The 60,948-nt window shown below is 45.1% G+C and overlaps 1 protein-coding gene across 1 annotated transcript; it reads right to left on the bottom strand.

Moving 5' to 3' along the window:
• Positions 1-34,332: 34,332 nt before the first annotated feature.
• On the bottom strand, positions 34,333-57,752 carry CEND1 (cell cycle exit and neuronal differentiation 1). Its single transcript, XM_032804151.2, has 2 exons — positions 57,688-57,752; positions 34,333-37,645 (listed from the first exon to the last, which is right to left on the bottom strand). The coding sequence occupies exon 2, from the start codon at positions 37,442-37,444 to the stop codon at positions 37,049-37,051; it is 396 nt and encodes a 131-aa protein (XP_032660042.1). The 5' UTR covers positions 37,445-37,645; positions 57,688-57,752; the 3' UTR covers positions 34,333-37,048.
• Between the last annotated feature and the right edge of the window lie 3,196 nt (positions 57,753-60,948).

The following is a 60,948-nucleotide window of genomic DNA, read 5'->3' on the forward strand; positions in this document are numbered from 1 at the left end:
ATTACAAAGCTTATAATCTACTGAGTGTGGTCATCCTATTTGTATAAATGTATCACTCTTGTATCTAAAACTAGAAATATGAAATATAACTCTGAGGGCCTATTGTAATTATGCAAAGTGTGGGCCATTAATGGTGGTTTGGAATCTTGATGACTCCCATCAACCAGGACAATTGTCTGCAGATGGCTGTGTTTTACCTGTAAGTCTTCCTGTATACGTGTGTGCTGGCAAGTGGGCAATGAAGTCTTGCAGTGACATGTGATCATGTCACCTGAACTGGAAGCCATCTTTAACCTGGTATCTTTCCATTGAGAAGGAGGGGCTGGGAACCCAGAGAGGGACAAAGGATTCCCACCTAATGCAAAAGATATATAAATGGATAGAACAGAACAAAGGGAGAGCCATCATAAAGAATCCCCTAGCTACCACCTGAGCTGGAACAAGAGCTGTACCAGGGGAAAGAATTGTGCCCAGGCCTGGAAGATGTCCGTCCAGTCTGAGGAAAAAACATACTGAAGCATCTCTGAGGGTCAGATTATCTGAATTCAGTTTGATTAGACATAGAATTGTGCATTGTATTTTATTTTGCGTGGTGACTTACTTAGTTCTGTCTGTTACTACTTGGAACCACTTAAATCCTACTTTCTGTATGTAATAAAATCACTTTTTCCTTCTTAATTAACTCAGAATATATATTAATACCTGGGTGGCAAACAGCTGTGCATGTCTCTCTATCAGTGTTACAGAGGGCGAACAATTTAGGAGTTTACCCTGCATAAGCTTTCTACAGGGTGAAACGGATTTATTTGGGTTTAGACCCCACTGGGAGTTGAGCATCTCAGTGTTAAAGACAAGAACATTTCTGTTAGCTGCTTTCAGGTAAACCTGCAGCTGTTAGGGGACGTGATTCAGACCTGGGTCTGAAGTCCTAAGCTGACTGGGCAGGAAAGCAGGGGTAGAAGTAGTCTTGGTACATTAGTTGGCAGCTCCCAAGGGGGGTTCTGTGATCCAACCCATCACACATACTTTCACAGGAATGGTGAAAACTACATATCTGACATTAGCTACTCCCCTTCCCACATCCAATTTCTACTTCAATACATAAGAGGTGCTGGAGTTTCTCAGTGAAATGATTGTTAGGATTTTTTAACATGGACAAAACAAGGTATTTTCCTTGAGCCTTTTCTTTGGAAACAGCTAAACTATTTTTGCTGAAGATTTCCAGAAATAAATTCAGCATGAGGCAGACACCCAGCAGGAAAAATTCAGCCCAAACAGTTAAAATTTGGCAAAGTTATAAGTAATTTTAAAAAGACTCTTAAAATAGAAAGGATCAGATAACCTTATCTACAGGCAGTGCTACCTGCACCCCTGTAATAACATAGGCTTACATTTTCAAACCTAGATGCTTACGGCTAGACACCTAAACCATATTTAGACCTCTAAATAAGTGTCCTGGGGCCAGATTTTCTGAAGTACTAAGCATCCACAACTCCAGTTTAAGTCACTAGGAGCTATAGATGGTCAATTCCTCTGAAAATCAGGCCAGTTATTTAGGTGCTTAAATTTTAAATATGGATTCAGGTGCCTAACTTTAGGCATCAAGTTTCAAAATCCAAAGCTATGATACTTTGCTAAAAGCCCTTGTAAAATTGTCATTAACTCTGTATTTCTTTTCCCAGCATCACTGATCAGCAAGGTATTTGCATTCTCAATTTCAAGGCCTTAGAGGCAGGCGATCCAGGCAGTTCTTCTGGATTCCAACTTCAGGGGGGCGACAAATCGACATCGAGGGCGCTATGTTGCCTGGCCACACAGCTGTTTGTTTTTTTCCCTCTTTCTCTCTCTCTCTGTGCTTGGCCACTTTGTTTTTGTTTTTTGCTCAACTGCTTCTCTTGGGGGGCACCAAAAATGTTTTCCACTCTGGGCAGCAGAACACCTAGGGCCAGCCTTGTTTCAAACCTCTGGATTTTTCCCTTCTGCAACTGCAGGCTCAAAGCAAGGAGGGAGATAATGAGTCCTACAGTGTCAGTTGACTTCAGTGGAAGTTGTGGGTGCTTGGCCTCTTCAAAAACCAGAAATGTTATTTAAATGTCTAAATATGGATTAAGATATCTACCTTTAGAGACCCACATATGAAAGTATTTACCCTAAGTGTCTCACCCAAAGAGATATAGCTAGAAATTGAACCCACAAGGGGGGGATTCTCATTCCCTTGCTCTAACCTCAAGAGCAAAATTCGTTCAGGATTGTGTACCTGAATTTGAAGGATCATTTGCTTTTCATTTGAAATTCTCCAGATGCTTATATTCTCCAAACTCAGGCTTGGAAAGTCTAGAATTGTCCTGTTTAGATGGTGGACACCAAATCGGACTGAGCTCAAATACCTTATTATGCATTATAAGGCACGTAGCAACCATTACGCTATCATATTTTATCATGTCAATCATGCAGTGCTTGTCACACACTCAGGCAAGGAGGAAACAATCTCACTTTCTTGACCCAAAGCAATTTTTCATTTATTGGAATTTAATACTTATTGTATTTTATTCCTAATATATTCCAGTGAACCTCTTGGTAAGAGGGGTAGCGGGACAGGGACAGAAAGGAACAGCCATTTTGCTCTCCCTGCGTCCTTTAAGAAGCTGCAGTTGCTATCAAAATTTCTCATTGTTGAGATTACAAAATATCTTAGAGAACTAACCTATCAAGTTGCTATGGCAGTTGAAGGAGTGAAGATTGAAATTTGTAGATCCAGGACTCAAGTGATTACATTGAGCCAATAAAACAAACATCAGAATTGTAAACTAAGTAGACAAATATTTGTCCTAGAATCATCTTTTCCATTCTTCATATATACAGCTGTATTGCCTCACTTGTGTACTGTACGCTTTTAATTTTTAATGACTTGTTAGTCTTTGAGGAAGATGTTCATTTATTGTAAAAATCATTCTTTTTGGTGGCATATCTCACCAAAGAAAATCTTATTTCTATAAATTGTGTGCAGTAACTGTTTCCAGATCTGCATTTTTTCCAGTATTATTTACGTTAATTCATTAGGCTTATTCTCGTCCATAGTACATTAGCAAAGAAAAGCATCAGTGTCAATACACAAGGGCTTAAAAGAAAGAGAGAGAGAGAAACATTTTCTTTTATTATTTTGTTTATGTTAGGAAACCTGTTTTGTAATGTTGTATATTATTTTCTGCTTCCAGTTGTAAAGCAGCCTTCACTCTCGTGATGTAGCCAGAGACACAATCTGTGATGTCATAGGACTTATTTGTGGAGTGTTTGCTTCTTTTCCTAATAGGGTTATAACCTTTAAACACAAAACCTTAACAGTCACCTGAACAGTACTGAGGCATAATAGCTTCTCAAAGGCATGAAATGTGCAACAGTCAGATGTGCTGAGCCTTTGATATAAAAACAAGTTTGATGAAGTTGGATACATGTTGCTTGTTATGCATATCTGTTGAAGATGGAACCTGAAAGCCTTATTGGAGTATGTTATAGATCGTGTTGTATGAAATACAAAATTGGAAAGGATCCACAACTCTTTTTCCTTACTTATTTCCATTCTTTTAAGGTTTTGGGTGGGTGGAATATATCTTGATGCAACCTGAACTGCCACTAAAGGTAATCTTTGTTTGCCAGTGGGACTTTGCAGGGAGCATCCTGGTATCTGAATTCAGTTTACTCTTTCTTTGTGTTTCTTTACTTTTTATAATTTTTCAATTATTTAATTCCTAAATTATTGCATTAACTTCTTGATGTCCATATATAGCTTTCCACTAGGCTAGGGTTCCCAGCCCACCTAAATTTTTCACCTCTTCTCTCTCTCACATACTCCCTTATAGCTTAATTTTGTGGAGGCATTGAGCACCTGCATCTCTCATGGATTTTAGTTATAGTTGCAGGTGCTAAGCACCTCTGAAACAATAGGTCATTAATTCCTAACACACTGGCCTTTGAGCCCAGTAGATATGTGGCCAGATCCCCAATCAATATTGCACCGTTGACTTCCATCAATTTACACTAGTTGATGATCTGACCCTTGTGCATAAATCTTGCCTTGGGCTACAAGTGAAATGATTCTGGTGGGTCTTATGCTAATTCCTAATTTGCGTCAATCACAAAACCAGCACACAGTTTGGTAAAATAAAGCCAGATATTCTCTGGTTCTGCTAAATTGCCCTCAGCTCAGCATGGGCTGCAGGGGCAAAAATGGCTTAAAAGGGGACTTTCAGTCCCCTGATCCTGGGGCTGTCTAGTCACTGGTCAGGTCCCAGGGTAAAGGCCTGCTCTACGTTACACCCAGCTACTATGGCCTCAAGAAGCTGTTGGGAAAGCCAGGAATTGCCAAATTGTAGAGATGCCCTGGAGACTCCTCACCCTTTACTCCAGATTGCTCACTGGCCCTGGGTCGGAGACAGAGGTTGCCTTCCACTGGCCAGTTAAACTGGCTTGATGGTTGCTTTGTGCATAGGCCACAGGGCAGAGTAGCCTTAATGGAGCAAACACTCTGGCCTATTGTCTCCGCTCAGTCGATCTTTTGGTAATCTACAGGTTTTAAAAATCGAAAATCAGAGTGCAAACTGATACATCAGATTGTGGCCTGACTAGATTGATCAATGAGATGAATGTGGCCACAGTCCTAGCTTCCTCTGCCTTTTTTCCAACCGATTAGTCATATATACCCCATTCACCTGGCATAAAATACAGATGGTCCTTCAATGGTTTATGTGGTGGGTGTAAAAAAACAATTTGTTTGTGGTGTGATTGTAGTTGTGTTCATCCCAGTCCTGAAGATCTCAAGATCAAAAGCTTGTCTCTTTCACCAATAGAAGTTGGTTTAATAAGAGATATTATCTCATCCATCTAGTCTCTCCAAAGAAAAACCCCAAAAAAACCACTTGTTCAGCATCTAGTTAGCGCCAGTTGCTAAGAGGTTAAATCACACAGTGATGTCACAGTCTGTGATGTTCCATTGTTCACTGGGTGCCAATGTGTCCTTTTTATTGGATCACATGACTGGCTGGTTCTGAAGATGATCTGCTATTGACTTCTCTTTCCAATAAGCTCTAGATCGACATTTAGATTTCTCTATGCTGGATTTGGCTGGTTAGTAACTGTGAGTAAAGCCATTCTGTAAGTATCTAGATGACTATGAAGCATACCTGCTGCTGTATGTACCATGTCAGGCAGGCCATTCCTTTTATTAGGGTTTTGATGTTATGATTTTATTTAACCAATTGGGTTCTGCCTCAATAGGGACATTGAGCAAAAAATAGCTGCAGTGCAGCTCAGTGCATCGCTTTCAGCATGTCATCCACTTTCAGCGTGTCATGTCATATTCTTCTGCCAAACAGTGACTGGAGCTGGGAATAGCAGTGAAATGGCTATTTTCATGTAAGAAAATAATCATAAGGGTAGCATCTGGATTTCTGAGAGAACCTTTTAAATCATGATATTTTCATTTCAGAAAAAAATCCAGCAGTACTAGAAATCTAGAAACATTAGGCTCCATATCTTGTGGTAGAGTTCTGAGGCACAGGGTTAAAGAACAATTTCCTTTGGCACTCAAGAACTGAATGTATGAGTTTATTTATAGCATATCTTTGCAACTGCTCGCCCCATAATATTTAATTGTCTTTTAAAATGATTTTTGGTTTTGTTTCAACTGGAAGAAAGAACAAAGTGTAAGGTATTTATTATTCAAGAGTTTACAAGGGCAGTAAGCACAGAGACAGGTCTAAGCCACAAAGTATAGAACTGAGCTTGCCTCAGTTCATTATAAAGGTTGGGGGCCAGTCACAAAGTCTGAATCCAAATTCACACTTTCCAAAAGTTCCAGGGTAAGTTCAGAGCCTAAATTTTGTCAACCTCTGAAAATGGGAATAAAACCAATAGTATATAGTATTTGTCCTACAGGATCAGAACATCGATCTATTAAATCCAGTATCCTGCCTCTGGCAGTGGTCAATACTTGATGCTTTAGCAGAAAGCCTCATTTCTGCACTTATCCCATTAGCCATTGCCATTATGTATCAAGAGAGGAGGGGTAAAGAGGAAGGATTCCTTCCTATACTTTTAATTTCTGCTCAAATTTGCACTTCAGCATGTTCTTCTTGCAAATATAGCCAGCAAGATGATAGCCATCTGCGATGCTATCAACCTTTCTCTGAGGGAGGCGGAGCACATTGTCAGTCATGCAGACCTTTGAGTCCAGTGATTAAAAGGGACAGTTGGAAAACATGACTCAATGAAGTTACTGAGCTGTCTGTGTTGTGTGTTATCCCCCACGCAGGAGGTCAGTTTCAGCCCACACATAGTATGCCTTTCGTGAGTTTCCCCACACTCCAGAGAGTAAAGAGGGATGAATTCTTTGAACAAGGTAAAACCATGAGCGCTCCCTAAACTTCTTCAATAAGCTTTGGATCTGACCCCTTCTTGCTAGCTATCTGATAGCGCTGTTGTGAGGATTAATCAGATAAGGGGGAATTCACCCCTGTTCAGATGGCTAGAACAAGGGGTATGTACCACTTAGTTTCTTGTGCCGCAGTAGGGTGAATTTTACTCTTAGGGCATGGCTATACTTGTGAGTTACAATGCATTAAAGCAGCCCAGAATGCTCTAACTCACGATGCGTCCACACTGGCAAGGCATGTAGAGCACCCGGACTCTGCAGCTAGAGAGCTCCAGGTAATCCACCTCGGCGAGTGGAATAACGTTTGATGTGCCCCTGCTGGAGAGCCGTGACTCCAGTATGGATGCGCTGGTCTGTTAATGAGCTCTGCTCGGCCTCCAGAAGTGTCCCACAATGCCTATTCTAGCCACTGTGGTCATCACTTTGAATTCTACTGCCCTGTCCTCAGGTGACCAACCATCAGACCTGCCCTTTAAATTCTCTGGAAATTTTGAAAATTCCCTTCCTGTTTGCTCAGCCAGGCATTGAGTGTTCTCAGTGAATCTTTCCAGGTGACCATGTGATCCCCAGTATGGAGCAATGGCAAGATGCTGGACCTCATCAGTGTTTGGGCGGAAGAAGCTGCCCAGTCCCAGCTGCGTTCCAGCCACAGGAATTAAGATACCTTCAGGCAGATATCAAGGGACATGATGAAAAGGGGCCATGATTGGGACACACTGCACTGAAGGGTTAAAGTGAAGGAGCTGCAGAATGCCTACCGCAAAGCCTGCAAGGCAAGCTGCCGTTCTGGTGGTGTCCCCGCAACCTGCCATTTCTACAAGGAGCTGGACGCGAAACTTGGGGGCGACCCCACCTCCACTCCGAGGACCACCATGGACACTTCAGAGTCCAGTTCAACAAGGCAGGAGGAGGAGGAGAAAAGTGGGAGCGAGGGTGCTGAGAAGGAAGAAGACACCCTGGAATCCCTAGATGCATGCAGCCAGGAGCTGTTCTCAAGCCAGGATGAAGGTAGCCAGTCGCGGTGGCCGGCGCTTGGGGAAGGATAGACACCAGAGGATGTTCCTGGTAAGTGGCTTTTATTTTGGGAAGGAAGTTATTCAGTGCGGGACGACGAGGGTTAGGGACGACGAGGGTTAGGGCTGCATGCATGCCTAGTTGCGGAATAGGGCGTTGATGTGCTCTCTCACATTGCAGTAATCAGCCTCAGTGATCTCTTCAAAGGTCTCATCCAGGAGTTGGGCAATGAGCTTGCGCAGGTTTCTTGGGAGAGCCACTGTGGTCCTTGTCCCAGTCAGGCTAATATGTCCCCGCCACTGTGTCATGAGGGGTGAGGGACCATTGCTGCACACAGGCAAGCTGCATATGGGCCAAGGTGGAAGCCACATTGCAGTAGAAGACCCTCCCTTGCTTCCCAGGTCTCCCTCAGCAGCGAGATATCTTCCAGGACGAACCCCTATGGAAAATGTGGGGACAGTGTTCAGTATAGGGGCCCCCTGCAGCTGTTGGCAATCCCCAAGGCCCAGAAACCCAGAGGACAATACAACCGTGAAACAATCAGTCCCCCTTGACCCTGTGCTTACTCACCATTTCGGGGCTCCCATGGGTTAAGTGCACTCGCTTTGGAAGGGCAAATTATGCTATTGTGTAAACTGTGCTTGCCCTCAAGTATGGGGGAATCATTGCTCTGTCTTGTGTGAACAATGCTGCCTCTGTTAAATGTTGCATTTTGCCTTTACAGATGCAACCTTGAGATCTCAGCCGTCCATGTTATCACCAGCTAAAAGACTCCAAAGAATTAGGAAGGGGCCACGTAGAAGCAAAGAAGACATGCTGCATGAAGTAATGCAGCAATCCCTTAACGAGAATCTAAAAGCGCAGGAGTGGAGGAAGAGTGAAAGGAGGATTCACCAGCAGAATGAGGAGCGCCGGCACGAAAGCGTGGAACTTCAGCAGCAAAGCACAGATTGTCTGATAAGCTTCATGGAGCGCCAAGTGGATTCAATCCAGGTGCTCATAGCCATGCAGGCAGAGCACTACCGCACTAGCACCCCCTGTCCCAAAACTCTTTCCCTTGTGCCCCCATGTCACGTCCAACTCACTTTCCCCAACATCTGGGTTCTTATCGCCACCAGCTGCCTCCAACACCTGTAGCTTCACCACCCAGCCCTGAAAACTACGATCCTTACCCACTGCACTTAACCCCCATCACCATGCATTATAGCCATCCTGAAGTGCAGCACTCATTGCACAGCACTCCAGATGGGAAGGCTAAGTACGATAACAGGACATATGCAAATCTGTGATTGTACCGTTCCCCACCTCACCCTCTTGCCCTGTTTCCCAAGCAGTTGTGTTTCTTTTCCATAAATGAATTTTTTTCTTTTCAATAAGTGGATTTTTTGGCTTTGAAAACATTCATTACACTGGTCTACAATTTTTGAGAAGTCATCTGCTTCAGAGATAAGATGTGGTATTTATTATGTATTTTGATGTGCTGAATTCAAATATGACAATTAAAACAACTGATTGGCTACTGTTTCTAAGATATTTAAGTTTTTACATTTTATGTCTATGTATATTGTGTAGATAGTAGCGTTTTAATCATAAATTGTAAACCGAGGTCTTTTCATGTGTTTATGGTTGCTTTACATGATAATATTTCACCTGTCCTGTTTATGTAACACTTTAAAAATCAGCAAAAGGGTTATATAAATAAAATTTATTATGAAACAAAAGGCAAAAAACTATTATGTACATAGTTTAGTCCTATTCAGTGTCTACTCGGCGCTTCTTGGCTTGTCTCTTGTATTCATTAAATGGAGCATCTCTTGTCACTGTCCAGCAATAGTCTGCAAGCATTGATGGGCTCCATTTGCCCTGATAGCGTTTCTCCATTGTTGCAATGTCCTGGTGAAATCGCTCGCCGTGCTCGTCGCTCACTGCTCCGCAGTTCGGTGGAAAAAAATCTAGATGAGAGTGCAAAAAATGTATCTTTAGTGACATGTTGCAACCAAGGCTTTTGTATGCCTTGAGGAGGTTTTCCACCAACAACCTGTAGTTGTCTGCCTTGTTGTTTCCGAGAAAATTTATTGCCACTAACTGGAAGGCTTTCCATGCCGTCTTTTCCTTGCCACGCAGTGCATGGTCAAATGCATCATCTCGAAGAAGTTCACGAATCTGAGGACCAACAAAGACACCTTCCTTTATCTTAGCTTCACTTAACCTTGGAAATTTTCCACGAAGGTACTTGAAAGCTGCTTGTGTTTTGTCAACGGCCTTGACAAAGTTCTTCATCAGACCCAGCTTGATGTGTAAGGGTGGTAACAAAATCTTCCTTGATTCAACAAGTGGTGGATGCTGAACACTTTTCCTCCCAGGCTCCAATGACTGTCGGAGTGGCCAATCTTTCTTGATGTAGTGGGAATCTCTTGCACGACTATCCCATTCGCAGAGAAAACAGCAGTACTTTGTGTATCCAGTCTGCAGACCAAGCAAGAGAGCAACAACCTTCAAATCGCCACAAAGCTGCCACTGATGTTGGTCATAGTTTATGCACCTCAAAAGTTGTTTCATGTTGTCATAGGTTTCCTTCATATGGACTGCATGACCAACTGGAATTGATGGCAAAACATTGCCATTATGCAGCAAAACAGCTTTAAGACTCGTCTTCGATGAATCAATGAACAGTCTCCACTCATCTGGATCGTGAACGATGTTGAGGGCTGCCATCACACCATCGATGTTGTTGCAGGCTACAAGATCACCTTCCATGAAGAAGAATGGGACAAGATCCTTTTGACGGTCACGGAACATGGAAACCCTAACATCACCTGCCAGGAGATTCCACTGCTGTAGTCTGGAGCCCAACAGCTAGACTAGAGCCAATCAACAATTTTAAGCATCATTTTCGTTCTCAGTGACCCAGAATTAGTAAAGTTTGACTACATTTATTTCAGAAGCATTTTGGCTGTAGAGCAGTGTTGTTATTGCATAAAGTAAAAGATAACTTAGCCCAGGAAAGCAACAGGCACTGCAATTCAGCATAGCAAACACAGGTTCCTACTAACGTTGGAATCACTGCACTTCACTCCCGTGCAGGGCACCAGACATTACTGGTGGCTTTCAGCCTCAGATTGCTCCCTCAAGGCATCCCTAATCCTTGCAGCCCTGCGCTGAGCCCCTCTAATAGCCCTGCTCTCTGGCTATTAAAATTCAGCCTCCAGGTGTTGAACCTCCAAGTTCCATGCCTGAGTGAATCTTTCACCCTTCCCTTCACAAATGTTACGGAGGGTACAGCATGTGATATAACCGCAGGGATGTTTTCATCGGCCAGGTCCAGCTTCCCATACAGAGAGCGCCAGCGGTCCTTTAAATGACCAAAAGCACACTCCACAGTCATTCTGCACCAGCTCATCCTGTTTCTGAACCCTCCTTGCTGCTGTCACGGCTCCCTGTGTAGGCTTTCATGAGCCATGGCATAAGGGTAAGCAGGGTTTCCAATGATCACAGTGGGCATTTCAACTTCCTCGATGATGATCTTCTCATCTGGGAAAAAAACAGGCCACTGTTCCGAAAGATGCGTGCATCATGCACCTTTCCAGGCCAGTCTGCATTAATGTCAATGAAATGCCCACGGTGATCCACAAACACCTGGAGAACCATAGAGAAATACCCTTTCTGATTAATAGAGTTGGAGGCTAGGTGGGCTGGTGCCAGAATTGGAATATGGATCCCATCTATTGCCCCTCCGCAGTTAGGGAAACCCATTTGTGCAAAGCCAGACACAATATCATGCATGTTACCCAGAGTCATGGTTCTTCTGAGCAGGATGCAATTAATGACTCTGCAAACTTGCATCAACACGATTCCAGTGGTTGACTTTCCCGCTCCAAACTGGTTAGCGACCGATGGGTAGCTGTCTGGAGTTGCCAGCTTCCAGATTGCAATAGCCACCCGCTTCTCCACCATCAGGGCAGCTCTCAATCTTGTGTCCATGCGCTGCATGATGGGGGTGAGCTCCTCACACAGTCCCATGAAAGAGGCTCTTCTCATCTGAAAGTTCTGCAGCCGCTGCTTGTCAGATTTGCAGATGATGTGATCTCACCACACAGTGCTTGTTTCCTGAGCCCAAAAGTGGCGTTTCATGGTGGTGAGCATGTCCGTGAATGGCACAAGCAATCTCATGCTGTATGCGTTACTTGAGTCCATATCATCATCAGAGTCCTCACTGTCAGTGTGGGACTTAAGGAGTAACTCGACTTCCAAACATGGCACAGTGGCGAGACTCTTCAGAATATTCCTCAGCAGTTTGGGCTCCATTCCCACAGACTGAAAGGGAAGACAAACCATCCAGTACAAAAAACATTGAAAGATGGCGCCAATGTGGACGGAAGCACAAGGATTGCTGAGATGCGAACCAATGCATCACGGGGCGTTGGGACAAAACCCAGAATGCCCTGCATTCCCCACCCCCTTCCCACAAGCCACAGCACCAGAATGGGAAGAGGTGCACTGCGGGATAGCTGCCCATAATGCACTGCTCCCAATGCCACTGCAAGTACCGCAAATGTGGCCAGGCCAATGTGCTTGCAGCTGTCAGTGTGGACAGACTGCAGCGCTTTTCCTACTGCGCACTACGAAGGCTGGTTTAACTCAAAGTGCTCTACATTTGCAAGTGTAGCCATGCCATTAGTAAATATTTGTACAGTGTTTTGAAGATGTGAAGTACTAAATAAGTACCAAGTGTGATGATGCACTCCATAATGTTTCATGGAAATTTGCTCACGAGTGTGTATATGTCGTAACTGGAATATCCTTTATGAAAAAGATCTCTTGTAAGGTATCATAACAAAGGTTATAACCTATTGAATATAGTCCTCCTATTTGTATGCATGTATCATCCTTGTATCTGAAGCTAGAAATATGAAGTATAACTCTGAGGTCCCACTATAATTACGAAAAGTGTGGGCCATTAATGGTGGTTTAGAATTTTGATGGCTCCCATTGACTAGGACAATTGTTGTAAATGGCTCTGTTTATCTGCAAACCTTCCTGTGTACATGTGTGCCAGCCCATGGTTAATGAAGAATGAGGTCTCATGAGATGTGTGACCAGGTCACATGATACTGGAATCCATCTTAAATCTGGTACTTTTCCATTTAGAAGGAGGGGTGGGGACCCAGAGAGACAAAAGATTCCCGCCTTGTGCCAAAGCTATAAAAGGGGATGGAGCAGGACAAAGAGAGCTCCCAGTCATGAGAAAGCTCCTGCTTTTCACCTAAGATGCCTGCTGGAACTAACAAGGACTGTACCAAGGGAAAGGTTTGGGCCCAGACTAGGAAGGAGTCTAGTCTGTGAAAGGTTTCAGAGGGGTCACCATGTTAGTCTGTATCAGCAAAAACAGCGAGGAGTCCTTGTGGCACCTTAGAGACTAACAAATTAATTTGAGCATCAGCTTTTGTGGGCTAGAACCCACTTCATCAGATGCATGGAGTGAAAAATACAGTAGGCAGTATAAATATACAACACATGAAAAGATGGGATTTGCCTTACCAAATGTGACGGGGTCAGTGCTAATGAAGTCTGATCCACCGTGATTGAATTGGCATCTCCCTACTTTTCTGTGGTACTACAAGTGCTGGGGATCACCAGGACAGTCAGGGAAGATGCATGAGCCACACACCTTTAAGGACACAGGCCCATTTAGCAGGGCCGGCCCACAACATTTTGGCATCTGAGGCAGGAGCTCAAATGATGCCCCCGTGCCCCCTCGCTTGGGCCAAAACTTTGAAAGGTCTCAATTCTGCCTTCTTGCTGTTCTACTCCTCTCATGGTACTGCTCTGCTCCCTACCCCAATAAAGGAGAACTAACAACTTAAAACGCCTTGTTCAAAAATTTTAAGTAACACTTAACTTTCAAACACCTGAATAGCAAATGTAATTTTTCTTGTCTGCATAGTAAACACTGGCATTTTTATCGGTTTGAATAATCAAAGTGGTGCTTTCCGTGCCTTCTTGGTTGTAAAGATTTGAACTGTTTCCTGAAAGTCCACAGTCTGGGCCAGGGCCGGCTCTAGCCATTTCGCCGCCCCAAGCATGGCAGCACTCCGCGGGGGGCACTCTGCCGCTCGCCTGTCCCGCGGCTCCGGTGGACCTCCCACAGGCGTCCCTGCGGAGGGTCCACTGGTCCCGTGGCTCCGGGACCTCCCGCCAGTGTGCCTGCAGAAAGCTCCACCGGAACCGGGCAACCGGCGGACCCCGCGGGCCGCCTGCCGGAGGTGTCCAGAGCCGTCTGGCCCTCTTGGCAACCGAAGTAGCGCCCCTGCGCATGCGCCCCAACCACGCGCTTGGCGCCACTGGGGCCTGGAGGCCAGCCTTGGTCTGGGCCAACTCATGCTCATTGAGAAGGTTGCAAGGCCGACAGACTCTGCCTGTGTCATTGTGGAGCGTAGATGTGTTTTATAATTCAGCTTGGAGAAGCGCTTCTCCACTGGCACTGTTACAGGAGTGTTAGACAGTATGCGCAGAGCATATAAAGCATTTGAAAGAGGTTGGTCATTTTATTTGTGCACATATAATTCCAAAACAGCCTTTGAGTTTGATCCTGCTGAATATGTATCTTGAAAGGGCTTCAGTTCATCACCCTAAACACTCACATCAATATTGCGGCACAGTTGATCATGTGAAACTGTCTAGTACCCTGCATTGTCGGTGTAGTCTTCTTCAGGTAGAGTGAAGAGTTTTGGAAATCATACAACCATTCCAAATATACTGCTGTGTCTTGAGCCCTCATGAAGTTCTTCAACGGACTGTATTGCATTATAGCATGTCTGATTAAAGAGTTCAACTTGGAATTGGTTATCGGAGTCTTTTTATGGGATTACCTGTGCCTCATAAAAAGTCTTCTTCGTGACTTGTATTCTGATGGTGGGGAAAATAGCTTGCCTGTGAAGTTCCCTCCTGCCAACTCTGTGCACTCCCAAGAATGTTTGAAATCCCTCATCTGACTGTAGGTATTACTTTGTCTTTGTCCATTGTTCCATTGCTCCAGATAATTCCTAGGTCACCACTAGAGTGTCTTGCTTACAACATTTATTCAACAGTATGTTATGCCACAACATAAGCCAACACGAAATTTGAAAAAAGAGTTCCCTCTACTACTGTCTCCCATGAAACAGTCCTGTCATTCCAGCATTTATCCAATAATGGAACTTATGGCATCATCTATCTCCCTGATTTGGTGTTTGATAGGCTTTATCACCTCCACTTGACATTTTTTTTTTTTTTTTTTTTTTTTTTTTTTTTTTTTTTTTTTTGTTTTTTTTTTTTTTTTCTTTTTATTTTTCCCATCATGTGGCACTAGTGGTTTCAGTGTCAGAGAAGGATGTTCCCAGATGTTGCTTCAACATTTGTCATTATGAGTTGATCCCAAGAAAAGTACATAGTCTTGAATTACATTAAAAAATCAGCAAGCCTCACTAGTATATGTCTGATGCTGCATCACTGCCACCAAGTTCAATGAATGAGAACTGTATGGGACAAAAAAAGCTGAGGGTTTTAAGTCTCAGCTCCGTGTCTGCACTCCTGTTCTTTCCTCCCTCATGTTTGGCACAATTATCGTAGCACTGACCCTCTAATGTCAGCGTATCACAATTCCCAGTACTTCCGCTTTCTTAAGAAGTACATTCTCATACTACTCCTGAGTATCAGCATTGTCATAAATTCTAGAAAATGCTCTCTGACAGTCACCATGCATGGGACATTTTCACTAGATCTATTTTTATTACAAATGGACGATTAAGTCATTTTGTTCATACTGGCGATGTCGGTGCAGTCCAGAATAACAAGAGTAATATGACTGACCTCCGATCTGCCACAATCTTCTGTGCCTTTTGTTGGCCAGTAACGTATGATCTCATTTTGAATTGTTTTCCAAGGAGTGTGGTGGGTAATTTCTCAGGTGATGATTTCTTCGATCACCCTGGGACAACATGAAACTCCGCCATCAGCTCAAATTTAAGGTTGCCATGGTTTTCACATACCGCTGATCTGAAGTGCATGCAGTGCTAGGTTTTGGTAGCAAGCATTCTCAACTGGCAATGAGGCCGTTTCAAGAACATTTTGCCTGTAAGACCTGTGATGCAATCTTCTCTTGATGCGATGCATCTATGCGTGGGCCTTTAACCTTAGTCTCAGTCTCAAGTCTCTTTCCACCTACTGAAATGCTCTCCTGGTGATCTGCCTTTTCTCATGGCATGCAGAGCTTTCAGGCCAGATTGTTCCACTCCTTTGTTCGCTGTAGAACCCAATGTGGCTGGAACTTAGACTGGAAGAGTTTGGGCAACAAACAGTATGCAAACATTCTGGGCTTTTGAGTAATAAGCATGGCCACTCCACTTTGTCACCCTGGGGATCTCAGCCAGGAATGTGGTGGATGAAAATCTATTTCCATTGTCTTTGGGACATGAAGTTTTTCACTTTGCTGTGCCCATGCAGTACAAGGAAGTCCCTCAGGCTATTGCTTAAGTGAGCCACAGTCCTCGGACCGCTAGACTTAGGAACTAAACCAGCAGCAAGCTGTTTCTGTCGCCTCCCACTCACCACTCTCTCTCTCGATCTACACTTTTCTTCAGGAATGTGCCTGTTACACCCATTATGAGTGGAGATATGGATGCTGCAGTAAGCTGCAAGGTCACCGCACTCTGACTAACTGGAAGATCAGGCCATCTCCTCGACCACTCGCATCCTCACTGGGGCCAGAAGGCTCACCAATGAACATTTGGTCCTATGAAATCTCCGGAAGAACTCCTTTCTGCATTAAGATAGAAAGCTTCTTGGGCAGCATTCAGAAAAAAGAAAGCAAGCAGAAGTTCATTTCTTCTTTCACTCATGACTGCTGTTCTGTGCCAGCTATAGTGGCTCTCAACACTCAGTTGAAGGGGACAAATAAGCAGACTGGTAGCAGGGCCTGAGTGAGGGAAGACGTGTCTTAAGGGCCTAACTGGCTCCTACTACTACAGTTGACTGCCTCTTCTCCTCAAGTGTTATTCTCTCTCACCTTTTCTCCTGCCTGCCTGTTATGTCTCTTGTGCCCTCCTTCCTCCAGCAAAGCACTTCACCATCTCTGTGCATCTAGAGCAGAGAGAATACATATGCACCAGCAGCAGACACAATTTTTTACACTCTGGGTCCTAGTGGCATCCCCCACAGTCTGGCACCTGAGGCAGCCACCTCAGTTCGCCTCATGGTAAGGCCAGCCCCACTGTTCAGAAAGCTGCAAGAAGGGACTTTCTTTTCAGACCAAAGGATTACCACTGGGAGATGTTGAAATGCCAATAGTGATCCTGGAAGACTCAGCCTATTCTTCACTCCTGTGGCTCATGAAGCCATACACCAGCCACTTCGACAGCAGCAACTACAGACTCAACAGATGCAGAATGAGCCTCTGGCCATTTGAAAGGCCGCTGGTGTTGTCTACTCACGAGATTAGATCTCAGTGGAAAAAAAAGTCCCCATGGTTATAGCTGCCTTCTGTGTGCTTCATAATATCTGTGAAGCAAAGGGGGAAAATTTCCACCAAGTGGAAGTGAAATGGCCATCTGCTGATTTTGAGCAGCCAGCTACCAGGGCTATAATGGTATGGTAGGAGGGAGAACAGCAAAATAAAGACAATGGATTTCAAGAGGGCGGACTTTAGCAAACTGCCTGTAGCACTGGAGCAGGGCTGAGCTGTGTGGTGCAGCCCCCAACCCAGCACCCCAGCTGCAGCGCCGGAGCGGGGCCAAGATGCATGGTGCAGCCCGCGACACAGTGCCCCAGCCAGAGCGCCAGAGCAGAGCCGAGCTGTGTGATGTGGCCACCAACCCAGCGCCCCAGCCAGAGCGCCCCAGCGGCCCCCTACCCAGCACCCCAGCCAGAGCACCGTAGCAGCCCCCGACCCAATGCCCTGGCTGGAGCGCCAGAGCAGGCCGAGCTGCGTGGTGCAGCCCGTAACCCAGTGCCCCGGCCAGAGCAATGGAGCAGGGCCGAGTCGCGTGGTGCGGCCCCTGACCCCACTCCCCAGCGGATCAAGCAGATAAAGCCTTCTGGCCTTAGTTTGCACACCCCTGTGCTAGCATCTCCTGCTGCACATCTCTCCCTTTTTCCTGTACTCTCCAAACTATCCCTGTCCATAAGGGTGATCCTCCAAACCCTGTGCTCAGTAGCCCAACCACCAAAAGTCTTGCAGGATCTCTTGGAACATGTCATCCTGCATCCTCTTCCTTCTCCCCCTTGTCTGGCTGAGCCGCTCTGCTGGTGTGGATGGAGAGCCCTCAAGGCCACATTTCTGTTGCAAGAGATACAATGCACAGAGGTAAATATACTCACAATCGTACAAGATACATGGAAATGTGGTATACTGAACTCACTCCTCTTGAGCCACACAAGTTGCAAGCACCACATTCTCACTTCTCCTTGGGATTCATAGAGCACAGTTACAGTCCCAGCCATGGTGAGTATGGCCTGGAGGGGAGAGGAAGTGAGTTGGGACAGTGGTGGGGGGTTAGTTCACGAGCATGAGTATCTGCAGATAGGGCAGATGAACTGAATGCCAGCACTGTTTTCCTCTGGCAGTGGTGATTTTAGCTAATATTTCACTTCTGAGGGTAACAGCTCTCGCTCACTTCGGGCTGCAGACCAGGGCTATATGCTGCTAGCCTGAGTGGTGCAATGGTGCCTGCTGGAGTAATTGCTGAGTGGTGTGGGAAAGAGTCCTACCATGGCAGAAGAAACCAGAAACCTTCAGCACAGGATTGCAGGCTACCTTCAGGAAACTTTCCTCATGATCTCTATGGAGGATTCACGGGACATTCTGGTGCACATAAATAAACTGTTTTGCATGGCTCCCTGTGCCTAACTGTACAGGGGAATGAGAAGCAGATAGCAACTCTACCGCTATTGGTTATTTCACTACCTCTTCTAGCATGATTTAAAAAAAAAAAGAGTAAACGAACAGATGTGTCCCTGCAATATCAAAGCAAGCTGCATGCTTACTAGAGGTTCCTGCCCCTGCATCAGGCTCTCCCATGCTGCACTGTAGGGACTGCCTGGACTGCTCTGGAATAAAAAAACAGGTCCTGGCTTGTGGTGCCACTGGATCCCCCAGTTGCCTGGCCACCTGTACTCCTTCTCCTCCTTGTCCAATCAACTGTGGGAGCTGCTGTGCTCCAAGTGTACAAGGACATGAATTGACTTCTGCTACGAGGGGTAGTGAGTCTGGGAAATGTGCAGGACATAGTGGATGGTTTTGCTGCGATGGGGTTCCCTAATTACTGTGGGGCAATAGATGGCACGCATATCCCCATCTTGGCACCAAACCACCTTGCCAAAGAGTTCATAAACCAAAAGGGATACTTTTCAATGGTGTTGCAAGCAGTGGCGGATGGTTGGGAAAGGTACATGACGCATTCATCTTTAGGAACACGGGTCTGTTAAAAAAGCTGCAATCCGGGACTTTCTTTCCAGACCACAAAATGAACAATGATGACGTTGAGATGCCCATAGTTATCCTGGGGGACACAACCTACCCATTGCTCCCATGGCTCATGAAGCCATACACCGGCAGTCTGTACAGCAGTAAGGAACGGTTCAACTATAGGCTCAGCAAGTGCAGAACGGTGGTCGAATGTGCCTTTGGTCATTTGAAAGGGCACTGGAGAAGTTTACTAACAAGGTTGGATCTTAGTGAAGAGAACATGTCTCTGGTTATAGTTGCCTGCTGCGTGCTCCATAACATCTGTGAAAAAAAGGGGGGAAATTTTCCACAGGGGTGGGCAGTTGAGACAGATCACATGGCAGCCGTTTTTGAGCAGCTAGACACCAGGGCAATAAGAAGAGCACAGCAAGGGGTGCTGCAAATCTGTGAGACTTTGAAAAGCTGTTTCAATAATGAGTCACAGCAATGTGAGCTGCTTGTCTGCATTGTGCTTTCCCAACCTTCACCTGCCTTGTATCACCGTCCCTGTTAAGCCAACCCCGCACCCAAGCCAACTGCTTCTACTCAATAAAGACCATTTATTTCTCAAATCCATCTACTTTATTTAACAAACATAAGTAAAGAGGGAGAACAGGAAAAAAAAAAAAGATAACCTTTGGAGAAAGGGGTTGTAAAGTTGGAACCGGAGAAATGTTTTCAGCTGTGTAACATAACACCACATTCCAGACCATCAAAGGTCTGTGAATGGGTGCCTTCCATTCCTTGTACTCTCCCACCTGAGTTAAATGAAAGGGCTAATGGACTTTTCACCCACACCTCATGGAACGTTTTGGGGAGGGTGATTCTGCCAGGCCATGCTGGCTGGCTGTCCACCAAGGTCTATAGAGGGACTCTACCCTCCTGCTTCTGTTCCTGCAGTTCAACCGGAAGCCTCAACATGTCTGCTTGGTCCCCTCATAATCCGAAGCATCTCATCCTGCACTGCACGCTCTTGCTCATTGGAAGCTTTCCTGCTGTCCATGTCAATGTCTAAGTTCTCAGACAGTGAAATCCTCCACGCTCTCAGCTCTGTGTCAGCTGTCCCAGGGGCATTCATTATCTCTGTGAACATCTCCTCCTGCATTCTCTTTCTCCCCCTTCTAATCAGCGAACGTCTGCTTTCGGGTGTTGACACACCAAAGGACACATTTCCAGCTGTCAGTTGTGGGAAAAAATAAAGGACCCAGTGTACATCAATAAAATGTTTCCAAGGCCATTTTCATTTTTTAAAAAAATCCTTATTACACTAGGTACAAGCCATAACATAATCAGAATCTGTAACTGTTCACTGCGCCGTTTTGCTGTTCCAGCCATGGTGAGTAGACTTCTCCTCCCAAGTCATGCGTGACCACACTTTTAATGAAGTTTATGGCAGGCTCATGTCAGAGGCAGAGGTAGTTAGTCAAACAATGGCCCTTCCCCATAGTACCACAGGAAGCTGTAAACAAACGGGGTATGAGAGGGACTGTTTTCACTCCCGAATTGCGGAATCTCACATGTGGGGCTCCAGTTCCCTATCAGCAACTTTAAACTACTTGCTGACTCACGAAGAGCACAGTAAAGGCACATTAGTGGCCACGTGGTTTGGCGATCCGGAATGTGTGAGGGGGCCTACATGCCCCTTTTTTCCTTGTAAGGGCACTTTTAGTGAGAACTTCTCCCATTTCCCCTAGGGGACCGTAGGTGATATCAGTCTCCTGAGGGTAACAGAGATGGAAAAGAAGGAGATGCTGCAAGTGTCTGGGTATCAACCCGGTCCTTATGGTGCTATGCTGTGTACCGCAGTGATGCCAGCAGAATTAATTCAGGAGTTGCATGGGAAAGTGTCTTATCATGGTGGAAGAAATAAAACTGCCCTGCCCAGAAACCTTTTGCAAAGGATTGCAGAGTACCTCCATGAAAGTTTCCTAGAGATATCCATGGAGGATTCCTGGGCTATCCCAGTCCACATAAACAGTCTTTTCCAGGGTCCCCCCTCTGTGTAGCTGGAGCAGCCTCTTGTAAGCAGAGAACCACAGCAGCTTGCTTTTTCTTCACAGTAAACATGCAATATCATTGAATGTGTGTGCTTGCTAAAGTTTAACTAGACTTCCATTGTAACTGTATACTCACCAGAGGTGCCTTCCCCGGCATCACAGTCGGACACTGTGATGTCCTGCGACCCACAGGGCTCCAGGGTTAAAAATATTTCTCTCAGGGAGAATGGATCCACTGCTCGCCTGTCTCCCAGTCTCCTCCTCCTCCTCTACCATATTGTCCTCCTTGTTGTCTCTAGACTAACACACCTATGAGGTATCTACGTTGCTTGTGGGGGTTCTGGTAGGGTCACCCCCAAGAATCGCATGCAGCTTATTGCAGAACCAGTAAGTGTGGGGTTCAGCACCAGAATGACTGTTCGCCTCCCTTGCCTTCTGGTACGCTTGGTGAAGTTTTTATTTTCACACGACGCTGCTGTATGTCCCTCATGTAGCCCTTCTCCCCCATTCCACAAGCAATCTTCTGCTAGATTGATGCTCTGCCTGCACAAACTCTTCTCACCACACAGCGATGAGCTCCACCACCTCCTGTGCAGACCAGGCTGGAGCACGTCTGGGGCGTGTAATCTCCATGATCAGCTGTGCTCAAGCTGGCATGTTCCCAATGCTGATCAAACAGGAAATGGGAAATCAAAAATTCCCGGGGTTTAGTTGGGGAGGGGCTGTTTCCTGTGTACCTGGCTGCAGTGCAGCAGAGTTGAGAATGATCTCCAGAGCGGTCACAGATGAGCATTCTGGGACACCACCTGGAGGCCAATTAAGTTGAATTACATAATGCTGTGTCTGCACTAGCTTGCAGTCGACCCATGAAAATCGAATTAAGCGTTATGCCTCTTGCAGAGGTGGATTACAGAAGTTGACATTAGAGGCAACTTAGGTCAAAGGAAGCCACCTTGAGTTGACCTGTTAATGTATATGTCTACACTACCAGGTCCTTTATGATGACCCAACTTTTTAGTGTAGACCAGGCCTTACTCAGTTCCTCAGCTATAAAATGAGAATAATACTTTCTTTCTCCCACCCTTTGGCTTGTCTGTTTAGATTGCAAACTCTTCAGGGCCAGGATGGTCTGTTACCGTGTATGTTCAATGGGCTCAACACAATGGGGCCGTAGTTTTGGTTAGGACCTTAGGTAGTATTGTAATATAAATAATAATGGTGTACAACCAGATTCTGGTCTCTCCCAGTATAAAGTTGTTCAAACATTCCCCATTCCTCCTGGCTTGAAAGAGAGGCATTTGGCCAGGCCTGGAGAGGAAGAGGATGAAGTGCAGGCAAAAATGCTTTGAAAAGAACAAGCTTTGACACCAGCAATTTGTTGCCGTATACGGCACAGGTTGGGGTTTGTATTTACAGGTGTGTGGAAAGGCCAATCTGCAACTAATCATTTCCCTGTCTTTTTTTTATTTTCAGCTGGAAAGTACATTTTAGGTGCTGTGATTGCTGCATGCATTTTTTGGGGCTTGGTGTATGCTTTACTCATGTGGTTCTATAGATGGTAAGTGCCTGGTGTGCTACAAGTGTTACACATCACACTACCAGTTTTAGTTATAAAAATATATATATAAAAAGAGAGCTTTTAAAGTAAGTAATCAAAGAAACCAGAATGTCACTGCACCAGGGAAAACAGACTATTCAGAGATTTCCCTAGGAACTATTTTATGGGGTGAAAGAATATCCATTGTGTAATCACAATAACGTCCTTCCAACAGGGTGCTAATGCCAGTTAATTCACAGCTGTTGGGTGATAAGAAGTGATGAGGCTTGCTACGTACCAGAGGTGCCTGCATTAGGCAGCATCTGCACCATACAGTCACTGTTCATCATACCATATCTGACATATCCATGTTTAGGTATATACAGAGCCGGCTCTAGGCACCAATGCAGTAAGCAGGTGCCTGGGGCTGCCAACGGAGTGGGACGGCACATCCAGCTCTTCGCTGGCAATTCGGTGGCAGGCCCTTCAGTCCCTCTTGGAGGATAGGACCTGCTGCCTAATTGCCGCCGAAGAATGAAGCGGTGGCGGTAGAGCTGCCACCAATCGTGGCTTTTATTTTTTTCCCCCCACACTTGGGGCAGCAACAATGCTGGAGCCGGCCCTGGGTATATATCTCCTCTGCTGGACACTAGTGCTGCGTTTATTACGGCTGTGTTCCAAAATCATTATACAAATGGCTTTAGTCATAGAAAAGCCATCATGGAATGACAAAGTAATGGATTTTATCCTTCATGTATCCCTTGGCTGATGATAGACTTGATTTTGTAGCTACATTGATACCTATGCTCTCTAATAGGCTGAGCCCCTTGGAATGTCATTTAAAAAATTACCTACATTTTTGTTTTCTATAGCTAAGACATTTCCAGGGAAACAATAGAGTCTAGAACCTACAGTCTATTATAAGGGTGACGGCCACCATCTGTGCTGACACACGGGTGATTGAGCCAGGGACCTGCAGAGCTAAAAGGAGAGCTGCTACAGGTTGAGCTAACACTTTCTAGCTCAGAGCGCTAGCAGATCCATGTCACCTGTGGATCAGGCACAGATGGCTGAGGAGCACACAGCAGTAGGCTACACCTTTTTGACTTTACTAGTAAGGCAATTATTGAGCCCAGTTCCTGAGCTGAACTGCCCTTGGCTCTGGACCTGAGTGAGGGTGGACAGGAGGGACTGTACAGTACATTTGCACTTCTTTTATTCTGGGCCTGGCCAGGGAACTGTGTGCCCCCTGGCACAACTCTGAGCAGCTGCTGGGCTACTCGAATGTGCACCTTGCTGCAGATGTCCCCAAAGGTCCTTTCCACTAGCCATGAATAGACTCTAGTGCAGGAGCACCATAGTACTCAGTCCACTCCCCAGGCAATGGGCTGGTGACCTAGAACTGCTAAACTTGGCACTACACCACTCCAGGGTTTCCCCTATATCAGTTCCAAATAGAGCTATAGCTACCACTAGGGCTGATTTAGCTGTGAGATTAGTACATTCTAAGGCTAGACTTTAAGGGTCAAATTATCCCTGATTTATATCCTGTTAACCCCCTCTAAAGACAATGATATTGCAGTAAGGGCAAAAGTCTGCAGTTTTAGGTCCATCCTTCACTTGGACACCTTTTTCGCACTTGCATCATTGTGGGCAGAATTACTGTTACTTAGACTTATAAGTACACAACTGTGCCTGAAAGTCAGGTGCTTAGATGCCCCCAGTGACCATGATTGAATTCATACCTATTTATACCTGTCATCAGCTGGTGCAAAGGGGGTTGTTGGCTTTGGACTGCTTTGTGCTCCTTTGTGGAACTTTCCTACTGTGCAGAAGGGAGTTGGTCTAATGATCTGGTAGAACAGTGGTTCTCAACCTGAGGTCTGTGGACCCCAGGGGGTCCATGGACTATGTCTAAGAGGTCTGTGAAAGACTTAAACTGAAAACTGACTGTACAGAATTCAACTATATATACAGACAATAGATTTCCAAAGGGGTCCACACTGCCATTTGAAATGTTTTAGGGGACTGCAAATAAAAAAGAGGTGGAGAACCACTGTGTTAGAACACGCATCAGAAAAAGAAAGAGATTAAATTAAAGGCAACTAGATATTAAACAAAAAAAGGTGATGATCAACACGGTGTGATATTAACGTTGATTGTTGTTATTGTTTCTAACTCCTATTTAGGAAGTGTGAAAAAGAAGAAAAGAAAAGGAAGGATGGGAGCTGCGGGAGCTGAGTAACTGTTTATGGTTTCTTCAAAAGAACCCGAACAACCAACAACTTTTTCCTTGAATTATGATGAACTAAAGTCAGTAATTTAGTTACATTGTGAATAAACAGTGCAAATCTAGTGCTAGCTGAGTGTGGCAGTGTTGCCATCCCAGTTTGCTCCCTCCTGCAGGGGCTAGATCTGTGCTCACGTTCTCCACCAGCTTGTGGCAGGGCTGGTCTCTGTAGCACCCCCCTCAGGGCCCACCATGGCATTGTTCACCCTGCCTCAGTTTTCCCCACACAAGAGACGTTACTGCATAGGAGAGTTTATCAGCACCACTCAACAAGGTACAGGTAACAAACTTTGACAACAGTACTAAGAGCAACACAAACAAAAGGGTTTTCTGCTCCTTCTGGACTTAGCTGTCGGTTCTTTCCCACTCTCCTACAGAGCACTGACTCTCAGGGCTTTTCCCCTGTAGGGGTCTCTCTTCTTCCAGGGCCAGTCACAGGAGTGAGTAAGCAAGCTTTCCTCTGTCCTCCTCCAGGCTACCTGCCTGGCAGTTACTCTTCTCAAGGGCCTACAAGAAGAGCTAACTAACCTTCTGCAGCATCTCCACCTCCTGAGTTCATAGCAATTTGTAGCTATCCCCTGACCCCTTTCTAATGATTAAACAGGGCCATCCGATCCCTAGCTGATCAGGATTGAGTGGAAAGGTAGCTGATCTATCATAGGTGGGGCTGGGCCCAACTCCCATTAAAGGGACAGCCAGCCTGTAACACAGATGTTCAGAACTTTAGTTTGGGTAGCCCTGAACACATCCCTACTCCTGTGCTTTTAGGCCAGCTCCTTCCATCCACCAGGGCACAGCAGCCAGCCATGTATTCCAGAGAAGTGGAGACAGATCTTCAATCATATGTCTGAAAGGCTATGTTCAGTGACACTGAGAAGTGTAGTCCACTGAGGAAATCAATAAATGGAGGAGACAGAAGCAGCCTGAATTGAGAGTGAAGTGTTTTCTTCCCCGTATGTATCTTTTAAGAGAGATACTGTGGAGAATGCTTTTTAAAGAGATACCCATCCAGAATAGCTCTGCTGAGCTGCTCTCTACTCAGTTTTGCATTATGGACTTGTCTATGGTTTTGTCTGTACTTAGGATTAGCATTGATTCAGTAACTGGTAGCTAGCATCCTGCTCAGATGTAAACCTCAGGCATAGACAAGGAAAACTGCAATTTCACCAGCTGAGCTGATTGTAGTTTCAGGCAGGGTAACTGGCGTAAACTGGCTTTTCTTGCTTCCACCTTCAGTTTGCTTCAATGTAGCTACATTGATTGCTGGCCAGTGGTTGCTGAAACTCAAGTATAGACAAGGCTTGATGTACAAGGAAGAAATTACCTGAAGTCATACACGGGTGGCACAACCGTCCAGATCAGATCCTATTCGACTCTTGCGTCCCAACCTTTCACTGTAGCATTGAGAACATATGTGGACATCTCAAGAAGACTACAGAGCACAGTGTAGTCTAAAGGTGCAGACTCTAAGGCTGTTGAAATATTTGATTTTCCAAGAGATTTCTAACTGCTCCAAGCCCTTGCATTTCACTTAGAAGCAGAATACACAATTTGTTGACGAAATGTCAGTTTTAAGTGGAACACTCACCCAACTCCCAAAATAAAACCAAGCCCGGTCCATGCAATCAACTTCTCAGACAAAAGTTTGGGAAAACAGAGGAGCCTTGCAGTGTGCCCTGGAGGTCTTTTAAATAACAGATTTGGTCAGACCTTTAGGACTAGTGTGGCAGCAACTGAGACAGATCTGGAAAGGAGCATGAAGGTGGTTTTCAGGCATCTTTTATCTCCCATCCCAGTTCTGGGGCCACTAGGCTGGTCCCAAGAGCTGTTACAGAGGGCTGCTGCACCAGTCTTACACCATCCTGAAATTTCTCCATGCTGGGGAAGTCTTTGAGTAGCCATTTAAGCTGGCTTTGGGACTGCTAATGTGCTAGTGGATCACCACAAACTCACCAGAGCAAGGACCAAGATCTGACCCGTTTCTGCTAATGAAACAGCATTGCTTCCTAAATAACAGCTCCTGTGAATTATATGAAAAACCCTGTAACCATGTTTCTAGAATGAAGTGCTTAGTTAATGTAGCTTTCCACTGCCAGGGCTGGATCTCTTCTGGAACAGTGGCTCTGCGAAGCTGAACACTAATGGATGCTGCAGCAAGAACTATTTGCTCTAGAACCTTATCTACTCCTGTGGCTCATAACAGGACCTTACATTTTCAAACATGGTTACAAGCGACATTGGTTTCAAATTGGTTCTTGGGGGTCCTCTTATTAACGTTCAGCCATCAAGCTAAAGGGAGGCTTTCTCGGTCTCAAATGGAGTTCACTTTCTCCATGGATGTTGATAAATCACCCCTCCCAGAGAGGTGCTCAGTATAGCATACAGACTCAGCAAGTATATTTCCATAATAAACATACTCACTAGAATTTTCAGGAGCAAACAAGAGCACTCACAGGAACGGCACTCACCAGCAGTTTGTTCGCTAAGCGAAGTTGCTTCTAGCCTTGGTTCTGAGAAAGCCTTTTTGTTTGAATGAGAAAACAACTGAACAGATTTCCCCAGACCTTCACCCCACCTCCTCTTTACAGGAGGCACAATCCTGACTTACCCCAGGCTAAAGGGGATAATTTGTGCAGAAGTCCCTCACCCAACCCCTCTCCTCCAAACTATGAGTGAACCTTCCAAGTTGGAACACTGCTTCCTGCTACAATATCTTTACTTTTAACTCCTGGCTCCACTGAAGTCATGTTGCTTCTGTTGCTCTGCAAGTAGCCATGCAAGGGCTGCATTTCTATTTCCTCTTTGACAAAGTTATTCCCCATCCTACTGCCAGGTGGTAGGCTGTTCAGGCTGCCTAATCAAAGGGCAAGTCACCTCCTCTTTGGCTAAGTGTCCGTATTGGCTTATACGCTGTAACCAGGGATGGTGGGTAAAGCCAGGCCTCCTCCCACCCCAGTCAAACACCAGGTAAATGGCTTCTCATAAGCAGGGTTCAGACCCACACAGGAAGAATGTGACTTAGTGGCAGATAAGCTTGTAGATAATAAAGGCTTCCTTATAGCTGAAGTTTCTGAGTGCTCAGCAAGGCTCCCCTTACATGTTGAATTTGAAAAGGCTTCTCCAACCAAAGACTATCCCTGAGCCTTTCACCTGGTCCCAGGGGAATCCAGTACCTGACTTCCCACTTCTCATAGACTTCTGCCCAGAAGCAATTAGATTTTAGCAGAGGCTCCCAACTAAGGCTCTTTAGTGCCTCCAGATGCTGCCATGGATGATGTAAGTCTCATCAATAATGACTTAAGCTTCTGAAGTTCTCTCTTTGCTTCCTCTGGGCCAGATTGTGAACTCCTTGCTCCCATTGGTGAGCAGCTGCTCCTGGGAGTAATCAGAGTGAAATCAATGGGACGACCCAGGTGAGTAATTTTTCATCAGTGGCAGTAAGGCTTGAGAGGTGGAGGTGCCACAACCAAGCTTGAAGAAAATTAGAGTATTTGCTCAGGAAAACATCACACTGCAGGTGGGTGAAAAGTCAAGATTTAACAGCTCCTAGCAGAAGGGAAAAGATGGCCTTGTAGTTAAGGCAACAGGCAGTGATGCGGGAGACTAGGGTTCATGGATTTCGGTTGTGACTTTGGGGTCTGCATCTCAGTTCCTTAATTATAAAATGGGGCTAATAAGGCTTCCTCTGTCCATCTGTCTTATGTAGATTGTAAGTGCTTCAGGGCAGTGACAGTCTCATATGATATGTATATATAATACCGAGCACTATGGGTCCCTGAGCTCCGCTGAGGGTCTCTAGGCATGACTAACAGTATTAACCATAGAGATGGGTATTTATCCCTCAGGAGCGAGAGAAGGAATGGCCAGTTTCACTCACACACCCAAATACACAAAGATGGTCACGTTAGCATTATACAGTATGTCTATATATATATATGTATATATATATGTATATAATTTATTTCACACAATCCTGATAAGAGTTACAGGTGTATTTGGAATCATTTACAGTTTCACAGCATATGGAGTGGCCATACAGCTTCTGATGTGAGTAACATACAGTGTGTAGAGAGTACACATTTCCAATCCACCCACCCGCCATTCACACAATGGGTTTCAAAGCTAATACTAGATTCAGCTACGTAGGAAGCCTTGAGAATGCTAGGATACAGCGTTGGGTGTCATACAACACTGTAAGTCACAATGGGACAAGCTAAACTACTTTAATTTTCAATCTAGTATTTCTAGTCTACCTGCATTATTGCATTTATACGCTTTTTTTTTTTTAAAGTCAAAGTAAAGAGAATACTGTATGGGAAAGGAAAAATTCTTTACTATTTTAGGATTTGAGCTGCAGCCCATACAAAGTGTCCATAGAAGCATAGACAAGATTATAAATTCAAAAAGGTATAAATTAGCTGTGTAGCTTTTGTGTGTAGGTAGGTGTCCATTTTCCCTGGGAAATGTACCCAGCAGCATATTGTCTCCGAAAGAAACAAAATCAAACCTGTATGTTAAACACAGGTAATTGTGTGTTAACCAGTAGGTCTGTACAGGGAAAAAATCAAGGTGTCATTCTGATAATTACTATTAGTTGGAAAACTTTTAGGGCTTGATCCAAAGCCAATGGAAAGACTCCCACTGACCTCATCTATGGTTGCAAACTAACATGGCTTCACCCAGTAATGTGCTGGACTCTTTCCACTGACTTCAATGGACTTTGGATCAGGCTCTTAAGAATTACTAGTTAAAAAAAATCCCCTTTAATCAGACCAGCAAGTTTCCTTTATATACCTTTAGTTTCTCAGATACCTCATAAAGAACCTGAACCTACCTTAGCAGATGGTGGAGTATTTTAAAGATTTCTTTAAAAAGGTTCCTAACCAATGATTCAGGAAAAGGCCACAAGGTTAAGAGGGGCCGCTCAAAACTTAATAAAGTCGAACAATTTCTTTTTTTTTAAAAGAAAGGCGGTGGGAAGATGCTGTCCTTGTTTTGTTGACTTGCCCTAGAAACTTTGGACTGTTTGACACTACAGCGATAGAGTCTGGCACATATACAGGACTTCATGAAGATAGGCAGAATTTAAAGTTTCCCTCTCACTGCTGGGCATTGTTGCTCCATAGCATCAACATGCAAGGGCAGATCAAGGCAGAAACTTTGATTCTTGGGATCCTGACTCAGATCCCTAAGTGGGCCAGATACAACTTAAAACCAAGGGAGGTGGAATGGGAAGATGGCTATACAGGGAAGATTGCAGACTCTAGTCTACGTGAGGGAAGTAGGGACAGGGGTGGCATGTGACTATGTTGTAGATCCTAACCTCATTTTATCCTAATTCTGTATGTGCTGGCAAAGCCAGCTCTATTTTATCAGTGAAAAGTAGTGTGGAACAGCAGATTCTGCTCCCACTGCTTGTGGTAAACTGGGTCACATTACTACATATCAGGTGAGTCACCAACAGGGTTTGACAGAATGGAGATTTTAAGACGGGGCAATGCAGCAGTGGAAGGTAGAGCCACATCTGTGAGTAGCTAAGACCAGTAACCTTCCATAGTGTTTGCCTGCTCTGAGATTCATCTGATTGGAAAAACTGTTGTTTCAAGGCAATGTGAACTTGCCATGTGATGAACGCCTCTCCACACTAACATATCCCCATGGGACAACACAATCTGAACAGTCCACCAAAAATGAAAGAAAGCTTGCACACTTTTCTATGCCCAGCTGATGCACCAACTTCAAACCTGTTCTGTTGTGGCGGGAAAATACAGCATATGCCATGCACATTGGCAGATTTCCAAGGCCCACTATGATCCATGCCATGAACCTAGATCAAAATCAGGCCTCAAGTCTTTTGTCAATAAAATATATTTACATTCCTTCATCTCTGCACTCAGATAACTGAAGGACCAATAGCACTGGCTTGAGCCATGCACAGAGCATGCAATACTGTGCTAGCATCCCTCACACAGCTTTGCCAGTGCATCTCAATCCTGATCTGCAATCATTCCTCAGTGCTTCAGTCAGGGGCCTCCCTTGAACAGAGTGTCAATCATGTAGAGAGTGAGTCACTGGTGTGCAATAATGAGGACTAGAATGAGACTAACAGTGTCCCCAACTTCCATTGACTTCAATGGAAACTGAGGAAACTCATCACCTTGCAGATTTGGGCCATAATATTTACTTGTGACTTGGATAATTATAGCAGATTAAAAGCTTGTTCTCCCCCCACCTGTGACATATAGCCCCTGAGTATTCCATCTATATATTAAATGGCATAACTTTTGCTATTCTTTGGGTGGACTGTTAAAACTCTACTCCTGCATTTGACAGGCACAGAAATCTGGTTTCAGCATAGCCTTTGTGAGAGCACACTTGGAAAATTGCTTGGGAAAATTATAGGAATGCTAAATAAAATGCAAAGAAGGGAAGCGAGTATTATTCCAAAATTGGAGAATAAGCCATTAAGTATCAGGAAACAAATGTACCTGATTAGATTCTCAGCTGACGTAAATCAGTGTAACACCATTCAAGTCAAGGGGCTATGCCAATTTATTCCAGCTGAGGATCTGGCCCATATAAACTAGAAATGAGATTTGGAGTGATGGAGGGAACTTGGCCATAACCTATGAATACCTAATAGTTAATGGAAGTGCAGAATTTATTCTCCAATGATGGCTGGAAAAAGGGCAAAAACCTGCAGCTAATGAGGAAAAGTTCTTAACTGTATGAGAAAATTGTGCAATGAAATGATCTTCTCGATGGCAAGTGGTCAAAGCACCATCGTTATGGAATGACATAGTGAGTAGTCCTGTGAGGACATTGGACTGAAGAATACACATGGCCTTCAGTGGGTCTACTGTCTATGGGCCAGACTGCAATATCCTTAGGCTACAGAGTACCTTACATTGTGTTTAGTCCCTCTGAAGTCAATGGGAAAAGGTGCTACTCCGTGTAATCAAGGCTAGGAGAGTCTAGCCCAAGGAGAGGAACATTACATATAATTTATGTCATTTGATAGTCTAGTTTAGGTATCACTTCATCTTCTGCCACAAATTAAACATAATAGCTAAGGTTTATCAGCCTACACTCAATGCTCTTAACATAATTGGGCATGCTATTACACATAATAAGCAGTATTTGCAACAGATGGACTTTGGTGAAGGATTAAACTAAAATCACGATTGGCTTGGAAGAGTTTTTTAAATCAATGGGCCAAGAAAAGTCATTTCTTGATGATCCAAGTCCTTAGATTATTTAAGGATTGTTTTAAAATAAACTGTATTTTTGGGCTAGGAGTAATTCACTAGATGTAAATGGAGCACTAGGTTTGATTGCACTATGCGAGAAGGACACTCTTTGTAGTCTCTGCTTATGGCTTCCCTGGCAGTCCATGAGATCGAAGGATAGAACCTGACGTATGTGAGAGCGCCACATGTGGAATCCTTTAAGGATCAAACCTAATGGTTGTTTCCCCCATTTCTTGTGAGTGAAATTAACCCAGCACGGAGAGACCATGCCAGGCACTACCACAATACAAATAATTAAGAACAGAAAATGGGAAAGTAACTCTAAAAGCCTGATCCACAGCCTCTTGAAATTAGTGGAAAGACTCCCCTTCATGTTTTTTGGATCACCCCCAAAGCCCTGATTCAGCATAGCACTTAAGCATGTAACATTGAAGTCAGTAGGTCTACTTAGAGTTAAGCATGTGCTTAAGTGCTTTTGGTGAATCAGGGCCTACATGAGATAGAAATCACCAGGCAGAATACATTCTTACCATGCTGAAAATGCTGTCAGAGCATCCCTCATGCTCAGATTTGATTCTATCCCACAGCAAAACTATTAAGAGATATGGGCCTTATCCAAAGCCCATTGAAGTTAACAGAAGTCTTTCCATTGACTTCAGTGGGTTGTGTGGTCAATTTCAGCTTTACAGAGCTCGGGACAGGGAAAACCCTGTACTAAATTGTCCAAGAGATAAAAGCGACATTCTTGCATTAGGTCGAGAGGAGTGGTTTCTTCAGAATAGAATACAGTATTTGAATCTATTGTTTTAAAGATAAGCTGCATTTTCTATTGTAGTGTTTGTATAATTAATCTATCAAATTTCTAATTTATAAACAGCATCAATAAGAGTAAACTAGCAATCTAGATCCCTACAAATCCCCAAGCCAGAATCTTAACAGTTTCAAGCTTTAATTCGTTCTCATTGAGGAGATGTCACTAAAAGGACCTCATATTACAGCAAACACAACACAAAACATCAAGCGAATAAAGGCATGTGCTCAGTGCTCCCACAAAACAGGACGACTATTTATTTAGCACAGCAAGTTCATTCGTTAGCCTTTTGCCTCATGACAAATGTGGGTTTCAGTCTGTCGTAGGTTCCAAGCAAGAGAGAATTTACTTTTCTCAGTCTAGTTCTCACTGGACTTGTGCTCAACAGGAAACCACCATGCAGTGCGGCACAAAGGTATAACAGGCAGCATCTGCTAAAAGGGGTAGATGCAGGTCAGGACTGAAGGGCATAGAAACCCTGTGTGTTTAGGAAGCTTGCATGGCACCTCCTTGTGATCTACCAGACTCAGACCAGCACTAGTTCCACTACAACACAACCCAACACATTCCAAAATACTTCAAAAGAGGAAGTACTTTTTTGAATGCAAGTAGCCCACGTGACTATTTGGGGAAGGTGGGGAAGACAGTAATTTTTAGCTTGTAGCACAACGAAGATGCTATACATTCAGGAGTTTCCTAGCCAGACATTCTCTTAGTGGTAAGAAACCATGACCAAAAATGTTGCTTGGGGCATTGCATGGCAGAATGCGAATGGTACAAAAAAGAAAACACGGACACTTTGTGTGAATGCAGGTGCACAGATAAAGGGTTGTCTCAATATTTTTCTTTAAAAAAATATGGGGGTTGTGGCTTTACAAAGACTGCAGTAAACTGTAATATATACATGTAATATTCTTCAAGAGGGGGGTGGGGTTGTACACATCCACACAAAAATGGGTGTTTTCAGACCAGCAAACGAGCTGGGTTCTGGAGAAGGAGTCATGGACAGTGGACAACAGTACTGAGCAATCACAGTAAGTGAATGATTCCCTTATAGACCTAACCTATTTTTTCACGGCCATAAATACGATTGAGGGCAAGGTTATTTTTCAAGATGACGAGTTCTTGCCCTGCCACTCTCACGGTCTCCCATGTCTCAGTAACCTCTCTGGCATATTTCAGGAGGAATTATTGGCTTAGAACTAGAGATGGGCCTGCATACAAATCACATCTCTGAATGGTTTGGGGAATAGTTCGGATCTGGATGGAAGTTTTGCAGCTCAGGCCCCTCCCAACTCAGAACTTTTTTTCTCAGTTTTCCAAAAGTTAATGGAGTCAGATTAAAATACTTTTAAAAGGAGAGTGAGAGGCTCCTGTGAAGCATCCAATGTTTCCTTTTCCTCCTTAAATTTCTGTCTACCCTGGTTAGTTCAGAGCAGAAAGGAGCTAGATCTGTGATTTTTATCACACACTCCACTGGAAAAAACACATCTGCCAGAACTAAATGGGAGGGCAACAAATAGGGAAACATCTCTTGAAATAATTTACACTTGAAACTAGAAATCAAATCTCTGCTTCATAAGTTCCAGGAGTCACTAGCCCTGCATTGGCAAGAGACAGGCTAGACAATTATTATGATCTCTTCTCCTTCTCAGATGTCTATACTTTGCACTTCCCCCTTTTCACCCTATCCTCATACCAGCTTACAATAATAAATTAACATCTCAGCATCTGCAAAACATCATGGGAACAAATTAGCTCCCCAACAAGGAAAGGTTATGAAAGAAACAACCAGCCAAACAACCTTCTGGATAAATAACAACAAGGAATCCCCATGATGTAGCTAGTCTATTCTTATTAAGGTTTTCCCAGAGCCTTCTCAGTACAGAAGGGATTGTATTACAAGGTGAAGTTATAAGTTCTGTCCATAATACAGGTGAAACAGTGCTAGCACCTATAGAGTTTAAGCATGGTGTTTGTTAGCACTTGTTTCAACGATGGGGCAAACCTGATCATATTGCATCAGTCTGTTCAATGGAAAAGAACATATGCAGGTTAAAACTCAGAAATGCACAATAGTTTGGAAACCAGGAGATAGAATTTTATACCCAAAGAGGTTGCATACATCTGGGCATATTGTAGAAAAGATGGTGAAAAATCTTAACTGCAGGAATAGAAGGGAATTTGTAAAGAAGCTGTGCCCAAATATTCTGGTGAGCCACATGCACTCAGTAGGCCAAATTCTTCAAGGACTCTGAGTTAGAAATATAGGAATTGCCAAACTGGATCAGATATGTGGTCCATCCAGTCCAGTATCTTGTCAACCACCAGTGGCCAATAGTAGATGTACCAGTGGAAGATGCAAGAAATCTGGGGTAAGAAACTAAGAGACTTGGCATAATTGATGCTTCATCCAGCCCTTACACTGGTTTATACTCCCAGGTGCTCAGGCTCCCTTCCAGACATGTAACTTACACCCCACCTTCTACATTCCCTCTGAATTTGAACTGGTTTCTCTGGCTTTTGTACAGTATCTTTGCCAATCATTGGTGCAAAACTGTGACATTCCTGTGTACCACTCACCAGTTAGCAGGTACTACTGTTGAGCTCCAATGACTCTTTGGGTTATTCTGTTTCAATTCTGGCTCCATTTAAAACAAAACATTGGCTAAAGAATCCTTTCCATACTATAGCAGCAGCAGCAAATGGGGGTCGTAATGGAAGTTCTGAGTCTGGAAAGGTCACTCATCCCTCAGAAGAGTTGTGTGTCCCAGTTTCTCAGAATGTAGTAAATGGAGCCTCCATCTACCTTCTCCCTTACTTCTCCCTTCGTACCCATGTTCTGGTTTTAGAGCTCACCCCTTCCGCCCCATCACCCCCGCCCCAGCAAAGAAACCAGGCTGTTTCCAAGTTTTGGGAAATTGTTTCCACTTTCAAAACATGGATGTTCCACATTTTCCTGGTAGACTCATATTAAGAGGTAGAAGATCTCTCCAAGCACCACCTGTTTTAATCACTTTTGCACATGGTTTTCCCAGCATAAAGGGGATCATGTATGTCATTCCCATAGTGCTTCATTTGCTTCTTGCCCTTAAAGCCCAGTTCTTGTCTGTCTTTTCTTCTACCACACACAAGGAGAGATCAACCTTTGATGGAAAAACACCAGGATTAAAGGCCTGAGCCAAAGCCCACTGAAGTCAATGGAAAAACTCCAATGGACATCAGTGCAGTTTGGATTGGGCCCTTAGTGCACTACTGAAGCCAGTTTACGTTTACCAGACGCGGTATTATGTCCAAAACAGTCTATCACCCTCTAGGGCAGGAATGCCCAAACTCTGTCCCATTGGCCTTATCTGCATTGGCAAATGGCTGGGTGCCTGGGGCTGCCCCCAATATACATAAAATGGAGCAGATTGAAACTGTCCTCTGTATGACTAGAGATGAGATGGGACCCCAAGCCTTGCATGTTGCCTCCATGAGCTGCAAACTGCACTGTAGATCTCAGTGAGACATATTTGCTCCTTGAGCTTCACTGTAGCTATTGGCTTGCATCTCAGACACAGAAAAGGTTCTGTAATGCCATGTGATCCACACTCTTCTACATCACAAAGTCAGCTCACCTCCAGCTATGGGTTACTCCTGTCTTGTCTGTTTTTAAAGGTTGGGTGATAAGCATTAGGAACATAATGTATCTATTAGGCCATAAGCTCAGAGCTGCCTTCTTACATGTCTGCAAAGCGCCAGCACAAGTTGGGATACAATATTGATAATAAACCACAATAATTGATGAATGGGGTCTTAGTACTATTCCCTTTCCTCTTCTCTACCACAACCCAATTAAAAAACATCAACATAAATAGAGCAGGGACTCAGGATGGGATGTAGAACACCTCTGCTTGGAAATGCTGGGACTATGGGAAAGTGGAGAGTCTCCTGGTGAGGAGCGTGGGAGAGGGGACACAAGCATTTACACTGATCAGAAGAAGCTGTAATCTATACACAGTTGTACAAGCCAAGTTATATTACACGAAAGCACATATTGAGTGCATGGAGTACCCATACTGGTCAAACTGGCACGGCTTCTTTGGAACAAGACTTTTGGCGTAGTTGTTGGTGCTTTAGTTACCCTATCTAGTGCTCTCTCTATATATGTATAGATATGTATAGAATTTACTGCATGCATGTGTTTCAGAAGGAACTGTACAGTTGATTATATTTCTCTCCCCCAACCCTTTCTCGGTCTTCATTTTTTCCGGGCTAGGAACGCCACTCCCAGAATTATAGCAATAGCAGCCACCACCACGCCTCCAACAATGGCCAATGGCTTCACTTTGTCGAAGACACTGCCTGAGGATTCCTCCTCGCCGTTTCCCTTGTGCTCAGAGTCAGGGGACTGGCCAGTGGCCTCTTGCACCTCCGGGGCTGCAGGATTGGGTTTCAGATTGCTGTGGTTATTCAGTGCAGCGGCCTCGCTGGCTGCCTTCTTCGTTGTGGCCACAGGGGTGAGCTGCTCCTTGGAGGGGGTTTCCTTCTTGTCTGCATTCATAGCAGGCCCGGGGATGGGCTTCTCTGGCTTTCCAGAGCTGGTGGCCTTGGCATCAGGTTTGCTTCCGCTTCGGGTGCTTCCTTTAGATTCCATCCCTATGAGTGCTGTCGGGGGGGGAGTGACCTGACCTTCACAGGGCCAGCTCTCAGGATATTACTTCTAGCTATATGTACCCACGTTGCTTTCACCTGGTGTAGGCAGGCTGATAGATCAACCTCAAATGGATCTCCCTGTAGCCGTCGTCCCAGCAACCTTCTCACTCAGCCAATATTTCACCAGGACATGATACGGAACCTGGAAGAAAAACAGAAAATGAGAGGTGAGTGAAGAGGATGCACAGGGTGCTAGATACAAGAGCCACTGAGAGCACATTTTACAGTCAGAACCACTCTACTTGTAGGTTGCAGTGAAACTGTAGACAAGCTGTATAGATTGGGGCAGTGATTTCCTTTTATTTTATGGGGGCTTTGAAGGATTAGATTTTTATCAGTAGAGGTCAATAAACACTGATTTCACCACATACATACCTACAGACTAAAAAAATATTTCCATTGATGATAATCGAATTTTGCAGATAGGCAAAGGAAGAAAAATGCTTATTGTTCTCAAGGAGGAGGGAGAAAAATTGTTTTCAACCTCTAAGGATAGAAGCAATGGGCTTAAATTGCAGCAGGGGCAGCTTAGATTGGACTTAAGAAAAACTTCCTGCTAGGTGGTTAAATACTGGAATAAATTGTCTATGGAGGTTGTGGAATCTCCACCACTGGAGGTTTTTAAGAGCAGGTTAGACAAACACCTGTCAATGATGGTCTAGATAAGAGTTAGTTCTGCCAGGAAAAAAAACAACCAACCAAAAAAACCCCTCTACATCCATGAGTAGGGCCCTACCAAATTCACCATCCATTTTGGTCAGGGTCACGGTTCTAGGATTTTAAAAACAGTAAATTTCATGATTTCAGCTATTTAAATCTGAAATTTCATGGTTTTGTAATTGTAGGGGTCCTAACCCAGAAAGGGGTGTGAGAAGGTTGTAAGTGTATAGTAGGGGGGTTGCAGTACTTCTACCTTTACTTCTGTGCTGCTGTTGGCGGTGGCGCTACCTTCAGAGCTGGGCAGCTGGAGAGCGGCGGCTGCTGGCTGGGAGCCCAGCTGAGCTCTGAAGGCAGAGCCTCCACCAGCAGCATCGCAGAAGTAAGGATGGTCTGGTATAGTATTACCACCCTTACTTTTGCGCTGCTGCCTGCAGAACTGGGCCCTCAGTCAGCAGCCACCAGTCTCTGGTTGCCCAGCTCTGAAGGCAGCAGAGCAGAATTAAGGGCGGCATGGTATGGTATTGCCACCCTTACTTCTGCGCTGCTGCTGGCAGGGCACTGCCTTCAGAGCTAGGCACCTGGCCAACAGCTGCCGCTCTCCGGCCCCCCAGCTCTGAAGGCAGCACAGCCACCTAAAATAACCTTGCCCCCCCCCCGCAACTCCCTTTTGGGTCAGGATCCCCAACTTGGGAAACACTGGTCTCCCCCATGAAATCTGTATAGTACAGGGTAAAAGCACACAAACCACCAGATGTCACGGTGGTAGACCACATTTCACGGTCGATGATGTGTTTTTTATGGCCATGAATTTGGTGGAGCCCTACCCAGGAGGTGCAAATGACAAGTGGACAGAGCACGAGACAGATCAATGGGGACTTAGGCTGGTGTTACAGCTTCCATGTGATGGAAGGAACAGAGAAGCTGCTGCCAGCCAGCTCTGTGCCAGAGCTGCAGCGGGGATGCTGGTGTCAGTGATGCTTCTGGGAAATAATGAGTATACAGGAGGCAGCTGTCAGACCTGAGCAGCCTTCTTCATTATCTCCCCGCTGACCTTCAGCGCTTCCAGGGTCCTGTGGAGAGCTTTCTGCCAACTAAGTGAAATATGAGCTTATTAACACAGCCAGCTCAGAAGAGTAGGCTCACGTGGAAACCTCCCCAGCCAGAAGGCTTCATTTGTCGCACTTTTGTTCTGAGATGACCCACCGAGTTCAAAAATCTCATCAATGATGGTGTGTGGGAGGGTTAAAAACCCTCTAATTCTCCTGTTTATAAGGGGCTGCAGCAAGTGGTGACATTTCTGTGCAATGTGCTTCCCCCTCTCTGGGAAACATTTAGAATAATTAGCACTTTACACCCTCCCACAAAGTGAGGCTGGGTTGGAATAAAGCTATATAGAGGGGTGCAGGGACTGGGTTCATCAAAGGAAAATAAGCCAACTACTTGTCACCTGGTTTTAGGTAGAAACCTCCTATTCCACAGTTGTCCACTACGCGCTTTCTTGCGTGGTGGCCAACATTTTGCCCATCATGGAACCAGGCACCTCCCTGGGTGCCTGGGTCTCTGCAGCTTGAGTTCTGTAACTGGCACACATTCTCAGTGGATCAGGTACGGAGTGGGAGGTGTAACACCAGCCGCTTACATGCTCCTTCCAGAGAGAAGCAGCTTCTGTGCAACCAAAGCCCACTGAGCTTCTCAAAACCCAGACAGCCGTCAACTTGGCCAACACCAGGGATTGAACCAGGGAGCTCCAAAGCTGGAAGCAGAAGTCTGCAGCTTGAGCTAAAAAGCAAACTTCTCAAGCCGGAGGCTGTAATAGACTCATATCCTCTGTGGATCAGGCACAGAGAGGGACACAATATACACTGACCAGTGGGGTCAAACTTTCACCAGCCTCTGAAGTATTTGGTACTGGCCACTGTCAGAGACATATGAATATAGGAATTGCCATACCAGTGCTTCATCTAAACCCAGTATCCTGTTTTTGATAATGGCAAGTACCAGCTACTGCAGAGGAAGGTGCAAGAAACCCTAAAATGGCCAATAATAGAATATTGCATCTGACCAAGTGAGTATTCACCCATGAAAGCTTATGCTCCAATATGTCTGTTAGTCTATAAGGTGGCACAGAACTCTTTGTTGCTTTTTAGTAATAGAATAAACTGTCCACAAAAGAAATTTCTTCCTGTTTCGATAAATTAAAGGTTCGTTTATGCCCTAGAACGTGAGGGCCTGTATCCCTTCTATTTCCCCCCTCTTTTTCATAATCCTTACTCTGGATATTCTTGTTATCTGTATACATTTTTTAATCCTGCTATGCTCATGGGCTCAATGATGTCCTGTGGCAATGAGTTCCACAGACTAATTCTGCATTGTGGAAAAAAAAAAGTATTTCCTTTGCTGCCTTTTTAGTTTCACCAAATGCCCAAGATGCCAGTCTAGATGGACCATTGCTCTGGGCCTGCAATTCCTGTGTTCTTATAGCGGGCTGAATCAACCCCATAAAAACTTTTGGGCCATTTAAGGTCTGGATCTGAATGCAAATTCTGAGGTCTGAGTCCATCTCTAACCATAGTACAAGCAAAAAAATAAATAAAAATAAAGGATGGAGGTAGCTAAAAATACAACACCAAGAATGTAGCATCAACACAAGTGCCATTTCTGAAGTGAATTTTATTCACTATGAAAGGTGCCAGAGTGATGGCCCTGGAGTCGGATATTTGTTTTTCCAAGGAATACGTACAGCACAGGCTGCAGCAATGTACTTTTCCCCCAGCCTGCCCTGCCTCAGCTCTGATCTAGAAGGGCCACTTGTATGGTCAGCACAGCTGGTGTGTATGTAATGCAGGCTTCATGCAAATTCAATTTGTGAGGCCCTGCTAAGGCTCTTAGTCATGCTGTGAACACCCAGCCTACAGGAACTAGAGTGAAACCCCTAAACTCGCTTCATATAAAGTCAACAAACAGCCACGAGATGGTACAATTGTTGGCCACGGCCACTCTGCTTGTTTCCACACTGGTGGTGACAGAGAAGTGAAAGGCTCCATATGCCGCTGCCAGTCTTCACAGCCATTCTGGCCACGTTCAGAATAATTGGTCACCTTCTATTAATTTCCCAACCCGCTCTAGTCCCAGGCTCCTTAAACAAGGAATAAAACACAATAATCTTTCATTGTAGATCAAATCCAGCTACCAAACTGGAGTAACAGGTATATACGGGCCAGATCCCCACCTGGTGTCAATTGGCATAGTTCCTCTAACCATAATTGATCTACACAGATTGACATTGTCAGAGGATCTAGCCCACAATATTAAATGTTGCTCCAGACACAAAATGAGCAAATGATAATCACTTGTACTATTGAAAATATAAAAAAGTTAAGATTTCCACTCTGAACTCAAAAGGCCAGAACCACTCACCTGGTGCACCCCGCCGGAGGTGGATTGGAAAACCAGGACCTCAAAGCCTTGCAAATGTTTTTGCAGAACAGAATTGTGTTGAAGTGACTAATTTGGATAGAAAAGCTCAGTTTTTCAGTTTGGGTCTCTCTCTCTCTCTCTCTCTGTGACCAAACAGCCCTGGAATTCAGGAACCTCTGGTCAAAAACAATGCTGAAATCTGTGTGTTTCCATGACACATTTGGCTTTGACAGAACAGCATATTTCAACAAAAAGACACTCAGTTAGAAATGTTCTAACCAGCTGCACTCATGACAAAGAGAGAAAACTTCTCTCCTGCTGGAAAACCAGCCCATGTGGAATGACTAGTGCCAAGGGACATGGCTATATGATGGTTTCAGTCACCACAGTCATTCTCACTAGAGCCATTGGGAATCTCTCCACTCTTCAATTTTAACAAAGAAGAGGGTCATTCATTTGACAATGTTTGAAAAGTATCATGAGGCTGACTGGACTGGGACTCAGAAGAGCTGGATTCAGTCCCCAGCTCTGCCCCTGATTCCCTGTGTAACCTGGGGTAAATCACTTAATCTCCTTGCCTCAGTGCCCCATCCATCCTGTCTCTCACTCTTTGTCTGTAATCTCTTTGGAGTAGTGTCCAAATCTCACTAGGGCCTATTACAATGGGCCCCTGACCTCAGCTGGACCCTTGAGGCATTAGTATAATATAAATAATATGAATAAAATGTTCATTCCTTTTATTCCTGTCACCCTCTCCTTGACTAATGCAACCTGCAGATGTTTTTCACTCTGTCTTCACAACATGCTAGAAGACCCACATCACAGAACTGCCCTGTGTCATTTCAGACCTTGGTCTCAGCTGGATGAGTCGAGCAGCCAGGAGATTGAAATGCCCTTAATCCCTGAAGAGGGCAGGCTCCCCAGGTGATGACTGCGGCAAAGCTGACAGGGTAGTTTGTAGAGGACTCAGTTGCGTATTCACTTACAGGCACCTGCACTGTCCTTCTGTCTCCCAGCCCAGAACACCAGCCCTCAACAGTGCTGAAGAGCCGTGCTCCTCTCTCACCAGCAAAGAATTTAACTCCCCTTTTTGTAATGCTCTCCAATCTTCTGGGTAGCAGGCTCCCTGCTATCCTTTGAGCTGGCTTAAACCCTCTCTGAATCCTTCCAACTAGCTCTCTCTCCTCCTCCTTTGTTCCCACTCCAGCAAAGCACTTCAGCGCCTGCTTCCCTTTGAGCAACTGCGCTGTCCAGCTGAAGTCAATAGGCTTAAATTTAAGTAAGTACCTAAGAGAAAAACCTCAGGGCCTTTATCTCTTAAGCTTTCTTCTTTCTCTCTCTCTCTCTGTCTCCTAGATTGTTTCTCTCTAACTACTTGTTCCTCCATCTTCCTCTTTTTTCTTTATTCTTTATTATAGCCATTTGTTTCTCTCTCTCTCTGCTTCTCTGCCCATCCCTCCTCCTTCCAGCTCTGTGTCTCTCTCTGCCTCCTACACAGCTGATTGTGCTTGCAAACAGGTTGCACAAAAGGCATAGGGTTCTCTCCTCATCACTTCTTTGTTTAGCAACCAGTGCTGTTTCAAGGGGGCTGGCCTGCCAAGAAAGCAGCTTCCCAGCTCTTTCTTTGGGAAAAGGGTCTGCAAAGTGGGAGACAAGATAATAACACTGATGACAAAGAAAAATGAAACCGCTTCCAAATTTCTGCCTCCCTGGAAAGTCTTCAGCATCAGTCTTTGATGCTGCAGCTTCTCCAAGGTCAATGCAGTAAGAACCATGCAGGGCTGCTGATGTAACTGCCAATCTCAGCCAATAGAATAGGGCCTGTATTGGGAATGAAGCTCTCCCCGGCACCCCACTTGCTCACAGAATTACATCTGATCCCCCAGAGTATTAGAAACTAAATCTATTCCTGCATCCCCTGCCTGTGCAGACAAAAGATCCATCCATCCTGCACCAAACAGAATGGATGAGTCACCGTTAGCTTTATTGTAATGTGCCAGAATTATAAAAGGCCTGTTTCTCACCTCTCCACCCCCAAGCCTTGCTGAATTTAGGTTAGAAATAAAGGCAGGCGTAATTGCAGGGCGGAGTAGACACTGCAATACAGGTTCATGTGGGGTTGTGTGAATGGAGTACAAGTTGTGTGGACTCCCCAGTAGTACATTGCTAAATGTATGGATTTTGTTTCCATTCTTGCTATAGTCATGGCATGCAGACAGAGAAATTGGATAAACATAAAATACGCTTACAGGTAGGTTGCAATGTAACTTACTTCAGGGGTGGCCCACCTGTGGCTCCAGAGCCACATGCGACTCTTCAGAAGTTAATATGCGGCTCCTTGTATAGGCACCAACTCCAGGGCTGGAGCTACAGGCACTAACTTTCCAATGTGCCAAGGGGTCCTCACTGCTCAACCCCTGGCTCTGCCACAAGCTCTGCCCCCACTCCACCCCTTTCTACCCCCTCCCTTCAGCCTGTCGTGCCCTCACTCCTCCTCCCTCACCACCACGAGGCTCCTGCATCCCATGAAACAGCTGATCAGGAGGTGCGGGGAGAGAGGGGGAGGCGCTGATCCGCAGGGCTGCTGGTGGGTGGGAGACGCTGGGAGCAGAGAGCTGATGGGGGGCTGCTGATGTATTACTGTGGCTCTTTGGCAATGTACATTGGTAAATTCTGGCTCCTTCTCAGGCTCAGGGTGGCCACCCCTGCACTACTTTATTTCTTAGGTTATGTCTATACTATAGCTGCTACAGCAGCATAGCTACAGCACTGTTGTGCAGATGCTTCCTACCGTGTTGGAAGGGATTTTTCTGTTGATATAGTTGATCATCTCTCTGAGAGGCTGTAGCTAGGTCAATGGAAGAATCCTTCCATCAACCCAGCCACGTCTACACCAGGGGTTAGGTCATTCTAATGGTGCTCAGGGCACAAAATGTTTCGCAGTCCTGAGTGGTATAGTTAGGTTGATTTAATTAAGTGTAGACCAGGCCTTAGAATTCAGAATAATACACAAGAACACTAAAACAGAGAGAGACAAAGCCAGCTGCTGACTAACCACTTTTAGGCCCAGATCACATGCTTCTCTGTCTGCAAACAGACCAGGAAAACCGCCTGAAACTGAAAATGATCACCTACAATTTTCAGTACACCACAATTCCATATAGCCCCAACTTCCATATTAGGGTAGGCCATGGTGTCACATTAGCACAGGAGAGTAGGGCCATTGCAGTGTGCTAGTATTCATAATCTAATGGAATAATGAAAAAGCATCCTCAGGTGCTGACTCAGATTATGCACCAGCACAAGGGAGAAAGAGCCCCCTTCCGCTTACCTCCCTACTTGGGCTTCCCAGACCTCAGGTTCAGGCACATGGGAGTCAGAAGTTACTAAACCTTTTCCTCACACCCAGGAGCAGGTGGGCAAGGAATGAGTGGGGCCTTGGTGCCAAACCCCCATTCACTGGCCAGAGTAGCTGAGTCAGCACCAGAGAAATATAGTAATTTCCTGCCCATATAGATCAGCAAAAAATCACGACCCCAGAGGGAGGAACCGGGGAGGAATTGTGCCTTAGAAGGGTGTCTCTGAGTCACAGTCCCTCATGGCTTTTCCTGGGATGCTGCTTAGTCCCGCATCTAAAGGTACAACCTAGTTCACTGGTATCATTAATAGAACAATAACCTTCATCCCAAAGAGTAGATCAGCTATGGCCCAACTCTGTATTGTGTAATGTATGGGTGCAATAGTTTGCATGCACACTGCACAATCCAGGATCGGGGCCTGTGTACATACAGTATCTCTGAAACACAGCAGTCAACCAGTGCACAGTGTGCTGCACAGCACTGGAAAAAGGAGGGAACATGGGCTAAGCACAACAGGGCAAACCCCTACTCTTCCTATAAAGTCTCATAGGATCGTCAGTCTCCAGGCAGAGCAGGAAGGACCTCAGTTTTGCAGATCTTGCCCTAAAATCCCTATATTAAGATGCATGGAACTCAAGTTATCTTCCATAGAAGGATGAAATGCTAAATCAATGCTGCTAAGATCTGAACCTACAGTTCCAGGCAATCCCAACTTTTAACACCCAAGGGGAGCCTTCTTCAGCCAGCACCTTCACCCTTAGCTAAAGAAGACCTGAAGCAGGAAGTCTGAGCCTTAAAAGTGAAATTCAGCCCTGTGCAGAGCTCCATGCACCACTTAACCTTTGAAAATAGGGCTTAAGTGGCACCAAAATACCCCTTTCTTCCAACACTATGCAACACCCTGTGCAGCAGTTGGCTGCACTACCAAGGCCTTGATCCCCTGTGGTGCAACATGGGGTGGACTGCTACACACATAGGCTATACACTGCGGGGTCAGGACTACCATAGTTTGGGATGAAAGGTGCTATATAAGTGACTGATGTTGTTTTGTTATTAATGCTACTGATGAGCTACATTGTGCCTTTAGGCACAGCTGTGAGCAAGTGGCGTAGCCTGAAGAGACTCTGTGACGCAGAACCAGGCCTCAGAATTTCACCCAGATTGCTTAAATCAAGAATCTTTCCCCAAACCAATTGCTGTCCATAGCATTGGGAATTCTCTGGCATGAGCGTGAGCTATACGATGATTTATTTATCTGGATTTAGACACATTCTAGAAGAGCACATTGCAGGTATCCTCAGCATCACATAAAAATACCCCAGAATAACCATCAGCAGTAACAGAAACGTGGTAATGCCATTCAGCGTGACCCACAACCAACGGATAAGGCCTCTTATCCACTCAACTCATCCGCCTTGCTCACCAACGGTTTGTTGCCCTTACAGCCTGTTTCCAAATGCCTGGGAAAGAAGACATGTCCTGAAGATCATTGGGTTTGGCTTTTTTGGACAAAGGGGTGGTGGTGGAAGAAATTAGAGAAGTGCAGGGCTCCCTACGGAGAATGCCCAGCCAGTAGCCCCTTCTCATTCATGCCAATGCGGCTCCCACCCTTAGCTGTGGGGGCATGTCAGGGAAGGGGGTGATCTCTCAGGGAAATTGGTAGATACATAACACTATGGCCCTACAGTTGAGGGTCTCCATGGAGGTTGTGAGCATTGACAACTCCCATTGAAATTGCTTATTTCTCATTGTTTGAAGTCAATGAGAGTTGAGAGTGTTCAGCACTATTGGGCCATCTATTTCTATGGCTTATGCTATCGCCTGACTATTGAGAACAGAGATTTATTCTCCTCACAATAGCTCGGTTACCAATATGTAGTTTTCAAAACAAGTAAGCCATTGCCACACATCCTTCGCTCTTATACCAACTTAGGCTGAGTTTTTCAGTTGCCTAGGGGAATATGGATGCCCAGTGTCAATTAATTTCAATAGCTTCCCAAATCCTGTAGGTGGCTTTGAAAATCAGTCGCCATCATTTAAATCAAAGCTAACCTTCTGTGACACGAAGGGCCACATTTTCAAATGGGCTGTTTCCATTTTGAGGATGCAATTTGCACATGAAAAAGTTGGCACCCAAAAATCCAAGTACTTGCTCCGCTTTGTAGGTGCAAGTCAGGAGACTTAAGGTGAAAGTATTTAGATTTTGTTCCCACAACAGGGATATTGGGACTCATCCCCTTTGAAAAAGCACTCCAAAGAGAACAACTTCCTGCAAACATCCGGTCAGCTTTGCAAGGACAGATAAGTTGCTCACAGGCTAAAAAGTAAAGCATGGTCTAGTTGGTAGGTAATGGGCCTGTAACTGGGGAAACCTATCCCTGCCACTGACTTCCCGTGTGACTGTCAGCAAATCACGTAACCTCTCTGTCTCGGTTTCCCCCATGTGAAAAATGAGAATACCACTACCTACCCTCACTGAGGTTTGACAAGGCTAACCCTGATGTGTATAAAAGGCTTTAAGAACCTCAGATGGAAGATGCCATCGTAGAAGTAGAAAAGCAGAGGGCTCCTAGGTGCTACAGTAATACAAACAATAGCAATCATGATGAATTATTACCATCACCAAAGAGGTATTTTCTGAGGAGCCAGCAGGAGACTGAAAACCATCTGTAGCATTTGATCAATATAACTGCAGAAGGTGCTGTGGAATACCAGCAAACAAAATGTGGCCCTCCTCACAACACTAGATTTCTCTAAAGTGATTTGAACCAAATGCTTTGCCCGTGGGCTATACCATTTCATTTTGTCATGTGAGGGGAGCAAGTAAACCTGGGCCAAATTTAGTTTGCAACTAAATCTGAAACTACCTGGGTTTGGTTTTGTAGCAACTAGGAGACTATGCTCAGGCTGGCTGAAAGGGAGATAGAGGGTCACTGACCTCTCAGGCAAACCTGACCTAATTTCAGACTAACCAGGGGCAGAGTTAAGATTTCCAAGAGAAACCATGTGAATCTGGAAAGCACATGTGACTGCTGAGAAACCAGCATGGTCAAGGCTTCCACTGAGTTTTGCTTTGAGATTTTACAGTTTGATCAAAACTGAAGCTCATCCCAAAACTTGGAGATGTGAACCCAGCAAGTGGAGCCCCTAGCAAATATTCCCATGATAACACCAAGCTTTACAAGTGCCAAGAACTAGAGATGTGGTTACACAAGGCTGCATCAAAAAGTTCCAGGGCCCTTCTGTGAGAAGACAGGGATTGATCATATCATGAGAAACCAAAGCAACAGGTGTTTTTCCAAGAATCTGCCTCCTTTTTCCTTCACTTTGTGACAATATTCCTTCCCTCCTGCAGACACCTTTGCTCATATGTCATTAGGGGTCAAATAGGTGGGGCAACAGCATAGGAGGCACAACACCTGGGTTCTGGTCCCAACCCTGCCATGAATTCAGTGTGACTTTAGGCAAGTCACTTCATTTCTCTGTACTTCAGTTTCCCCCACTGCAAAATAGGGATGATGAGGTGTACCCACATTTGTAAAAACAGTTTGAGAGCTACAGCTGACAGGTGCCAAGCATGTCATTATCAGTCAGCCATCTACACCGTTCACCCCAGACTGCGAGCTGCCGATGGGAAAGGACAGATTTTGCAGGTGTGGCTCATTGGGCATGCAAAAGCAATGAGATGACCAGGTGACCACTGAGGCTTTCTTGATGGTCAGCGACCTGAGGGCACATCCTCACTGAGGCAAGGTCCTCACCGGACAGTGCTGTGCTGGAGACAATGAGTTCTTTGAAGTGCTGCCCTTGGCCCAGCATCATCCCCTCAGCCCTCCTCCCGTCTGGGCCCTTGGAGAGCTAGGAGGGTCTGGTGTTTGCATCTGATATAATGGTAACCCCAGGCTGGGTGTCATCTGCATCTTGCTGCCATTTCAGTCCATGCTGCTTCACAGTCTCCCCTAGTGTCTTCATATTTCATTCATGTGCTCCTCTCTTAGGGTTTTTAGGAGAGGATTGTGATCCCCCCAGCCCAGGCTTAGATGCCAAGTGTTCTGCCCACATGCCCTCCCCCAGCATCCTGTTAGCTATCCTTAGCACTGTGTGGTGCCTCTCCTGTTCCTTAAGACAATGTGAATATCAGTTACACAGAGAAGGGGGACAGACGGATCTCACTGTATTAGGAAGAAATGAACAGCGTAATTGATTTGTGTGGGAGCTGAGCTCATGCAGCAGCTGTGCTCGGTGAAAAAGAGAAGGCCTCGTTCCCCACCATGTCCATTAACCTGTGTGCAAAACAAATAGACCTTTGCTCTGCCTACAGAAATAGGATTCCCTCACCTCAACCAGGCGTCAATAGCGATTCCTCTTGGAGGCTTTGTTTGCACTGGGGATTAGCCTTGGTTGTAGTGATTAGTGATCAGCCGCACAGGTGCATGCCCCTAGCAGATCCAGAAAGCCACAATTTACACCGTGTTGTAATTCACCTCTGCTGGCCATTGTGGCAAACCAGGGGTTTTCTGAGCTACACAAGGAGTTTGACTGATTCAGCTACACTAGTTGCTGGTGATGGATTGCTGAAATCAGAGTCATCTCCAGAATAGAGAAGACCTAAATTTAATATGGCTGAAAAGGACAAAAGGCAAGTGAGGGCCTAACTTTGCTCTCATTGAGGTCAATGGGAAATTTGCCATTAGTTTCAATAGGGGTAGTTTGGGCCCTTGTTTTTCTTATCTTAGCCCATAGGTAACAGCTGAGAGGACTGAGCAAAGGACAGGGCTCTAGGAGCAAACTGGTTCTAGCATAGACATCCGTCACGGCCTTGGGAAAGTCACTTAAAATCTCTGTGCCTCAGAGAGGAAGGATGGTCCAATGATTCAGGTACTAGCCTGCAACTGGAGAGACCCGGGTTCAGATCCCTGCTGTGTCACAGACTTCTTATGTGACTATGGGGAAAACACTTAGTTGCTCTGTGGCTCAGGTCCCCATTTGCAAAAAGGGATTGGACACTTCCCTACCTCCTGGGGCTGTTATGAGGATAAATACACTGATGGTCAACAGGTGCTCAGATACTGCAGTGATGAGGGGCTAGAGAGAGAGCTATAAGCCAGAGTTACTAACCCTTACCTGTCTTAGAAGGGTATTTCTGAGGATTAAGCCATTAATGTTTGTGTGATGATGTTGAGTTACTGTAAATATGATAAAAACTTCACGTACAGAGTTTGCGTTTAATGCACTGGCTAACGGCCCAACTTCCCTAAAGGAGGTTGCTTAAATCCCCATCTATTTTTAATGGCCTCCTGTCCTGTGGACAGTAAAAGCAATAAAGTGAAATGTAACATACGTCAGATGTCTCTGTTCACAGCACTATCAAAGACCTCAGCAGCATACTCTCAAATGCTAAAGGAAACTTTATTTAGTATATAGTTGCCCCATGAAATCCCAACATCTTCCCCGGTGCCCCCACCATTCAGTGGATGTTATGGGTCCCCATGTAGTGGTTGGCCCACAGAGGTTATCACAGCTACCAGTCAGGGAAGTTTGTCCTATGTACTCAAGCCGGAGCAATTCATGCTTTTGGTCCTGGAGATCCTGAGTTCAGACCCCAATAACAACCTGCCACAGGAGTTTTTACACTTGAATATTGTACAACCAGGTCCTTCTAAAGCAACTTCTCCATCAATGTGAAAGATGAGTTGCTTAATCACATTAGAAATGTTCTGATTGTGCAAACCTAGTTTCCTTAAGTGTTCTGAATTAATAATCCCGGCTGCGTGGGAGGAGGTGGCATTCCTACCCTGCTCCTAGTACAATAAACACACCAGGTTCAAACGTACTTTCTTCCTTCCTGAGGTGCGTGTGTTGTTAACTATGATAACAATGAGCAGGTTTACTTCCTGTCAAAGCTTAGTGGTTCCTAGGATGGCTTCTTGCAGGACTTTTCCATCTCTGCCTCTTATTTCCTCTGCCTCAGGGCGTTACCAATGCTTTTATACCCTGGGTTGATGCACTGAGGATGTTCAGTGACAGCGCAGGCTATTTGCCCTACCCTCACGTCAGGCTGATTTCCATACCTGGCAGTCAGGCAGGGCCCTGGGAAGGGAAAGAGCTTGGGCCATTACTTTCCTTTCTGCAGCCATTTCTGAGGTGAATTTTCCCCCGTCACAAGGAGTAGCTTACATGAATGTTGAGAGTCCATGGATTGGCAGCTGGGGAGACCCTTTGAGCCTACTCGACTCCTAGCATGTTATCTCTGAGCAGCTCAATTTCAGTCCACTGGAAGTCTATGGAGACTCATACTGCTTTAAGTCTGTCAGGTCAGCCGTCCCAGGTCTGCTGATGCAGCACTTTCAAGATGCTTTTCCACCCACTTCATAATGGAGGCCCATTGAGAGCAGACCCAAGATCATTAGAACAGCATAGGTGCAGTAAGCACCCTCATTAGTTCATGTGCAGCTTGTAAGTAGCTGGCCTTTTACAGCATGGGCATTCACAGAGACAAGTTCTCATCACTGATGTGTGTTGCTCCTGCAGATTGTCTCTGAAAACAGCTGCTCAATGTATAGCCAAAAAGCTAACAATGTTAGGAACCATTAGGAAAGGGATAAATAAGAGAGTAAATATAATAATGCCACTATACAAATCCCCGGTATGCCCACACCCTGAATACTGCATGCAGTTCTGCTCAACCCACCTCAAAAAGATACATTGGTATTGGAAAATGTACAGGGAAGGGCAACAAAAATAATCAAGGGTCTGGAACAGCTTCCGTATGAGGAGAGATTAAAAGGACTGGGAATTGGGACTGTTCAGCTTGGAAAAGAGATGACGAAGAGGGGATATGACAGAGGTCTATAAAATCATGACTGGTGTGGAGAAAATGAATAGGGAAGTTTTATTTACGCATTCACGTAAAACAGGGGTTCTCAAACTTTTGCACTAGTGACCCCTTTCACACAGCAAACCTCTGAGTGCAACCTCCCTTATAAATTAAAAATACATACAAATGTGTTTAACACAATTATAAATGCTGGAGAAAAAGTGGGGTTTAGGGTGGCGGCTGACAGCTCACAACCCCCTATGTAATAACCTCCTGACCCCCTGAGGAATCCACACCACCAATTTGAGAATCCCTGACATAAAACAAGACCCCAAGGTCACTCAATGAAATTAATAGGCAGCATATTTAAAATAAAGAAAAGGAAGTACTCCTTCACACAACATGCAGTCAACCTCTGGAACTCATTGCCAGGGCATATTGCAAAGACCAAAAATATAACCGGGTTCTTAACAGAACTAGATAAATTCATGGAGTACAGGTCCATCAACGGCTATTAGCCAAGATGGTCAGGGATGCAACCCCATGCTCTGGGTGTCCCTAAGCCTCTGACTGGGATGCCAGGATTGGATGACAAGGGATGGATTACTTGATAATTGCCATTTTGTTTATTCCCTTTAAAGTATCTGGCATTGGCCACTGTCAGAAGACAGGATACTGGGCTACATGGACTGTTGTCTGACCCAGTATGGCCATTCTTATGTTCTCATGCATACTACAGCTTTAAATTTCAAGCACTCTCTCTGTAAATTGAGACAGCAGCCGTTTTGTTTTCAGAATGGCTACAGTCTGTAGAGAAGAGGCACACACACTGTGCTCTCATGGAGATTTTACTTTTGTTCTTTTCTTGGTTTGGTGTTTGTGTGTGTGTGGTTTTGTTAATTCTAAAATATAATTCCTTCCAACTGACATGTTTAGGTGTTCTTTGTGTATAGAAAAACAGAATTCCACTTCCACCATCTTGTTATAACCTTGTGGCAAGAAGCAATAAAGAAGCTCTTAGTCTAGCTCTGCTAATTTGAGGAGGTGGAGACTCAGGGTTTCACTGTTTTAATACTCTGCCATTTGGGAGACTGGAACAGAAAACACAAGTTGGCTATTTCCTATCATATCAGCAGTAAATAATTCCACCAGGTCTCCCAAGGACATGAAATGTATATTTGCTATGTGGCTAGTTATGCCAAAAAGCAGTCTCAGCTCAACTTTTTTTTTTTCCACATTTGTAGGAAAGAAAGTTACTGTAAAAAAACCTCAACCAACCCAATATTTTAGATTTCTATAGCACCATGCAAATCCTTAAGCACTTTCCAAATTCTACAGAAGTGACCCAATTCACTGCTGCCATATACCTTGGGTGGATATAAAATGTGCAAGGTAGATGTAAAAATCCCCCAAAAGGTTTTCTATGCTTAAAAATGTCATTACTTTAACATCTGCTGTCCTGGGGCCTCTCACAAATAGAATCAATGTCTTCATTGCACCTTGGAAAACTGGAAATCTTCCTTTATCCAGTGGGATAAATCTCTGGTTTCTAGACCTTCAGAGTCATGAGATATTAGACTTTAAACCTGCCCCTGGACCAGGACTGAATATTGCTCATCCTGAGCCTTGAAGCAATGTAATATTTTGAGAATTTGGAGGAAAGAAGGAAACTGGTGCGGAGGTTGATTTGTTTCAAAATGGTGGCTGTCTTGGACAGTGCAGGGATCTGGAATGTTGGAAGTAATCCTGGAGGAGATGGATTAATGGGCAGAGTGCAGGTGAGGCAGTCAAAGGCTCATGATCAAGAATATTTACCATGTGGATATCAACCCCAGAAATGTGGCGTATTGACACCCAGTGGATCCCTTCAACAGAGCTACTGCATTCCAGACTACCACCATGCTACGCAGTAGTATGGCTGGAGGGGGGGGAGGAAGTTTTACCAGATCACACTGACTGATAAGAAAACTGCTGTGAAGACCTTCATTGTCAAGGCAGAAATGGAACCTCTGTTTTTGCCATCACATCTTGAAGGCTTCACTCTCAGGGATCTCCATTTATTTACCTGAGACACTGGAGGAACTTGATGGTCCCTGCTAGAATTTGCACCTCTGGTCACAGCCTAGGTAATGTAAACCTGAGGCTTAGACCATTGAGCCAGTCTGACATCCTGACAGTATTCTCATCCCCCAGAGCTTTGCCTGTTACCTTATTACCTGGCAGCCTTCATTATGCACGGTGATTGCGCCTGCCTATTTAACAGACATACCCTCTTTACTTCTTGGTGACATCCGGCATTTCCCCAGCGCTCCCCAGAGCCAGCCAGATGACGGTAGGTAGCCTCCGAGGCTTGCACTCCTGAAGAAAAACAGTGCTTATGTTTCTGCGGCTATACTCTTGATATCTGGGAGATCTGCAGGAAGGTATAATTGACAGAGGAGGATGGAGAAGTCACCAATGTCTTGAAGCCCATTGAGTCGTCACCCCAACAGCTTTCCTTTGCTATGGCACATTAGAGGCCATTTATGTTCTTTTAACCTTCACCTATTAAGTCAATGTAAATTGCAAAGCCTCCTTTATAGCCAATCATTCCCCCTTCCTGTTTTTAGCCTCATGCCATGTCGTGTCTGACTCTGCTCAGTGTTTCCCTCAGTGTGGGAAGCTAGGTGCTCAGAGAGTCTCAGGAAAAGCTCACCTCTGCTCCCCAGTGTCTATGTTTCCTGCTTCGTAGTTTCCTTTGGCAGCTTCAGAAGGGAAGAACCAGCCTCTCATACAGTACATGAGCCTGATGAGGGCAATCGCTTGAGATTTTCTGCTCAGTAATGGGTTTGCAGTGCTGATGCAATTGTAACCTACCAGCCAGAGTCAGTGTGTTTTACACGTCCCCCTCAGCATTCAGTTCACAGAGCATATGAATATGTTACAGCTCCCTGCTGCAGTATCTGGCTCTTTAGCTCTAGCTGTAAACTCTCCTGATAGTTCTGGGAGATCTCTGGTGCATTAGCCAAGATGGTGGGTATCCATAGGTGCTGGAACTGGGGGTGCTCATGCACCCCCTGGCTTGAAGTGTTTACAGGGTTCAATGGCTCTCAGCACCCCCACTATATGAATTGTTCCCAAGCCCTTGTGGGTGTCCCAGAAATTGGTATCCTGCTCCCTTTGAGATCAGTGGCAAAACTCAGCAAGGATGGGATTCAGTTCCTTTGTTGTGCATTATGATCTACATGTCAGGCTTGTAGCATAACCTGTGTGCTACTTCCCTGACTGATTTCATGAGATTCTTCCTGGGTGCTCAACCCTGAATGGCAAATTGTCATTTCTAGGGGACTGACAACACATCATCCCCCTTCATGAAGCCCTTCCTAGCCCTCAAGTCTGCTTCTTGATTGTGAATCAGCAGACTCTTCTCCCTCTCAAGTACAGTGAATCACAGACCAAAAGGGGAAGGACAATCTCGGACACTGCAAAATAAAATAAAAATAATAATAATACAAAATGCCTCTGACAGCTCTGTTTAGCTTATTAATGTTCCTAATAACTAGTCCCTTCTGTTCTCCCTTAATTGAGTTTTGGACTATATAATGCCCTATCTGTGTCACCAGCAATTCCCCTATTAGCTGTGCTGTGGCTGACAAAAAGACTGGACGAGCGATTTTCAATGGACAAAGCAAGATCCCAAATTTTACACTGTGGATTACAGACACAGGCCTAAATCCATCGCTCTGCATTTGAAATAAATTAATCCACTGCGGATACGGATTCAGACTGAGGCTAGGACTAGTAGCTGAGAAGAGCACGCATCCCCCGGGGCAATGCACACCTGTGATTTACCAAGCTAAGCAACAAAAGATTTGCACACTCTCTCTGACACTGTGCTAATGCCAATAAAGGATCTACTGAAGAGCATGTGACCAGACTCCATTGCCTCATCTCACTATGTTAATTGTAACCCACACAATAAACATTTGTCTATAAAATATCCCTGCTCCTAGCTGCAGTGATTTTCCCGACTCCCAGCCAGAGGCTTGACCAAACAGAATAGATACCATCGTGACAGAGCGCTAGCCGAACTGTGGCCCTGGCAGCCAGCCAGAGGAGTGCGTGGTAATAAAGGAACAAGACTCCCAAAGAATGTGCAGGTCTATGAGAGCATGGGATTGTCCTTGGCACGTCTCTACCATGCAACACGGTTAAAAGATTAATCGTATTGGGAGCCTGGCCCATGCCTCTCACCCAGAAAGGAAAAAAGAAAAACAATCAAGGTCAAAACCATGAAGGTCAAACTTCTAGATGGTGAATAGTGAGGACCACCGAATAGACTGAGTCATCTCAATCCCTCCTCTGTCTCCTTATGCCATCCCTACACCAACCCCTCCTTCAGATAGAAATGCCATGGGCAGACCCAGACTCTTGCCCCTTGCTACCTCCATGCAGGAGAAGTTTGCCCAGGATGGCATTGATTCATGGATAACAACTGTCCCCTACCTACCTCGGGGCTCCATCAGAACCAGGATCATACGGATATGCACACACAGCTTAATTAGGAGCAAAGAGACCAAATCAACAGGCATTTCCACACTTCTATTGTGAGGATACACAGACAAAAAGAGGAAGCAAAAGCATCTGAATAGGTAGAAACCTCTCTCCTAAAACACTCCAGAAACTGTACATTAGGAATCAGAATAATGTGTGTTTAAAGAGAGTTACATTTCCCTACAATGATCAATATATCGGTGCCTCTTTGCAGCCAACAGGCTAGGTGATTCCAACTTTGTCTGTGTCCTTGCTATGTCCCCCTCATTTGTTATAACCTGCTACGACAGTTTAAAAGGAAGCTATATTGTAGCTAGCATCTGTAGTCCATCTCCTTTTCTTTGGCAGACTCTGACACATAGCTGTTTCTAGCACAAAGGGGAGGGGGGCGAATCCAAAGGATTATTTTTCTCAAAATGTCAATAGCAACTAATTGGGTTGATGGGAATTTCAAAGTGTATTTGTTTGTTTAGCATCCTGCCTGCAGGATTAATTAAACAGAGAAATGAAACCATCAATGCAGAATGCAAATAAGAATGAACAAGACAATCCATTCAAGACAAAAAAAAAAAAAAAAAAAAGTACAGCTAGAATCCAAAACAAAGGCTGGCGATTGGTTTTTAAAAGGCCCCCATTTCCTTTTTTTTTTTTCTTTCCCTCTATTGAAGAGATTTTAGCTGATGATACAATTTAAAAAAGAAATGGATTTCCTAATCTAGCCATCTGTGTTTTTATTTTGTTAAACCCAGGTCTGTATTTCCAGCATGCTGCTGCTGCTGCTCTCCCTTTCTAATCTGGTTTTAGGACAAATGCTATACGTTCCCCCCAGAAATCACAATGGAAATTCTTGGGAGCATCCACAGCAATAATTATGCAATAGTGGTACCTCCTGCAAACCAAGGAAATAAGCAAGTGACACAGAGTCATGCAGTTTGTCCATCTGGATTTTAGGCACATGCAGCGCTCACACTTGTGTGAATGTCTCCCTTCGCTATCTGACCTTCAGGGAGCAAAGCATGACAGAGAAGAGCGGGGTTGGGAACGGAAGGCATTCAAAGAGAGCTCTCCTCTGCATTCACTGTTGTTTTGGCCAGACTGCCCTGCCTATGTGGGTAGAGACAAATGCATCAATAGACACAATTACTGGCAGTCCAAACACATTTGGCATGGCAGTCCCATGACCTCCCTCACATAGAGAGCTGCAGAAATGAGCACACACACGTTTAACAGGCAGATCCAGATCTCTCTCTATATATATTCACCTGCATGCAAGCACTATCTCCCCCCCCCCCCCTCACACACACACTGCCTTCCACAGACTCAGGCCTGTGTGCTCCTCTCTCCCTCCTTGAGTCTGGCATGTATGGAAGGGTAGGTAAGAAAAGCAGCAGCCCCTACCTTCTCTCCCCAGACTGTTGTTCGTACAAGTCACACCTTGAAAGCTGGATGTTCTGCAGAGAGGAGAGAGGGAGGACGGAAGGGGGAGGGGGGGAAAAGCTACTTGGGAGTTTCCCACAATGCATCGTTGCAGTCTGCATGAAGCTGAGATGAGATGGGAGGGAGAGTGGGCGGACCAATAGAAGAGAGGGGCCAGGATGCTGGAGGAAGAACAGATGCTGAGGACTGGCCAAGAGGGGAGAAATGGGGAGATTAAGAGTGGGTCATCTCAGTCTCCTGGGTCCTTATTACTCCCCCAGGAATGTGGAATCTGGGTCACTGCCCCAGGAATCCTTTTCTCTCCCAGACCAGCTGATTGCTTGCAGCCAGGATTGGCTCTGTAGCTAGGGGCTCTCCCCACAGCACAGTGCTGAACTCCTGCCTGCCATGAGGAGCAGCAGCTGCTGCATTGTCTCTCTCCGTTTGGAATCCCGAGCATGCTTGCAGCAAACTGGATTCCTCGTGGTTAAGAACACTGAGGGGTGGTGGTGGAGGGTATGTGGAGAGTGTTATTCTGTATTGCTCAATAAAACAAGACCCCTCATGATGACTGTGTGAGAGAGAGAAGGGGAAAGGGGGGTTAATCCAGATCATCAAAGCTGGATCCCCCCGACCAAAGAAATGGATTCCCAAGCACATATGCCTGCTGGGGGCAGGGAATGCATTGCAATATGGATTGTCATATACAACTGGATTCCTAAGGGACAGTGTGTGGAGGGAGGGGGTATCAAGGGAAGAAAGATTGCTAAGGATGTGGCTGTGTGGGTAGAAATCCATTTGTTAAGGAAGGATGGATCAAAGCTCAAATGTGTGTGCGAGTCACCCCTCACTGCACGTCTGTGCAGGTGCATATGTTTTTGTTTACTCCATGGAAGGAAGAAGAAATCACATGGGATTGCTGTGCACTCTTTATGCTGGATTTACTGTGTGTCCAGGTCCTTTATCCCGCTCACTCACTCTCACCCCCTTCACCTGGAGAGCCTGACCCACGTGCAGCAATACAAGTTTTGTAGAGTGGAGCCTGCCCCCACCTTCCTGACAAAAGCAGAGAAAGTCCCGAACAAACCAATTCCAGGTTTTCCCCAAGATGCTCTGCTGAGCATTTTGCCAGCCATTTCCTAGACCTCCACTCAGGCCCACTGGATTCAGGTCAGGCTGCTAGTTCCTTACCCTGAAAATTGATTCTCAGTATGTTAATTTAAAAAACTCCCGGGGCCCTGACACACAGTGCGTCATGCGGGGACACTGTGGTTGTTTGCTTTAATAAGCATGAAACTGTGAGCATGGGGTTCCTGCTGTGATGTGATGGCATGGAGCACAGTGAGAGTTGTAACGAGCTGGGCCAACATTTCAATGGGAACCACAAGTGCTCAACATCTTGGACAGTTAGCTCACCTTGTGAGACACGTACATACGGATTTAGTCAATTAACCACAGGCAGCCCAACCGGAAAATGTGGGCCTTGCTGTATTCCAGACAAATAATGCACAGAACGGGCCTCTCCCAGCAGCTGGGAAATGGAAACTCTGCTGCTTACTGGTTCTACTTGGCTTCCTTGTTCACTGATGTCACCTTCTCTCAGACAATAGGGGGACTCTTGCAGGAATAGTGCCTGCCATTTCAGAGAAGCACAGGGGAACATTTCCTTCTCTTTCCAAAGTGCTCACCCTCAAAATGGACAAAACTTATCTCAAGCATAAACACCATTCAAATCAACAGTCATAAAACAGAACCATCACTTTAAAGTCTTACATTAATGCTGCATGGTTTCCGGCAGCTCCAGGGGCAACTGAGACTATTTCAAAACTTTATTTTTAAGTTCATGCTGTTTTCTCCTCTTATTATAGGGCAGCTGAGTAGCAGAACAAGGAAAAGTGTCACGAGATGGCGCACAAATAGTGAACGACGTGAACCAGATCCTCATTTCAGTAATGCTAAAGCAGCATTGCTCCATTGACTTCAATATAAAGCATCACCTCCTGCAGTATATTTTACTGAACATACAAATCCACATAAATGAAACCTACCAGAAACATCAATGGCTTGAAAGTGGAATCTCAGCCCTGAGGAGAATGTGTTTGCTGAATCTACACTGTATCGTGCTGGATTCCCATATTCCATTTCTACACTTGGGCCATGCACAGGGGTGGCGAGATGGATAAAGATATCTTTAAGCCATCTTTGTACCCACTGTATTCTAGCGCCTGCCTGGCTCTCTGGGTAAGTTATAGCAGCCCCAGCCCTGGCATGCAGGAGGCAGAGATTAGCTGTAGTGCAGTGCACTGTGGCCATGACTAATTCTGGTCCCAGTATAGAGCCCTTATACCAGCTCTACATCAGCTGGGATGTATTAACAGGGGCGCACTTCTACCCCTTTCAGGCTCCTTTGCAGCATAAAGGAACCTTAGTGTATATGAGAATCAGTCAGGCCCATCAATGGCCCCTTGCTGGCCTGCATGTGTGTAGCTCTATGGTGTTTAGCGCCCAGTATTCATTCTCTCTCGCTCCTTCATAGGAGATACCTATAGAATCTAGTAAGCATGTTCATATGGCTTGCAGTTTTCTTACCCTGATTTGGAGTTTATTAGATTTAATCAACAATGATATTTATAACAAAGAGGAAGATCGAGTGCTGAACACTCGAGGGAGAATAGCTTGAACAGTGTTTGCACCATTCGCATTTAGAAAATCCCTCTTTGTACCACGAAGCATGGAAGAGCCTCTGTAAATTAGATCTATTTCCTGCTGTTTTGAGAATAGCCGTAAGCAGGTCACACCTTGCTAATGCAAAGTACAAAATAGCAAAGCATGGTGGAGCCCAGGAGTACTGATTCAGATTGAGCAGGGGCAAGAAACCAGTGCTCCCCATGAGGTTAAAATGTATCAGTTATGGCCTATGAAATCTACATTCACAGCAAAATGAGGTACAAAATCTCAGATGGTTGGTCAGAAGCCGAGGGGAGGGGAGGCACTAAGAGGCTGGAGTCCTACGGAAGGTGAGTCCCTCCCCACACGCTACTGCTGATCAATGTGTAAAAGTACCTGCCTCCTGGCTGCATAGGGCTCCTGCTGCTGCTAACTGGAAAACTGAGTTTTGACATGGTGGGGGGAGGGAAGAGAGCAGCCCTGCCTTGACCACGTTAGAAGCAACAACAGCCATATAGATGGGGCTGTCAAAGAGAACACAATGCACTGCAGTGTTCCCACAGTAGCTTGCACAGA

The sequence above is a fragment of the Chelonoidis abingdonii genome, chromosome 4 (assembly GCF_003597395.2).
Source record: "Chelonoidis abingdonii isolate Lonesome George chromosome 4, CheloAbing_2.0, whole genome shotgun sequence".
Lineage (NCBI taxonomy): Eukaryota > Metazoa > Chordata > Testudines > Testudinidae > Chelonoidis > Chelonoidis abingdonii.

What these genes read in the sequence shown, in the direction of transcription:
- CEND1 (XM_032804151.2), bottom strand. Translation starts at nt 37,444, where the DNA reads ATGGAATCTAAAGGAAGCACCCGAAGCGGAAGCAAACCTGATGCCAAG.